The sequence below is a fragment of the Papaver somniferum genome, unplaced genomic scaffold, assembly GCF_003573695.1.
Source record: "Papaver somniferum cultivar HN1 unplaced genomic scaffold, ASM357369v1 unplaced-scaffold_43, whole genome shotgun sequence".
Taxonomy (NCBI): Eukaryota; Viridiplantae; Streptophyta; class Magnoliopsida; order Ranunculales; family Papaveraceae; genus Papaver; species Papaver somniferum.
The window spans coordinates 76,952-149,040 of record NW_020646860.1 but is presented as its reverse complement, the minus strand read 5'-3'; the positions used below and the strand labels follow the sequence as shown (position 1 = coordinate 149,040).

Sequence of the window (72,089 nt, the reverse complement as noted above, 5' to 3'; positions counted from 1 at the left end):
TATTTTTGTGACGTTTATTGACTGTCGGTCAATGCGTTATAAAAACAGGTGTTGCAAATAATCTAAGCGACGCTAAAAGCGTCACTTATGCTGAGGAGCTTTTGTAGCATAATTTCCTATCGCAATTACATTTGTTGTTCGTCACAAATAATTTATGTGCCACGTATTATTTTATTAATATATTATATATTTTATTTAATAAATTATTAACAAAAATCATATATGATGTTTTCCTTTATATATATAGATTGCATTTTTGGAAATGCCATCATTATTTACGATAATTTAGTGTCAAAAATAAATAAATTTGGGGAATAATGACTGGACACTGCAAATGATCATATGCATTCCATTAAACAAAAATTACAATGGCCTTCGGTCCAAAAAAAAAATTACAAAAATTAAATAAAAACAACCTTCTACAAATCCGTGTTCTTAACTAAATTTTTTACATTTTCGATCTAAACCGATTTCTCTCAGAAATGCAATCAAATTTTATTTCCAAGTTGGTCTCGATCTGGAATCTGTTCCTTGAGTTAACGACAACAAAACAAGGTTTTTTGCAATGAAAAATAGTGTCACAAATATTTGATTTTGCGTCACAAATATAATTTTCTGACGTTTTTTGTCTGTCGGTTAACGCGTTACAAATGCAGGTGTTGCAAATAATCCAAGTGACGCTAAAAGCGTCACTTATACCTATGAGCTTTTGTAGCATAATTATTTTATTGCTATTATTTTTCTTGCGACACAAATGACTTGTATGCCACATCAGCTATTTTTTAATAATTTATTTATTTTACAATTATTATTATTTGACTTATTATTTAATAAATTGCAATTATTTTGAATTTATTAATAAAAAATTTATTTGAGGTTTTTTTATGTAATATATTGCATTTTTGAAATTGATAATATCTAAAACAATTTGGTGTTAAGATATACAAATTTATGTAATCATGGTAAAACACGAATGAGTAGAAATGATATTATAATTTCCTGCAAAATGTAACTTACAATATTCTTAACAAAAATAAAAGAAAAAAAATACAAAAAGTACATAACCATACAATTTAATCAATTTTTTCTACAAATCCATGACTAAATTGTTTTCTCTCAATAGTGAAGAGTCTTAGCTTTGACATTACATCCTCATAGTTGTTTCTCTGGGACTTGAATTGATTCATTCTTGGATGGTGAGACTCAAATATATTCTTCTATTTCACTTGAAGGATTAGTTTGTCTTCTTTACCTGTTAAATGATCTCTACAAACGAAGAGAAAACAAAAGCCCATATATACAAATCAGTAATGATTTATGTGATAGATAGATAGAATGTCAGTTGGGACGATCACTACATCTTCAAAGTCCTTGCCTCATTTCCTTTTTATTGTTTACATCAAAAAAAATCCCCCAAAACCTAAACACTCTTTTAAGTATCAAAGAAACTAAAATCAAAAAAAGAAAAAAAAAAATCCTCTAAAATTAAAACGTTTCTGAAGTAAATATTATAGTCCAATTTCTCCATGGAACATACATATAAAACCATAAGAAGAAAAAAAATTAATGGGAGAATGGTACCTGCAACCGTGATATGTATTTTGATTTTATTAGAGTGGTTAAACAAGATTCGGTGGTGGAGGGGGCGAATTTTGATGATATCCCGATCGGTTTAAAAGAAGTTAAAAGAGAAAAAGAAAGAAGGAGGAGATTGAAAGAAGTAAAAACAGAGAAAAACAGGAAGGAGAAGAAGAAGATGGGAAGTTCTAGGGTACTCCACGTATAAGAAATTTTCAAACAAATTTATGGCAACAAAATATTCTGGGTAATTATATTTCCATTTTTTTTCTTTTGTTGTGCACTTTTTGATTTTTTTTTGAAGAGATGCACTTTTTGAATGGTAATTATGGTGATCGGTTATTAATTTGTTGACTAAAACTTTTGTTTTAGGGAAGTTAATTGGTTGAATAGGCTACAAATCAGGATCTAGAAGAAAAATGGTAGACGTGTAATTTTTTATTTTTTATTTTTTGGAAAGAAGACGTGTAATGTTAGTAGTATCTTCTTATTTTAACTTCGTATATTTTGAAAAATATTTTTTACACACGATAAAATATCATTTGTTTATTTTAAAATTTTATTTTAATTTTAATTTGATTTACCACGCTAGTATAAGTGTTCTAAATTAGTATGTTCACACTATTTTGGTACCTAGATAACACAATATATGTGCGACATACAATACGTCACAAATGGATATCATTTTTGACACTCTCTATGATGTTGCAAATGAAATGTTACGAAAGCGTCTGTTTGTTGTAGTTAAGATGACTTTGGATCTTGCAATTAGACTCCGAGATATTCTTTCATCTCTTGAAGGAACTCTTATCTTGTTTACCTGGTAAAATAAAAATACAAATCAAAATAGATCTAAAGTAACAGAGAAGGAATATCATTTTGAGAGTCGGTCAGGTATTCAATTTCTTAGGCCCGAGAGTATTCTTATCTTTCTTTCTTGATTACACCAGCAACAAAAAAAGAAGAAGAAAAATCCCAAAATCTGAATAATGTCAAGCAACACTGCAACAGAGTTATGCCTAAAAGTAAGAAAAAGAAAAAAAAATCATCAAATAAAGTTTGTGCGATTAGATAGTAACTCATCTAGTTAGATTTATAGTTTTGTTCATGGAATTTTTTTCTGTCGCACTGGTGATATCTCCACACAATATATATAAAATCAAAGAAAAAAGTAAATACAAAGACGGAAACGAATTTACTCTGCATATGTGAATCTGTATACTAGAAGAAGATTTGATGGTGGTGGTTGCGGCATGTTTAGAAGTAGGAAAAAGAGAAAATGAAGATAGATAGTTAATATTTTAAGGTTACTGTACCTATGGGTGGAAACGAAAATGGGTGGTTGTCTATTGACTTAGTTGGGTGGTTATCTATTGACCCGGTTGTTAGTAATTTTTTGATTTGCATGTGGCCACGAATTTTTGACCAAAAATCCATTTATTTTGGAAGGAAATTTATTGACCAATCAAAATCGAGTTTGTATGGAAAAGAAGTTAATGTCTAACATTTACCATGATTTGAAAATAATTTTTAAGTTAATAACTTTCGAGAAATATTTTTTACACATCTAAAAAATCATTTATTTATTTTAAAAAGATTATTTAATTTAAATTGTATTTACTACGTCAACATAGGTGTTACAAATTCATATGGTCCTCCTATTTTGGACTTAACTGACACAATATATTTGTGGCATACAATACGTCGTAAATAAATATATTTTCTGAGGCTTTTTGTAATATTGTAAATAGAATGTCATAAATGTGTTTGTTTGTTGTAGTTATATCTGCAAAAGAGGTCTGGGATGCACTTGAAAAGCGATATGCACCCAAGACTCGAGCTAATCATATGAATCTCAGAAGACAACTACATAATCTTCGAAAAGGTAACAACTTTATGCAAAAGTATTTTTCCAAATCTAAACAGCTATTTGATGCTCTTGCAGCATCAGGCAATGCCTATCAGAGGAGGATATGAAACAAGCCAACTTGAGCGGCTTAATCAAGCATATGATTCCATTGTGACATCTCTAAGCACGACGGAAAAGGTTTATATATATGGATGTGTGTTTATGCACATATGCTTACTTATGATATGCGATTGGAGCAGCATATATCTTTGCTTCAACAACCTGTAGCACATGTAGCCGCATCCTCAAGTGCTATACCATTACAAAGGTCGGATCACAGAAGAAACCAGGGACCTAATCGACAACCAAATCGACTAGAATAAAGAAGGAACCAGCCTCAAGTCTATCAGGGTGAAGGACCATGTCAGATATGTGGCCGTAAGAAGCATGATGCTTTACATTGCTGGTTTCGCTTCAAACATGACTTTGTTCCTAGAACTCCTAGATAAGATGCTTATCTTACATTGCCAGGAGAAGGTGTTGACAATCAGTGGATCACTAATACTGGTGCTACTCACCATCTCACTGCAGATCTCAACAATCTGAATATTCGTCATGAATATGATGGCACTGCATGTGTTCATGTTGGTAATGGTAATGCACTTCCAGTCGAGAATATTGGTAAAGATTCTTTCAAAGTCAATAGCCTCTCTTTCAATCTAAATAACATACTTCATGTTCCTCAAATTAAATTTAATTTGTTATCAATTTCACAGTTTTGCAAAGACAATTCTATATGCTTTGAGTTTCACTCTAATTTCTTTGTTGTAAAGGACATCCACACGGGGACAATATTGCTGTGAGGCAGGAGTAAGAATGGGCTCTCCATATTTGATGGAGTGCGAGAGATGCATCAGTAAAATCCATCTACCTATGTTGCAGAAACTATTCCTATTTGGCATCAGCGTCTAGTCCATCGGATGCTCAAAACAGTTCTTAAAGTCGTTAAGAAGTTTCCCCTTCCAGTTTGCAATAAAGAGTTTTAGTTCTGTCATTCTTATCATGTTAGCAAGAGTCGTAAATTCCCCTTTCTTATTAGTACTACTATTATTGACAAGCCATTGAGCTTGATTGTTTCAGATTTATGGGTTTCCCCAAATTTATCTAATCATGGGTTTCATTATTACATTCTCTTCCTTGATGTCTTTTCTCGTTACACCTGGATATATCCACTTCATCGTAAGTCTGATGCATTGCATGTCTTTGTTCAGTTCAAAAGAATGATAGAAAACCAAATCGAGCATAAAATGAAAATATTTCAGTCAGACAATGGAGGAGAGTATAAAAAGTTCACATCTTTTCTCAATGAGTCAGGGGTAATACATAGGTTCACTTGTCCTCACACTTCAGCACAAAATGGTCTAGCCCTATTATTTCAAGCCTCAATGCCAACTTCCTACTGGTCTGAAGCTTTCTCTACTTCCTGTTATCTAATTAATAGGCTCCCAGCTTCTCAAAATGAACTCAAAACTCCTTTAGAACTATTGTTTAATAAACTACCAGATTAAAATATGTTAAAAGTTTTTGGATGTCTTTGTTATCCTTTAGAACATATGTCTCTAAAAAATTAGAACCAAGGTCAAAAGCTTGTGTGTTTGTAGCCTATAATAGTGCTCACAAAGGCTATATGTGCTTGCATCTTCCATCCAATCGTCTATATGTCTCTCCACGTCAAATTTGAAGAGGATACCTTTTCATTCTATGCCAAGAAGCGAATGGGAAGGTACAAAGTCAATTATCTACTAAAGTTTTATCTTCTTCTCCTCTCTCTGTATTACCAATGTCTCCTATGCAGACCGTGCCACTAGTTGAGCAAACTGTTGCTACTGAATCATCAACACAATCATCGTCTGCATTGCCAGAACCCTCAGTTCAACCATCTGTTGATAATACACAACATAACACAACTGTTATTACAACTTCTGCAACATTTTTGTGCTCAACAATACAACAATTACATTCTATGGTGACTAGAGCCAGAGATGGTATCAAAAAGCCTGTCAATAATTTGTGTTTAGCAGCTACCAAATATCCATTACAAACTGACGAGTTTTTCGAGCCAAAGTCATCTACAAAAGCATATAAGGATCCAAACTGGATACCACCCATGGATGCATAAATCAATGCTCATATACGTAATGGTACGTGGACCAAAGTACCGTATGTTGATGGAATAAATGTGATAGGTTCCAAGTGGGTGTTTCGAGTTCAGCAAAATCCGAATGGAGATCTGGACAGAAGAAAAAACTGACTAGTTGCAAATGGTTATCATCAGAAAACAGGTGATGACTATGGTGAAACGTTCAGCCCAGTAATCAAGCCTTGCACTATAAGATTGGTTCTATCTATAGCAGCAACACATAATTTGGATATGAAAGAATTGGATGTTCAAAATGTGTTTCTTCATTGTGTGCTTGAAGAAGAAGTTTACATGAAACAACCTCCGGGATATGTTGATCCTGAGAACCCAACATATGTGTGTAAACTTAATAAGTCGATATATGGCTTAAAACAAGCTCCGCGCACACAGTGCTCCAAACTCACCTCTTATCTAACAGACTTGGGGTTCAAGGGATCAATAGTTGATTCCTCCTTATTTGTGCAACAATCAAAACAAGGTATCACTTATGTACTTGTCTATGTGGATGACATCATAGTCACAGGCTCTAGTTCACGACTTATCGATAAACTCATCAGTGACTTAAGTATAGAGTTTGTAGTTCGTGATTTGGGTAATCTCAATTATTTTTGGGTATCGAGGTAATCAAAAAAGGTGGTGAAATAATACTCAGTCAACGTAAGTACATTGCTGATTTGCTTAAACGTACAACCATGGATGGTGCAAAGCCTGTCTTCACTCATCTTGCAGCCAATGCAAAGGTACAACGAGTTGGCAGCAACAAATTTGATAATCCAACCATGTACAAAAGTGTCGAAGGAGCTCTTCAATACCTTCATCTTACTCGACCAGATATCGCTGTTGCAGTTGAAAAAGTTTGCCAATATATGCACGATCCTTATGAGGAACACTGGGAATTAGTGAAGCGAATTCTTCGTTATCTGAAGCACACGGTTGAATATGGTCTGGCAATACGAAAATCAATAGATTTATCACTTCATGCTTATTCTGATAGCGACTGGGAAGGCATTTTAGATGAAAGAAGGTCAACAAATGGATATTGTATCTACTTTGGTGGAAATTTGATATCATGGAGTGCAAGGAAACAACGTACTGTGTCTAAATCAAGCACTGAAGCTGAGTATCGAGGCATTGCAATAGCTACATCAGAACTGGTATGGATTCAGTCATTACTCAAAGAACTAGGAATTCCTATATCTACTCCTTCTTTATGGTGCGACAACCTTGGAACAACATATCTTACAGTCAATCCAGTGTTTCATGCACATACTAAACACATAGAAATTGACTACCATTTTATCAGAGAAACATCGGCTACCAAACAATTAGAAGTAAAGTTTATTTCTTTTAAAGATCAACTTGCAGACATCTTTACTAAGGGCCTAGCTTCACCAAGGTTTCAATATCTCAAAGACAAGTTGAACATTCGTCAACTCACGCTCAACTTGAGGTGGGATGTTAAGTATACAACATCTAAATCCTATATCAGTGGCTTGATTAGCGTTGATCCTCTAATATGCCAGCTACCAGAGACTCACTCTCCAATCACAGTTGTACGGCATGTGTCTAAGGCATAGTTTGCGCGTTATTTTTGTCATTCTCATTCATGTAATATATTCCCTATTTAGGGTAATGTAATTCATATATATATATATATATATATATATATATAACTCTATCCACTGAGATATGTGTGAAAGATTTCACCAAACATCTCTTCTTAATTCAATGAGTCTAGTCTAGACTCGACTTATGGTGCGCCAAAATGAAGAGAGCCTAAATGTGGACCAACAACATGAACCCTAAAATTAAGAATGATGAACCATTTTGAAATTGATGAGTCTTCTTTTTTGAATGTCATAAACCATTAGATTCATTAGTCCATATTTGGGCTTTTTTTCGTCCACCGTAGGTGTTTCCAGTCTAGTTATGGATGGGTTAACTTATGGTTCTTCTTAAATATAGCCCACATATTTACTAATCATAACCCATTTCAAATAAATGCTTAAGCTAACCAAACAGACTTTTGTAATCATTCGACATAGCCCACGAAATTATATATAATTATTATATATAACCCATAATAATAAGATAATCGTTAAATCCTAAATCAACATCAACAGGAAAAAAAATAAGAGTTAATTATCTTATCAATTTTATGTAACATATTTGACATAACTAATATTTTTTTTAAGAATAATCAACATCCTCGATCAATTTTAGAATTAAAAATACATCATCTATACATTATGTTTGTTGGAGTTCTAGGAAAATGATCCTAGGAAATGAATTAAAACCTTAACTACTTCCCATTGACGTTGTGAAATTCTTTTAAGAGAACAATTAAAATATACACCCCGATCAATTTTGATGTAATAATGATTAGAGTTAATCAATAAAAATTATCAATTTTGATGTAATCAATTTTAAATTCTTTTCCTAAAGAAAAAATACTCTAGAGGAAATAAGAATTAAAGTTTATTTTGTTTTGGGGAAAAATTAAGAATTAGGGTTTATATATAATTGTTTAACTTGTGAGAATACCAAAAGAACAATTATAATTAATTTTAAGTATGATTAAGAAAAAAAGTTAGGGTTTATTTTGATTTTGAGTAAAAAGATCTAAGTTTAATTGTTAGCAAAAAAAAATTAAGACTTGTTTGGTTTTTCATTTCAACTTTTATTTTTCAGTTTAACTTAAACTTTTTGGTCTATGGTTAATAAAAATGTGGGCTACATTTAAGAAAAGCCTAACTTATAAGCCTGACACCAATTTGAATCATTCCGATGCTAAAGCTTCATCCAATACTTTAGTAAGTCTCTAACCAAATGATTATTGAAGAATCGACAAAATCACAGTTGCTGCCATGGACTCTATCACACTGAAGACTGGTTGATTAGTCTGTCTAATTGGGACAACAAAATACATGGAGGATATCGTTTCTCAACCGAAAACTCTAGAACTAGGACAACTAGCATGGGCCAATCCTGGGACAATAAATCTAGGTCTTTGATCATTCTCCTCTTCACCCCATTACCAATCTCGATGCTAGAGTCATTCCCATCTCTGCCGTTTAGATTGTGCCACGTCGTGTCCCAAGTCTGGACAAGCTCCCATTGTCCCAGCTGTAGCAAGGTCGTTTCTCAACTGTACTTAATTTCTTCTATCTTACTATAATAAAGAAAAGGGGGACTTTTCAACGGTGACCCCCCTTTTTTACTATAGTGGCCTCGCTGATTTCTACCGTCAAAACCATGTAACAAAGGGTACAACCGTAATCTTACTTCACAATAGAAAACAGTTTCGTTTCTCTATTCGTCTTCTGTGTCGAACTCTTCTCTTTTCGTCTTAAACACCTCCTCCACCATGAAAGAGATTTTTGAAACACCTCCTCCATGAAAGAAGAACAAAGGCTACGGAAATCTGAGTATTAACATAAGATTTAAATCCAGGTAAGTCTTTTTTGTTCTCTAATTTTAACAATATATCAATTGCTTATTTCCAACCTATGATTTTGACCTAAATTTCGAATTTTGCTTTCCCAATTTCATAAACCATTGCAACTGCTGCCCATGTCTCATTCTACAGAAAGGTTAGTCAAATTCCTAACTATAACCTAATTCTTTTAAATTTGGGAATTCCAGTAACCGATTTTCAAATCATATAAATTGGGTACCAAAATTGAAATTCTGATTCTGTATTTGTGAATTATACTTCTAAATTTGGGGTTTTATTTAGGTGGGTTCATCTTCAGGAATGAGTAATGAATTAATGGGTTTGTTGTAGTTGTGAAATTATGATTTGTGGATGGAATAAATGGGTTAGCTAATTGGTTTGCTTAAATTGGTACATCTTTGATTGAAATTGTTAGAAACTCCAAATTGAAGTTTAAATGAATGAGCTGTATATATTGCAATGAAATATAGATGAATGTTCACTGAAGTTGCATATTTAATGAAGATGTGTAACACAAGGCAAACAAGTCCTTGACAATTGTGAACGTCATATCCTCCTAGCTTAGTTGTTTGTTGATTCTATTTGTAAACCTCATTTGTTTGTTTGACAATTGTGAACTTTGGTTCAGGCTATACATGGTTGTGTGAGGTTTATTTGTTTTGCAATTGTGAACTTTAGTATCTCTTTTGATTTTTGTTTTTGCCGCACAGAACATGAGTAACAGAAGTTTTATTTTTTTTATTTTTGATCCAGGCAGCACATCTTTGTAGCAATGGAAGGAAAACAAGTCTTTGTTCCACGTCGTAGCCCTAGAATCACAGGGCAAGCTCGAGTTCAGGAGTTGATATAAACATCAACGGAGCACAACAGAGTACCAGAACTCCATATAAATCCTCGAATTGCAGAGCAAGCTCGAGTTCGGGAGAAGCTGGATATGAAAAATGAAAGGAAAAGACAACGTCACCATGAATTAGACTCCCCTCAAAGATCTAATATGCTACAACAACGCCGAATTCTTGAGAGAGCCAAACAAATCTCAATGACAATACATGAACTGGAAGCTTTAAGTTGATCAGGATGGATATATAAAATCGTGATAAGACTGTTATAGGTGGAGTTCACAAAACATTTCATATGAAACAATAAATAGCAAGTGTATAACAAAACGCATCAGATAGCCAGTCACAAACTGATTTCTGTTGGGGCTGCAGTTCCTTACGACCATGATGGCATCTACAAGGGGGGTGCTTACTTGCTTCACTAGAACGACCCACTGGTATTAGGGTGACAGTAATCTAGCAAAGTCCTCAAATATTCAAAATCTCATTTTGCAAAGTAACTCTCTACGCATAGTTAAAATTCTTCACCAGAACTCCTCTGCTATTCTTAGGCGTTTAAGAGACTTCATTAGTGATATTAGATGACATGAGAAGCAAAGTATTATAACAGTTTGTGAATTCCACCTAAGTGCTTCAAGTTGATCAAGATTGAGATATAGAATCTTTTCATGTATGTGGGTTCGTTCTCATAGGAGGAGTTGATTATGTGATTTGATATAGGTTAATTAGTATTAGACTATTAGTAATTGATCAGTTATGATCTTTTAATAAATTCCGTTTTGTGGCTGCTGTACAGGAGGCCTCATTCAGCGAACTTCTGTCTTTCGTACTACAATGAGAGGCTGTTAAACGTCAAGTTTGTGCTTCAAGACTGTAGCATATATTGTCAGGTACAAATACAGATATCATGGGTCATAGTAACTTTTCTGGATTACTTTTTGGTTTGTCATGTGGAAATGTAGAGGAGGTGGGCTTAACCTGTTTCTCTAACATTGTTAATTTTTATCGACCGAGACAGGGGTTCATACTGTGTAAGCATTTTGTTGTTGTTTTTGGGTGTAGTAACATTCTTGGTTTACTGACATGATAAGTGTCAGAATAGTAAATAACGACATTTTCTTGAGCATGTTTGAATATCGGACCTGCTTCTTATATTCAGGAAACTCATCCAATAGCATAGGGTTCTATGAATACGAGAAGTGTGGCCAAGATTTGGATTTAGAGTGCTTTTCTTAATTGGTCTCATATGAGCTTATCAAGTCTTGTTGCACAAAGCATTGTATTCATTATTTTAAGTTCAGGAACCATGTACAACACTGTTTTAACAGTACAATGTTTTAATTCCAGGAAGCTACTAATATTAACGACAAGTTCGCGGGTCGTTTGGTGTAGTACTGGGCTTCTCATGCTGGAAAACAGCACACGCTCCATTTTTATACATTGGACCTTCATTTATTGTAAGGGAGTAGCTTAATGTATCGAAACTGAAATTAGTGACATCCACTGCAACGCATTATTGTAAATGGTATTCTGAATTTAGGTTATACAGTACTAGCTACTAAGCTACTTAATATTTTGTCGAATGTAATTCTGTTGGAAACTATCAATAGTTGTATTAAGCTAGGTGTGTATCCATGGTGTCAGAAAATGTCAATAAGTTCTATTTTATTCGGAACGGAACTGCAGGCGCATCGCGCGTGCATCTTATACTAGTTGAAAATATAAAAAAAAAGTGGTCCAACTGTTTTCTCTTTCCAATAAATGTTTAAAGAACACGTTATAATGTAGGAAAAAACGTGTTTAGATATAAGTCGACTGATCGTGATCGTATTTTTGCTGTTTTAATGGTTTGCCGAAAAGCCATTTTATCGGAAAGAATTTGGACATACAGCATTACAGATTATAACAGTCTCCTCATTTTCTATTTAACAGGTGCGTTATGCAGGTTCTCAGTCACTAGACTCGCAACGCGTAATCATAATTGGTCTAAACCATTATAAACGTTGTAACTGGTGGTTGTAGTGGATCAATCAAAAAATTTATACTAGTGAAATACAGTATATTTAGCAAACGTTTGTTAAAATTAATGGAATCATAAGAAAATGAGTGTAAACGAGATCAAAAGGGTGGTGATTTTATTCAAACGGATCAACAGACATGATACATGTATTTGCAAATTTGCAAGTGGCCATGGCCTTTATTTTGGAATGAAAGACACACTTATACGGTCGTCGATACAGGCATACTACAATCCTAATTAAGTAAACGCGCAACTGAAAATGTAGGGGTTAAATATCGCATACATATACAGCTCGGGGAAGAGATTACACCTGTTTGTGAAAGTCTTAAACTGATTTTTCGAAGATTTCTTATATTCTTGTTTTTGTGAAAGATTTTTGATTGTTTTCGTTGAGTTTCGGTTTACAAAAAAAATAAGTTTATAAGTTCGTTCTTGAGCATTTGCTGATTTCAAACCTATGGAGTAATCCTAAGGATTATATTTTTCAAAGATTTCTTGTTGTTCTTGTTTTCGTGAAAGATTTCGATTGTTTTCCCGGAATTTCCACATTTGGATTCAATCATTCAAAACACAGTTTTCATTTAGGAAGGAAGTTTTGGTTTGCATAAATTTGAGAGAAAAGTGCTATTTCAGGAACACAAAATGGTGAGACAAGCATCTGCAGGAGAAAATGCAACACCGATTAGGAGGAGTAGAAGAATTGCAGGCAGAAGAAGAGGCGAAATCGCAGAGACATTAAGAATGGGAGAGAGGAACAACAGATCTCAACCGATTAGATCTCAGATCCAGCAGGAACCAAGGGAGAACAATCAACGAAATTATGATGAAATAAGTGTTCACACTACGGATACAGATACCGTAGAAGAAAATGAAGAGATGACGCATGAAGAAGGAGAAGTAGGAGAAATTGAAGAAAACATGACCATTGGAGAACTAAGGCAGCGATTGGCAGACGAAAGAAGAAGAAAAGAGGAACTACGTGCGAACTTGACGCGACAAAATGATGAACTAAGAGAGGAAAATCAACGATTACAAGAGCAAAGGTCACAGTCACGATCCAGAATAACACGTGTGAGCTCGAGATCGAGAATAAGCAGGAGCATCTCTAGGAGAAGTAGATCGGAACACAAAGATAATACACAAGTGCAATTTGTGGATAACGATCCGGATGACACTTTTCAGGTGAACGAAAACTCGCAGGAGGAGAGTGAACGCAATCAATTAGAAGATCGATACGTACAGGTACGAGAGAATGAACCAAGGAGAGGACGTCGCAGAGAAGGTAGATTGGAGCGAAATGTAGAATACAACCGCATGCATGATGAAGAACAACGAGAGAATGATGCAAAACAGGCAAGGATGATACTTTATGGAAGAGAGATGCTGAGATAGCAAAACGAGAGGGATAGAGCTGCACAGGAAAGCGCAAGAAATGAAAGGGAAAGGCGAAGAGAAATAAGAGACGATGAAGAACGACAAGAACTAGAAGAAGCCATACGACAAAGCAGGCACGAAAACAGATTGAGGCAAGCCCGATTGAAAAGACCTAGGCAACAACAAGAAGACATATTCTGTAAGAGAAAAAGCAGAGTTAAGAGAGTTAGTAACAAAAGGGAAAGATGGGGGAAGGAGACAGCTAGAAGAAGAAGCAAGGACACTCTTCGCATGGCGTATACAATTAGTAACGATACCAAGAAAGTGTACCTACCTACGTTTCCTAGCATCTTTGATGGATCCACATGCGCGATCCAACATATAAAGACACACAACTTAGCTTTGCTACAATATGAAGATAATGATGCGGTCTTATGTAAATATTTCCCAGCAAGCCTCGCAGGAGAAGCCTTGAAGTGGTTCGATAGATTTCCAGTAGGTTCCATAAAATCATTCGAGCACTTGCAGAGTTTGTTCTTGGGACAATATATCAGTAGAAGTATGCAAAGACCAGGAATTCAGAAAGTATTCAGCCTACGAAGGAGAACGAATGAAAGTCTGCGAGATATGACCAATAGATGGAGGACGATGAGTAGGGAAATGACACGGAGGGTGGATGAAAGAAATATTATCCTAGCATTCATCAATGCATTGTTTCCAACTGACTTAATTTTTACACAGATATTCGGAATGAAAGACAGAATAACGATGGCGGAGCTGCACGAATACCAGGAAGAATATATTGCTCTTGAAGAAAAGCAAAGAAATATGGAGTCCTACCTGGTTGCAGTCACGAGCGAAAAGATAGGGAATGCAAGTCTACTACCAAGGATGGCGACCGCTGTTGCGAGCACTTCCCAGGAAAGCAAAGAGAAATTAATTGTAGAAGATCAACAAAAACAGGTAGCCATGAGTAGAAGAGACCAAGAAATGTATGAGCAAGAATACAGAGAGAGGAAATATAATAATCATGGAGGAAACAACAAAGTCGCAAGATATGACAATCATTGAGACGGATATGGAGGAAATATGAGGTATTACAATCAAGGCGCGAACTACAGAGTCCATGAGGAGATCAAGATGCCACCTCTTAACACAACAGTGGATAAAGTCTGGGAATCCGTTATATTAATGGTGGAGATAACACCACCACCTAATATAGGGAAAGAACCACCATCGGTAAGAAGAAGTAAAGAATTTTGTGCTTATCATCGTTTCCATGTCCACACGATGAATAACTGCAAGAACATACAACGAATCAGATTAAAAATGATTGGAAAAGGAAAGCTTAACCACTTCCTAGCTACACCCTTACCTCCTCCACCACCATCGCAACCACCAACAGGTGGACAGACGTCAGGAGCGGACAAGGGCAAAAACACCATTCTAATAGAAGTGGGAGCGAATGCCAAGAATCTACACTGTAACTCAATAATACATTCATCAAAAAGTATAGAAGACTTTCATGACAATGTGCTGAGTCGAGTATATGCGAGGGATGCTGAAGGAAAGGAAATAATGAATTTAGCAAAGATACCAAATCTCAAGGAATGGCAGAAGCATCCAATCACATTTAGCGCAGAAGAAGTACCTGGAGGAGGAGAACTTCATGAGAGTCCACTGGTGGTTAAACTGGAGATAATACCAAAAGAAAAGTTGGACAAAGGAGAAGATGAAGAGGATGTCACATGGGCGATAAATAGGATACTAATTGACTTTGGGAGCTCGGTGGAAATTCTGTTCTACCATAAATACAAGATGATGAGAGGAAAAGATGAAGACTTGATTCCTTCAACTTATAAAATATACGGCTTTAATGGATCAGCCAACAAGCCAAAAGGGGAAGTTACCATGTGAATCCCCCTCAAGACAATCTCTACATAAATAACCTTTTGTGTCGTGGATGTTGAATCTCCATACAATGCATTAATTGGAAGACCATGGTTGCATAGGGTTCTAGGTGTGGCTTCCACATATCATCAATGTATTAAGTTCCCATTACCTCAAGGCGTTGGAATCATCAGAGGAGACTAATGAAGCGAAAACATGCAATGAAATTGATGTTGAGAAAAGTGAAGTGCGTGCGAATAAAAAAAGAAATTGGAAGCGTGACGCAGAAGAAAGCAAGAGGTGCGAAAGATTGATGGTTGCTTTCATAACGAAAAAAGGAGAAGTTGATAATTACCATAAAAGTGAGGAATCATCAGAAGAAGAAGAAGCGGGGATAAAAATGGAGAATGAAGAAGGAAACAAGAGTAATGAAAATCACATGAAAACAATCAAAGAAGCAGAAAAGCATGAATACGCGAATCAGTACAACATGGGGGGAATTCCAACCGGGAGAACTAGTTATGAGCGAAATACCACCATATCAAAAATAAGGGAGAAAGAAGAAAGGGAAAGTAACATGGTCTGGACCTTATGTGGTGAAGAAATATGTTGGTGATGGGATGTACAAGTTAATGGAAAGAGATGGAAGAAATATGGAGAAAATGGAGAGTATGCTTTATAACAAAAAATATCTAAAGCAGAATTACAGTTAGGACGCGCGAAAACATCAATTCAAAAGTACCACCTATATGCGAAGTGGATGAAGAAGTAAAAGGGGCGAAGTAGCTAATAGATTATTATAAAGTGTTAGTAAGATATTCCTATTTGTGTGAATAAACAAGAGAAAGGAAAATCAGAATTGCACAAGCAAAGGTTTTTAATAGAAAAATTATGTTCCTTCTACAGCACATACTCCTAGCATGCAAGCAGAGAAACGAGGCAAAAATAAGACCTCCAAAATAAGACCTCACTATGGGGCAAAAAAGTTAAAACCTCTAACTAGGGAGTAGAGTTGGCAAACAAGCTGAAACCCGCGGGTTAACCCGTGCCCGGCCCGTAAAAACCCGAACCCGGCTCGGCTGGTTTCTAAACAAGCCGGGTTCGGGTTGGATAAATGCCGGCTTGTGAATAAACGGGTTAACCCGTCCCGGCCCGTGAAACCGCGGGTACAACCCGTAAACCCGTCCACAATAACTAATTAGTAATTTTTACATAATCCTGTCCGTCGGATTATCTAGGGTTAATCACATCCACACGATTAAGGTATAAAAGGAGAAACCCTAAAACTAAACGAAGAGATATCTTTCTTTTTTATCTCTCTTTTTTCTTCTTCTTCTCTTTCTTTTCTGGTTTTTCTTTTCTCTTTCCATTTTTCTTCTCCACCGCACGAACTGTGTGTGAGTGATTCATGATTCTTCTGAAATTTGAATAAACTTAATAAATAAGTGAATCAAGGAAAGAGTTAATGAGTCTGTGGAGTTAATTTTGGTTAGGGTTTCGTGATGATTGAAGAAAGAGGAATCAGTAAAATTAGGATTAGGGTTCTAGAATGGATTGAAAATTTTATATCAAATTGAGAATGAAATCAAGTAATGATGGGTATTGGGTGTTAAGTTTAAGGCTGAATTTTTAGTTATTGATTTTCAATTTAATTCATATTTTCCATTGCTCTATTGTCTTGTTTCCCTGATGCAGATTGAGCACAGAAACGAGGTGGTATCGATTTATTCCATCGATGCTGAGTTTACAAAACCATTTGGGTTTTCGGTGCTTCCTCCTTTGATTTCATCCCAACCAATGGCAACAACAACTTAATTTCTTGCAGCTACAGGTCTCTCCATTATAGTTATCACCACTATATTCCTTTTTGGTCCATTTGTTGTAATTTTAGCATTTTTGTTCTTTTAATGGTGGATGTGTCGTTTGAAATTTGATTTCAGCTGTAATTGATAACATGCAGACAGTTTGAGATGAAGTGTATATGAGTTGGATTAGTAATATGATGGGATGAAGATGGGTTTGCGTTTTTGTTGTTGTTGATTAATGTTGCAGATTAGTGGTAGTGATAACGAGAAGATTTATGAATGAAATTGAGATGCAGGTGATGAAAGTGGTGGATGTGAATTGATTTTAGGTTAGAAACGATAATCCTAGGTTAGGGTTTGATTCTTTACTCTTTTTCACAGTAGACTAGAGAACTTATAATTGTGTTTTTTTTTCTATGTAATCCTATGTTTTAGTATTATCCCCAAGTTATGTTCTGTGGTTTGGTGACTTTGGTCTCTGTTTTGTCACAAATTAACTTAAGCTTTACCCGTTACGGGTGCGGGTTGAAGAAATGATCACCCGTGAAGAATATCGACCCGCGGGTTTTAACCCGTGTTAACCCGAACCCGTGTAACCCGTAACAAGCCAGCCCCGACCCGCCCGTTTGCCAGCTCTACTAGGGAGGCTAGGTATCCAATTGTGGCGTGCATCCTAGTTCACACTTGTGCAAAAGGAAATATAAATAAGCCCTAACACGCGTCATAATTGGGGAAAACCTAGTAATGCATGGCTCCGGCAAAAGTCACACCAACCCTGGAACCTGAGTCATGGATATTGGGGGCGAAATAAAAGCCTATCTGGTAGAGACTCCTTAGCCGAAAGACTAAGGTACTAAATTCTCTATCATGGAGTGTAGAAACTCGATCAGAGTGTCGCGGTACACGGTTGAGCCAAGGGTGCTGGGGGCGTCTGGAGCGTACCTCGCCGCTCTTGGAAAGTTGGATATGATATATTCAGTCCTCAAGATACCCTACTTAGGGTGCGGTATCGAAAGAGACCGCGAGAATAACTGGTTGTTGCATCACTGGATGGGAGGAGCCCACCACAACCCGGTAGGGGTACGCCTCCTTGAAAGGGAAACCAGGGGGAAGATAAGGACGATACCCTCTATTAGGGAGCTGAATTGTGCCAAAAGACGTCAATATCATGGGACCTCACGAACAAACACAAAAGACCGAACTAACACTATTTTTGCAGGATGAAATAAAAGTAGATGCAAGAATATGATCAATACAAAAATGAATGATTCTGAAATACAAAGGGATTATACATAATGGAGGATTAAGCATAGGCAACTGCAGTCCCGCGAATAACAGAGGCAAGAACGTGATTATAAACACAACAAGATTATGTTATTCACAACAACGCGATAGCCTTATGTTAAACATAGTAGAGGTAGATAATTCGCATGATATCTACGTATATTTTTTCATTCGCATGATAAAAAGTTACATTCGCATATTTCTTATACCTACGAATATTGTTACATCCGCATGTATACGATGAATTCATGTAAATACTATTATATTTGCGCCTATAAGTTATTTCTGGACTAACATATATAAATTATTAGAAAGGAAAGTGTTTTGCTTTTGGTAAATAGCCAGGAGAAGAGTAAAGAAGCAAAAATAGGAAAGGGAGATGACATCTATTAAGAAGCTGAAGAATAATCGCCATCATCTGATAATCATTTCATAATGGCCATCATCTGATAATCATTTCATCATGTTGGGAACAACATTTTTTGTTACTGAGACTTGAGAAATCCGTATGATTTGAAAAGAAAGATTTTGAACCAAATTTGGTTGTGAGACCAAAATACACAAAAGCTCTACTCTTTTGAGAGATTTGTTGTGAGACCAAAATACACTAAAAACTCCTTCAAACTCCCCAAAGAAACCAACTCCCTAATATTGTAGGGTTTTATGACTAACAGAGAGTTCAAGAGCTTTTTTTAAACTCCCCAGCAACTAACATGTGTTTTCTAGGGAGTTTAGGAGACTCCTCTAAACTCCCCCACGACTAACGGGGATTTGGAGAGACTCTATCAAACTCCCTCAGGACTAACAGGAGAAAACCCAAATACATTAAAATCTCTCGAACTCTCCTTCGACTAACCCCTGTAAATTTCCCTCGCTGATTTTCCTATTACAACTATGCAACAGAGGGTATAATATGAACTTGACGTAACTACAGAAAACGAGTTTCGTTTTCTCTTTCGTTTTTTGTCTCAACTCTTCTCTTTTCGTCTGAAACACCTCCACCATGAAAAACATTTCTGAAACACATCCAACATGAAAGAATAACAAAGGGTACGGAAAATCTGAGGCTTAGCATAAGATTTCAATCCAGGTTAGTCGATTTTTAATCGTACTCTTCTTTAATTTGATTTTCAACTTATAATTTTGACCTAAGTTTTAGTCAAATTCCTAACGATAATCTAAATTAATTTAAATTTGGGAATTCTGTCACATATTTTCAAATTACATAAATTGGGTACCAAAATTGAAATTCAGGTTACTCAACTGCTTTTTGTGATTCTTAATTTCGGTTTCCCTTCTCAGTAAGTTTCAAATCACATAAACTGAATTGTATTTGTGCATTTTACTTCTAAAATTTGGGGTTTTATTTAGATGGGTTCATCTTTAGGAATGGGTAATGAATTAATGGGTTTGTTGTAGTTGTAGTTGTAGTTGTGAAATTATGATTTGTGGACGGTTAAAGGTGACTGATATGGAGAAGATGTTATGACAGGGATTGGATGAATAAGTTAGGTAAGAGTATGAACTGTGCAGGCAAATGGATAATGGAGTTGTGATTGTAGGTGGTGGTAGTCTGAGATAATGCTGTGTTGTAGGGAGGCTACAGCTAGAGGTTAATGGAGTTAACTGTGAGTGATTGTGATGATTGAGATTGATGCTACTATGGATCTTAAGAGGCTTTGTAAATTTGTGAGCTTCAGTTTCTCTTTAGATTTTTGGTTCAAGCTATACATCTTTGATATTGCGGATTATTAAAAAAAGCAGCATTGGTTTTTGGTTTTATAGTGTACTGCAAACTAGGTCAACAAATATAGATGTCTGTGTTCTTGGATGATAGGCTGATTGGTTATAGGAGCGACTGTAAAAATGGCAAAAATGCATCGTGAAACGAGAAACAGCGGTGCTCTATAACTAATACTATGAGAAAGAGAACCATTTTCATCAGCAAATATGATTAATGGAATTTGAAGTTGTTTCAATGATAATGGGATTTTTTCGCTTTCAAAGTAGATAACGCTTATGCTTTGCTAGCAGTTACAGCCCAGCAGCCGCATCTAACCTTTCATATATTTTATCTCTAGTAGGAAGTTCTCTAAGGATTATGGGTAAATCTAAGTGTTTTTGTAGCATTAGAGGACTGGAAGATCATGGTTTAGGACATATTCTATTTAGTTTAGCTTTTGGAAGTGATTAATTTTACATTTTACAGTGTGTTGGTTTTGTATGAATATGCTTGACATTTTATACAAAAATGCTTGACATTTTAGCCTCAGAACTTGAATTTTAAATCCTCATGCAATCCGTCCTATCCTAATAGGGTTAACGAAAAAGATAACAATAAATCCACCAATATCATAGTGCTTAGTTTGCTCACATATCCTTTGCCATAAATCTTCGTGGGTGCTCACAATTATAAAATACTTGAATGGAATTATGAATCTTCAAATAATTGATCATTATAGGTGGTCTTTGGTTGCATAATGACACATTGAAGTCGTAATTCATTTAAAAAGCTCCGTTCTTGCTAAAGAAAAAAATTGTATCATACTGTTTCTTTGATTTTAATCTAATTCCCATTTTTGTACTATAATGCTTCGTTGATTTTCAACTAATCCTTAATGTGGGATGTGAACCTGGCACTTTTACTTAAAAAATTATTCATCGTTTAAAGCGCGGATACTTAAATGGTGACTGTTAATTCCCTCTTGCTTTTCCATACTGCAGAATAAAAATCTGAATATTTCATCGTTCTCGCAGGCTTCATCAGCTCCCATTTATCTTTCTGGTGCAGTGAAAACCTATCAAAGAACTGGGGCTCGGAGTTGGGATATGTAGTGCTTTTTTTCTTTGGTCTCATATGAGCTTAACAAAGTCGATGTGAAAATTGTTGTATTTATATATGTTATCGCGATCTCAAAAAGCATGTGTTACAGTGTTTTAGTATTGCATATTACATTTTGTATTATGCTTCAAGACTGTAGCATATATTGTCAGGTACAAATACAGATATCATGGGTCATAGTAACTTTTGTGGATTACTTTTTGGTTTGTCATGTGGAAATGTAGAGGAGGTGGGCTTAACCTGTTTCTCTAACATTGTTAATTTTTATCGACCGAGACAGGGGTTCATACTGTGTAAGCATTTTGTTGTTGTTTTTGGGTGTAGTAACATTCTTGGTTTACTGACATGATAAGTGTCAGAATAGTAAATAACGACATTTTCTTGAGCATGTTTGAATATCGGACCTGCTTCTTATATTCAGGAAACTCATCCAATAGCATAGGGTTCTATGAATACGAGAAGTGTGGCCAAGATTTGGATTTAGAGTGCTTTTCTTAATTGGTCTCATATGAGCTTATCAAGTCTTGTTGCACAAAGCATTGTATTCATTATTTTAAGTTCAGGAACCATGTACAACACTGTTTTAACAGTACAATGTTTTAATTCCAGGAAGCTACTAATATTAACGACAAGTTCGCGGGTCGTTTGGTGTAGTACTGGGCTTCTCATGCTGGAAAACAGCACACGCTCCATTTTTATACATTGGACCTTCATTTATTGTAAGGGAGTAGCTTAATGTATCGAAACTGAAATTAGTGACATCTACTGCAATGCATTATTGTAAATGGTATTCTGAATTTAGGTTATACAGTACTAGCTACTAAGCTACTTAATATTTTGTCGAATGTAATTCTGTTGGAAACTATCAATAGTTGTATTAAGCTAGGTGTGTATCCATGGTGTCAGAAAATGTCAATAAGTTCTATTTTATTCGGAACGGAACTGCAGGCGCATGGCGCGTGCATCTTATACTAGTTGAAAATATAAAAAAAAAGTGGTCCAACTGTTTTCTCTTTCCAATAAATGTTTAAAGAACACGTTATAATGTAGGAAAAAACGTGTTTAGATATAAGTCGACTGATCGTGATCGTATTTTTGCTGTTTTAATGGTTTGCCGAAAAGCCATTTTATCGGAAAGAATTTGGACATACAGCATTTCAGATTATAACAGTCTCCTCATTTTCTATTTAACAGGTGCGTTATGCAGGTTCTCAGTCACTAGACTCGCAACGCGTAATCATAATTGGTCTAAACCATTATAAACGTTGTAACTGGTGGTTGTAGTGGATCAATCAAAAAATTTATACTAGTGAAATACAGTATATTTAGCAAACTTTTGTTAAAATTAATGGAATCATAAGAAAATGAGTGTAAACGAGATCAAAAGGGTGGTGATTTTATTCAAACGGATCAACAGACATGATACATGTATTTGCAAATTTGCAAGTGGCCATGGCCTTTATTTTGGAATGAAAGACACACTTATACGGTCGTCGATACAGGCATACTACAATCCTAATTAAGTAAACGCGCAACTGAAAATGTAGGGGTTAAATATCGCATACATATACATCGCAGTATTAATATAAGGGGGCAAACCTATTCGCACGTAGCATATTCTGGATGACGAAGCTGATGACGTCATAAGGTCACGAATAAAGTATGGAATCTGTACGAAGTTAAAGAATACGTGAGAGAAGGGTCAATATACGGGTGCGAATACATCGCACGCCAGATCCGAAAATAGGGGCTTTATTAGCTGTCCTCCACTATGTAAAATTGCTATATATAGGACCAACCACCCTTGTGTAAGGGAGAGTTCTTTTTAAGAGTTGAGATAGAACTTTAAGGGAAAGAAAGGGATTTGCTCCACAAGTTAGGGTTTCATCTTTTTCTTGAATTGATTTCTAAACTTAATAAAATTTTTATAAGTGTTCTTCATGATGATTTCCTAGTTTGTTATATAGATTATCTAGGGAGTGTAGTAGTGAGATTTTTTGCTACTACATTGGCGCTAGAATACAGCTCGGGGAAGAGATTACACCTGTTTGTGAAAGTCTTAAACTGATTTTTCGAAGATTTCTTATATTCTTGTTTTTGTGAAAGATTTTTGATTGTTTTCGCTGAGTTTCGGTTTACAAAACAAATAAGTTTATAAGTTCGTTCTTGAGCATTTGCTGATTTCAAACCTATGGAGTAATCCTAAGGATTATATTTTTCAAAGATTTCTTGTTGTTCTTGTTTTCGTGAAAGATTTCGATTGTTTTCCCGGAATTCCCACATTTGATTTCAATCATTCAAAACACAGTTTTCATTTAGGAAGGAAGTTTTGGTTTGCATAAATTTGCGAGAAAAGTGCTATTTCAGGAACACAAAATGGTGAGACAAGCATCTGCAGGAGAAAATGCAACACCGATTAGGAGGAGTAGAAGAATTGCAGGCAGAAGAAGAGGCGAAATCGCAGAGACATTAAGAATGGGAGAGAGGAACAACAGATCTCAACCGATTAGATCTCAGATCCAGCAGGAACCAAGGGAGAACGATCAACGAAATTATGATGAAATAAGTGTTCACACTACGAATACAGATACTGTAGAAGAAAATGAAGAGATGACGCATGAAGAAGGAGAAGTAGGAGAAATTGAAGAAAACATGACCATTGGAGAACTAAGGCAGCGATTGGCAGACGAAAGAAGAAGAAAAGAGGAACTACGTGCGAACTTGACGCGACAAAATGATGAACTAAGAGAGAAAAATCAACGATTACAAGAGAAAAGGTCACGGTCACGATCCAGAATAACACGTGTGAGCTCGAGATCGAGAATAAGCAGGAGCACCTCTAGGAGAAGTAGATCGGAACACAAAGATAATACACAAGTGCAATTTGTGGATAACGATCCGGATGACACTTTTCAGGTGAACGAAAACTCGCAGGAGGAGAGTGAACGCAATCAATTAGAAGATCGATACGTACAGGTAGGAAAGAATGAACCAAGGAGAGGACGTCGCAGAGAAGGTAGATTGGAGCGAAATGGAGAATACAACCGCATGCATGATGAAGAACAACGAGAGAATGATGCAGAACATGCAAGGATGATACTTCATGGAAGAGAGATGCTGAGATAGCAAAACGAGAGGGATAGAGCTGCACAGGAAAGCGCAAGAAATGAAAGGGAAAGGCGAAGAGAAAGAAGAGACGATGAAGAACGACAAGAACTAGAAGAAGCCATACGACAAAGCAGGCACGAAAACAGATTGAGGCAAGCCCGATTGAAAAGACCTAAGCAACAACAAGAAGACATATTCCCAAACGGTGAAATTTTAGGAGAAAAGCAGAGTTAAGAGAGTTAGTAACAAAAGGGAAAGATGGGGGAAGGAGACAGCTAGAAGAAGAAGCAAGGACACTCTTCGCATGGCGTATACAATTAGTAACGATACCAATAAAGTGTACCTACCTACGTTTCCTAGCATCTTTGATGGATCCACATGCGTGATCCAACATATAAAGACACACAACTTAGCTTTGCTACAATATGAAGATAACGATGCGGTCTTATGTAAATATTTCCCAGCAAGCCTCACAGGAGAAGCCTTGAAGTGGTTCGATGGATTGCCAGTAGGTTCCATAAAATCATTCGAGCATTTGCAGAGTTTGTTCTTGGGACAATACATCAGTAGAAGTATGCAAAGATCAGGAATTCAGAAAGTATTCAGCCTACGAAGGAGAACGAATGAAAGTCTGCGAGATATGACCAATAGATGGAGGACGATGAGTAGCGAAATGGCACGGAGGGTGGATGAAAGAAATCTTATCCTAGCATTCATCAATGCATTGTTTCCAACTGACTTATTTTTTTCACAGATATTCGGGATGAAAGACAGAATAACGATGGCGGAGCTGCACGAATACCAGGAAGAATATATTGCTCTTGAAGAAAAGCAAAGAAATATGGAGTCCTACCTGGTTGCAGTCATGAGCGAAAAGATAGGGAATGCAAGTCTACTACCAAGGATGGCGACCGCTGTTGCGAGCACTTCCCAGGGAAGCAAAGAGAAATTAATCGTAGAAGATCAACAAAAACAGGTAGCCATGAGTAGAAGGGACCAAGAAATGTATGAGCAAGAATACAGAGAGAGGAAATATAATAATCATGGAGGAAACAACAAAGTCGCAAGATATGAGAATCGAGACGGATATGGAGGAAATATGAGGTATTACAATCAAGGCACGAACTACAGAGTCCATGAGGAGATCAAGATGCCACCTCTTAACACAACAGTGGATAAAGTCTGGGAAGCCGTTATATTAATGGTGGAGATAACACCACCACCTAATATAGGGAAAGAACCACCATCCGTAAGAAGAAGTAAATAATTTTGTGCTTATCATCGTTTCCATGGCCACACAATGAATAACTGCAAGAACATACAACGAATCAGATTAAAAATGATTGGACAAGGAAAGCTTAACCACTTCCTAGCTGCACCCTTACCTCCTCCACCACCATCGCAACCACCAACAGGTGGACAGACGTCAGGAGCGGACAAGGGCAAAAACACCATTCTAATAGAAGTGGGAGCGAATGCCAAGAATCTACACTGTAACTCAATAATACATTCATCAAAAAGTATAGAAGAATTTCATGACAATGTGCTGAGTCGAGTATATGCGAGGGATGTTGAAGGAGAGGAAATAATGAATTTAGCAAAGATACCAGATCTCAAGGAATGGCAGAAGCAGCCAATCACATTTAGCGCAGAAGAAGTACCTGGAGGAGGCGAACTTCATGAGAGTCCACTGGTGGTTAAACTGGAGATAATACCAAAAGAAAAGTTGGACAAAGGAGAAGATGAAGAGGATGTCACATGGGCGATAAATAGGATACTAATTGACTTTGTGAGCTCGGTGGACATTCTGTTCTACCATACATATATGATGATGAGAGGAAAATATGAAGACTTGATTCCTTCAACTTATAAAATATACGTCTTTAATGGATTATCCAACAAGCCAAAAGGGGAAGTTACCATGTGAATCCCCCTCAAGACAATCTCTACATAAATAACCTTTTTTGTCGTGGATGTTGAATCTCCATACAATGCATTAATTGGAAGACCATGGTTGCATAGGGTTCTAGGTGTGGCTTCCACATATCATCAATGTATTAAGTTCCCATTACCTCAAGGCGTTGGAATCATCAGAGGAGACTAATGAAGCGAAAACATGCAATGAAATTGATGTTGAGAAAAGTGAAGTGCGTGCGAATAAAAAAAGAAATTGGAAGCGTGACGCAGAAGAAAGCAAGAGGTGCGAAAGATTGATGGTTGCTTTCATAACGAAAAAAGGAGAAGTTGATAATTACCATAAAAGTGAGGAATCATCAGAAGAAGAAGAAGCGGGGATAAAAATGGAGAATGAAGAAGGAAACAAGAGTAATGAAAATCACATGAAAACAATCAAAGAAGCAGAAAAGCATGAATACGCGAATCAGTACAACATGGGGGGAATTCCAACCGGGAGAACTAGTTATGAGCGAAATACCACCATATCAAAAATAAGGGAGAAAGAAGAAAGGGAAAGTAACATGGTCTGGACCTTATGTGGTGAAGAAATATGTTGGTGATGGGATGTACAAGTTAATGGAAAGAGATGGAAGAAATATGGAGAAAATGGAGAGTATGCTTTATAACAAAAAATATCTAAAGCAGAATTACAGTTAGGACGCGCGAAAACATCAATTCAAAAGTACCACCTATATGCGAAGTGGATGAAGAAGTAAAAGGGGCGAAGTAGCTAATAGATTATTATAAAGTGTTAGTAAGATATTCCTATTTGTGTGAATAAACAAGAGAAAGGAAAATCAGAATTGCACAAGCAAAGGTTTTTAATAGAAAAATTATGTTCCTTCTACAGCACATACTCCTAGCATGCAAGCAGAGAAACGAGGCAAAAATAAGACCTCCAAAATAAGACCTCACTATGGGGCAAAAAAGTTAAAACCTCTAACTAGGGAGTAGAGTTGGCAAACAAGCTGAAACCCGCGGGTTAACCCGTGCCCGGCCCGTAAAAACCCGAACCCGGCTCGGCTGGTTTCTAAACAAGCCGGGTTCGGGTTGGATAAATGCCGGCTTGTGAATAAACGGGTTAACCCGTCCCGGCCCGTGAAACCGCGGGTACAACCCGTAAACCCGTCCACAATAACTAATTAGTAATTTTTACATAATCCTGTCCGTCGGATTATCTAGGGTTAATCACATCCACACGATTAAGGTATAAAAGGAGAAACCCTAAAACTAAACGAAGAGATATCTTTCTTTTTTATCTCTCTTTTTTCTTCTTCTTCTTCTCTTTCTTTTCTGGTTTTTCTTTTCTCTTTCCATTTTTCTTCTCCACCGCACAAACTGTGTGTGAGTGATTCATGATTCTTCTGAAATTTGAATAAACTTAATAAATAAGTGAATCAAGGAAAGAGTTAATGAGTCTGTGGAGTTAATTTTGGTTAGGGTTTCGTGATGATTGAAGAAAGAGGAATCAGTAAAATTAGGATTAGGGTTCTAGAATGGATTGAAAATTTTATATCAAATTGAGAATGAAATCAAGTAATGATGGGTATTGGGTGTTAAGTTTAAGGCTGAATTTTTAGTTATTGATTTTCAATTTAATTCATATTTTCCATTGCTCTATTGTCTTGTTTCCCTGATGCAGATTGAGCACAGAAACGAGGTGGTATCGATTTATTCCATCGATGCTGAGTTTACAAAACCATTTGGGTTTTCGGTGCTTCCTCCTTTGATTTCATCCCAACCAATGGCAACAACAACTTAATTTCTTGCAGCTACAGGTCTCTCCATTATAGTTATCACCACTATATTCCTTTTTGGTCCATTTGTTGTAATTTTAGCATTTTTGTTCTTTTAATGGTGGATGTGTCGTTTGAAATTTGATTTCAGCTGTAATTGATAACATGCAGACAGTTTGAGATGAAGTGTATATGAGTTGGATTAGTAATATGATGGGATGAAGATGGGTTTGCGTTTTTGTTGTTGTTGATTAATGTTGCAGATTAGTGGTAGTGATAACGAGAAGATTTATGAATGAAATTGAGATGCAGGTGATGAAAGTGGTGGATGTGAATTGATTTTAGGTTAGAAACGATAATCCTAGGTTAGGGTTTGATTCTTTACTCTTTTCACAGTAGACTAGAGAACTTATAATTGTGTTTTTTTTTCTATGTAATCCTATGTTTTAGTATTATCCCCAAGTTATGTTCTGTGGTTTGGTGACTTTGGTCTCTGTTTTGTCACAAATTAACTTAAGCTTTACCCGTTACGGGTGCGGGTTGAAGAAATGATCACCCGTGAAGAATATCGACCCGCGGGTTTTAACCCGTGTTAACCCGAACCCGTGTAACCCGTAACAAGCCAGCCCCGACCCGCCCGTTTGCCAGCTCTACTAGGGAGGCTAGGTATCCAATTGTGGCGTGCATCCTAGTTCACACTTGTGCAAAAGGAAATATAAATAAGCCCTAACACGCGTCATAATTGGGGAAAACCTAGTAATGCATGGCTCCGGCAAAAGTCACACCAACCCTGGAACCTGAGTCATGGATATTGGGGGCGAAATAAAAGCCTATCTGGTAGAGACTCCTTAGCCGAAAGACTAAGGTACTAAATTCTCTATCATGGAGTGTAGAAACTCGATCAGAGTGTCGCGGTACACGGTTGAGCCAAGGGTGCTGGGGGCGTCTGGAGCGTACCTCGCCGCTCTTGGAAAGTTGGATATGATATATTCAGTCCTCAAGATACCCTACTTAGGGTGCGGTATCGAAAGAGACCGCGAGAATAACTGGTTGTTGCATCACTGGATGGGAGGAGCCCACCACAACCCGGTAGGGGTACGCCTCCTTGAAAGGGAAACCAGGGGGAAGATAAGGACGATACCCTCTATTAGGGAGCTGAATTGTGCCAAAAGACGTCAATATCATGGGACCTCACGAACAAACACAAAATACCGAACTAACACTATTTTTGCAGGATGAAATAAAAGTAGATGCAAGAATATGATCAATACAACAATGAATGATTCTGAAATACAAAGGGATTATACATAATGGAGGATTAAGCATAGGAAACTGAAGTACCGCGAATAACAGAGGCAAGAACGTGATTATAAACACAACAAGTTTATGTTATTCGCAACAACGCGATAGCCTTATGTTAAACATAGTAGAGGTAGATAATTCGCATGATATCTACGTATATTTTTTCATTCGCATGATAAAAAGTTACATTCTCATATTTTTTATACCCTACGAATATTGTTACATCCGCATGTATACGATGAATTCATGTAAATACTATTATATTTGCGCCTATAAGTTATTTCTGGACTAACATATATAAATTATTAGAAAGGAAAGTGTTTTGCTTTTGGTAAATAGCCAGGAGAAGAGTAAAGAAGCAAAAATAGGAAAGGGAGATGACATCTATTAAGAAGCTGAAGAATAATCGGTGTATGTACAATACATCTTACTATAATAAAGAAAAGGGAGAGTTTTCAACCGTGGACCCCTTTTTTACTAACGGGGTTAGTCCTCGAGTGATTTCTGGGGAGTTGAGTGTATTTTAAATCTCAGGAATTTTGAGAGAGTTTGAGAGAGTGTAGGGAGTTTGAGAGAGTTTGGTGTTTTTGAATTCAGGGAGTTTGGGGGAGTGTAGGGAGTTTGAGAGAGTTTATTAGAGGGAGTTTGGGGAGTTTGAGAGATTTCACTCCTAACTCATTCTCTTTTAAGAAATAATAAACCCTCATTTGCAAATAACATTGATCTTTAATCAAAAGAAAAAAAATAAATGAAAATGATCATATCTCTGTATCAATATTATGTTATTTTGTGCAACGAGATAATTTATTTCCCCTTCAATTTAACGGTCTCCATACAATTCTAACTCCCTTTTTGTGAAATTAGGGTTCTTATTTGGGGTGGTTAAGGGAATAGTGGTTGGTTATAGGTGGTGATGGTGGTGGTGAGAAAATAGTTTTGACGGTGGTTGCAGAAGTGGTAATGTAATTCAACTCAGGAAAGCGCTAATTGGGAAGACTTCTACATTTTTTTTTGCTGATGCACCTTACGGGATATGTAGATCTAAACAAATCTATATATCCACACGTTTTCATGGACTCTAGATCACTATCCTAATATTTTCATAGAAATGTTTCACCTTATCATAATGGCCATCATCTGATAATCATTTCATCATGTTGGGAACAACATTTTTTGTTACTGAGACTTGAGAAATCCGTATGATTTGAAAAGAAAGATTTTGAACCAAATTTGGTTGTGAGACCAAAATACACAAAAATCTCTACTCTTTTGAGAGATTTGTTGTGAGACCAAAATACACTAAAAACTCCTTCAAACTCCCCAAAGAAACCAACTCCCTAATATTGTAGGGTTTTATGACTAACAGAGAGTTCAAGAGCTTTTTTTAAACTCCCCAGCAACTAACAGGTGTTTTCTAGGGAGTTTAGGAGACTCCTCTAAACTCCCCCACGACTAACGGGGATTTGGAGAGACTCTATCAAACTCCCTCAGGACTAACAGGAGAAAACCCAAATACATTAAAATCTCTCGAACTCTCCCACGACTAACCCCCTGTAAATTTCCCTCGCTGATTTTCCTATTACAACTATGCAGCAGAGGGTATAATCTGAACTTGACGTAACTACAGAAAACCAGTTTCGTTTTCTCTTTCGTTTTTTGTCTCAACTCTTCTCTTTTCGTCTGAAACACCTCCACCATGAAAAATATTTCTGAAACACATCCAGCATGAAAGAAGAACAAAGGGTACGGAAAATCTGAGGCTTAGCATAAGATTTCAATCCAGGTTAGTCGATTTTTAATCGTACTCTTCTTTAATTTGATTTTCAACTTATAATTTTGACCTAAATTTTAGTCAAATTCCTAACGATAATCTAAATTCATTTAAATTTGGGAATTCTGTCACATATTTTCAAATTACATAAATTGGGTACCAAAATTGAAATTCAGGTTACTCAACTGCTTTTTGTGATTGTTAATTTCGGTTTCCCTTCTCAGTAAGTTTCAAATCACATAAACTGAATTGTATTTGTGCATTTTACTTCTAAAATTTGGGGTTTTATTTAGATGGGTTCATCTTTAGGAATGGGTAATGAATTAATGGGTTTGTTGTAGTTGTAGTTGTAGTTGTGAAATTATGATTTGTGGACGGTTAAAGGTGACTGATATGGAGAAGATGTTATGTCAGGGATTGGATGAATAAGTTAGGTAAGAGTATGAACTGTGCAGGCAAATGGATAATGGAGTTGTGATTGTAGGTGGTGGTAGTCTGAGATAATGCTGTGTTGCAGGGAGGCTACAGCAAGAGGTTAATGGAGTTAACTGTGAGTGATTGTGATGATTGAGATTGATGCTACTATGGACCTTAAGAGGCTTTGTAAATTTGTGAGCTTCAGTTTCTCTTTAGATTTTTGGTTCAAGCTATACATCTTTGATATTGCGGATTATTAAAAAAAGCAGCATTGGTTTTTGGTTTTATAGTGTACTGCAAACTAGGTCAACAAATATAGATGTCTGTGTTCTTGGATGATAGGCTGATTGGTTATAGGAGCGACTGTAAAAATGGCAAAAATGCATCGTGAAACGAGAAACAACGGTACTCTATAACTAATACTATGAGAAAGAGAACCATTTTCATCAGCAAATATGATTAATGGAACTTGAAGTTGTTTCAATGATAATGGGATTTTTTCGCTTTCAAAGTAGATAACGCTTATGCTTTGCTAGCAGTTACAGCCCAGCAGCCGCATCTAACCTTTCATATATTTTATCTCTAGTAGGAAGTTCTCTAAGGATTATGGGTAAATCTAAGTGTTTTTGTAGCATTAGAGGACTGGAAGATCATGGTTTAGGACATATTCTATTTAGTTTAGCTTTTGGAAGTGATTAATTTTACATTTTACAGTGTGTTGGTTTTGTATGAATATGCTTGACATTTTATACAAAAATGCTTGAGATTTTAGCCTCAGAACTTGAATTTTAAATCCTCATGCAATCGTCCTATCCTAATAGGGTTAACGAAAAAGATAACAATAAATCCACCAATATCATAGTGCTTAGTTTGCTCACATATCCTTTGCCATAAATCTTCGTGGGTGCTCACAATTATAAAATACCTTAATGGAATTATGAATCTTCAAGTAATTGATCATTATAGGTGGTCTTTGGTTGCATAATGACACATTGAAGTCGTAATTCATTTAAAAAGCTCCGTTCTTACTAAAGAAAAAATTGTATCATACTGTTTCTTTGATTTTAATCTAATTCCCATTTTTGTACTATAATGCTTCGTTGATTTTCAACTAATCCTTAATGTGGGATGTGAACCTGGCACTTTTACTTAAAAAATTATTCATCGTTTAAAGCGCGGATACTTAAATGGTGACTGTTAATTCCCTCTTGCTTTTCCATACTGCAGAATAAAAATCTGAATATTTCATCGTTCTCGCAGGCTTCATCAGCTCCCATTTATCTTTCCGGTGCAGTGAAAACCTATCAAAGAACTGGGGCTCGGAGTTGGGATATGTAGTGCTTTTTTTCTTTGGTCTCATATGAGCTTAACAAAGTCGATGTGAAAATTGTTGTATTTATATATGTTATCGCGATCTCAAAAAGCATGTGTTACAGTGTTTTAGTATTGCATATTACATTTTGTATTAATTTCAGCGATCTACTAATCCTGTAGTCAAGTTGCCAGGTCACTTGATGTAGTACTAGGCTTTCCAACGAGTTCCCATGCGCTTCTGCTATCAAAACGGAGAAACATCACAACTTCATTTTTGTCCATTGGACATTCATTCACTATCAAGGAATAACTAAATATCTTGAAACTAAAATTAGTCACATCTACTGTTACACGTTGAGGTAATGGAATTATGGCTCTTAGATATTTTGTTGAATGTAATTCTGTTGCGAGTAACCAACAGTTGGTGGTATTGATCTTGGTGTTTCCATGGCGTCGGAAAATCTATTAGCCAAAATTTTAAAACAAAATCCAAAAGCTACTGAGAAAAAAAAAGGCAGGCGCATCGCGCGTGCGTCTACACTAGTAGAATATAAAATAAAGACAAAAAGTGGACGTCGCCAGCATCATCTTCATGAACCTCAGAATCACGATCTTCCTCATCGGAATCTCCATATTCAACATCACTATCGGAAATCTCGGAGGTTTCTTCATAATCGGAAGGATCCTTAAACTCATAATGTGATGGAAAGGGAATGTCATGTTCAGCACAGAAATCGCCCACTTCCCCTTTAATAGCCTCGTCACATATGCGAATTGCATCTTTGGTCAAATTGGAAACGGTGACAAAGTCGCACATGTATAATTCAAAAGATAAAACAGAGGCAGGGTTACAAAGCAAGGATAATCAGAAACCTTCTTTTTCGGAAATGATGGTTTCAACCAGGGATTCATGGTCATATTTTAAACTAACATTCGTAGCTAACCCCAGCCTAGCATTATCAAGGACTTTAGCAGCCCATTCAAACTCAACATCATTCTCTAATAGAAGACGAGAGCGAAGTTCATTCTCACGAGCGAGAAGAACGTTCTTCTCACTTATGGCTCGGTCCCTTTCTATTTGGATCTTGAGTTGAGCTTCATGAAATTCCTTCAAGGCCTTCGCACCATTAGCAATCACTTGATCTTTTTCAGTAATAAGAGTATTCTTTTTCGCTTCTAAAACTCTAATTCTCTCTTTATCCTCACGGGCACGACGTTGAAAGGTTTTGTTAGAAACTAACATTGGTTTGTGATGACAAATAAGGGCTTCATATTTCAGTCTCAGTTCCTCCCAGCTGAGATTCTCTAAAACGCGCATGGGAAAATTATCTAAGGAGGCGTTAAGGAGCTCTAAAAGGGCAGCATTATCATCAGGAAAATAGCCGCTTCTTCGGTCAAATTATAAAGTTCTGCAGGTATAAGTAGTTGAAAAAACATAAAGATATAGCAAAAGTCATAAGATATAAGGGAGCGAAAAGATGAACCTATTAATTGGTTATTCCTTTGGCGAAGTTCATCTGCCTCCCGGGTTTTATGCGAAAGTTCACCCTTAACCTTCTGACACTCAGCTTCTAAGAAGCGAATTTTTCTCTCCGAATCCGCGACAACGGCACGAGAGGCTCGCGCATTCTGAAACAATAAAAAGACAAGAGAATTTAAAACCATCAAAGAGTGAAGAGTAAATACCAGCTTAAACTCATCCAAATTTAGGAAAGAAAGAAGGAACACACCAAAGAGCCCAAGGCGAAGAGAAAATCCGGAGATATAGCTGAGGCAGATCCTCGCAGAGATTCGTGATTCAAAGTGAGAGCATCGTATATGGTAGAAATCATTTCACATGTGCGAGTTAAATCATCATCACCAGCGGCAGGCAAGGAGTCTTTAAAGATAAGAGATAATTGATTCATGGGAGAAACTGAGGCAGAATCATCAGGGAACGAAGGTTCGTCTCCCTGAGAGGAAGGAACTAAAGGAGAAGGAGAATATGAAGTAGAAGTAATCTTCATCTTCTTCTTGAGATTACTCTTCTTATTGACATTCTTCAAAGAGGACTTGGAAGCAACGGTTTTTCCCTTAAGCTTCGTGCGAGTAGAAGTCTCTTTCTCATCCTCAGAAGAATCTTCATCATCGGCACCACCAATATCCAATCCTTCCACCTTCACGCACAGATAAAGATAAGAAATAGAGGCAACAATATTCTTAAACTTTTTGAGGCAAGGTATTTCTTACTTCGTTAGTGATCGAACGTAGCGCTTCTAGTGTGCCTCGTCTTCTATGAGCCTTAAAATCTTTCATCAACTTGGAAATCTGGAGGTTAGAAAATTAATGAGACAAAGAAAAAGAAAATAAATAAAGTAAAGTTGGTGAGCAAGCGAAAAATAGAAAAACATACCACAACAACTCTATCAGGCCAATTGAACACCCGAGGGGAACAGACGGGAAAACCCTCAGGGAGAGGATTTACAGATTTACCGACACCAAAAACAGTGATGTAAGGACCCTCAAGAAGGACAGGATAAACGTCCCAGAGATTTTCATTTGATTCTCGTGCGGTGCGGTTAGTCTTATCGTTAAAATCAACGTCTCGCATAATCCTCTGGTTCTCTGCGAGGCCATCTTTCCTTGTAAGATGAACAACCCAGCGGGACGATTCATTCTTCACAATCACAACTTTGTAGTTAGAAAAGAATCTCTCAATAGTATAATCAGAAGAAATGATTTCTAGGTCAGCGTACGCTTCATTCTTGTATTCTTTAGGGTAAAGGGATCCTAATCCATCCGCACGACGAGCGAACTCCAACATAATCCTGATGGCATCCCCACTCAACTGAAAAATCGCACGCTTGAAATCATCATGAGACAGAATTTGATAAAACAAAAGAATTCGCAGATCAAAAAGAGGAATAGGGAGACCGGCGAGAAGTTGTCCCAGGGAGATGATGATCTTTTGATCATTCCATCGATCAATCTCAAACCATCTAGGGTTAAGCGTCAAGGTAGGTCCTGATAAAGGAGGAACAGATAGTTTAAAACCTTTATCTCTGAATTCAACTTCAAGCCTCTCAAAGTCTTGGACCATTTTTCACCGTGCTTTGTTCCCCATTGATTGTTCTTATAGGATGGGATGATAAATATCGAGTTAGTTAAGATGATCAAGAAGGCGATGTAATAAAGTAAAGGGGAGATTGAAGCGATAGTTGGGACGAAGACGAAAAAGAAAATGTGAGAAAAGAAAACTTAAGGAGAAGATGAAAACAGAAGAACAAAAATAAGAAAGTAAAAAGGAAAATATGAAAATAGAAGGGGGTATATAAAGGATTTTATTTCCTTCTGTGAGATTCGCTTTTATGAAATCATTAATGGGTGAGAAGATATGAAGTGATGGTTGCAGGGATCAAACACAACGTGTCCATAGATAAGATGACGAGAACGACACGTGGAGCAGTTAAATCCGAGATCTCGCGATATTGTCAGTTAAGGAATATGAAAAGCTGATAGGGTGCGACAGACATTCTACTAAGGAAAAATTTTCTCTCATCGCTCTTTCTTCGACAAAGATCGCTAAGAGAAGAGGCAAAATGTAGGGGTTAAATATCGCATACATATACATCATGCGAAGCATTATTAATATAAGGGGGCAAACCTATTCGCACGTAGCATATTCTGGATGACGAAGCTGATGACGTCATAAGGTCACGAATAAAGTATGGAATCTGTACAAAGTTAAAGAATACGTGCGAGAAGACACAATATACGGGTGTGAATACATCGCACCAGATCCGAAAATAGGGGCTTTATTAGCTGTCTTACCCTATGTAAAATTGCTATATATAAGACCAACCACCCTTATGTAAGGGAGAGTTCTTTTTGAGAGTTGAGATAGAACTTTAAGAGAGAGAAAGGGATTTTCTCCCCAAGTTAGGGTTTTATCTTTTTCTTGAATTGATTTCTAAACTTAATAAAATTCTTATAAGTGTTCTTCATGATGATTTCCTAGTTTGTTATATAGATTATCTAAGGAGTGCAGTAGTGAGTCACGATTATTCCATGCAACAATAGCCTTATTATCCTTATCAAAGATAGTGTAGATAATATGTTTCATGACGTTCTTTTCTGTGCGCATCACGTCTACAGAATTCCGTATCGTCAAGGCACAATACTACTCAAGTTCCCAAAGAATACACTTCTTGAAGAAAGGACCTGTGACAAGCTCAGAATCACCTTCCTCTTCATCAGACTGATATCTCTTTCGTTTACCTGTCTTGCAGACCACTAACTTACCAGGTTCGTAATGAACATCGGCCAACTTCTCAAGCGACTGTGCTCCTGATAGTCTTAGTGGTGCACTTTTATTCTTCCGTGTCTCTAATCCCAAAAGATTCCCATACCTAAATGGGTGCCTTTGACTTAAGGAATATACGATAGTTAGTGTACACAATCTTGCTGTCGTAACCTACATGAGTACTTCGAGTTTCGTCTGCGCATCAAACGCACGCATAGTATCCATGACTGGTACATCCACTCAAAACACCTTGAGCAGGCAAGTCATGAATGCCAAACATCAGAGTTGCTATCATAGGAAAATACTCCCTTTTCAAAGATGCCAAAGTTTTTTTAGCGTGTTGACCAGCATCCTCAAAAAACATCAATGTATTGACCCGGTCACTTACTCCCACGTATCAACAGAGTCATCATTCGCAATTCATACTTCATACAAATAGAAGGCAGAAGATTATAAACCACAAGGATCACAGGCCAACAACTCCAACTCAAAGTCTGTACACCATGAGGATTAAACCCATCTGTTGATATTCCAAGCCAAACTTTTCTTCCTTCCACAGCAAACAACGGAAACTTCATTTTCATTTGTGCCCACTGAGGTGAATTGATTGGATGACGCACATATTCAGATGAAACTTGCGCTCGATCTTGCCACAACATTGCGTCTGATATCCAAGGTAGAGAATACATTTTCTTTAGTTTTTCGTCTACATGAAAGTATATCAGCACTTTACAAGGTTCATTAGTCACAACAGGACCATCTTTGGTAGCTTTCAACTTAAACGTCAGAGTTTTGCATTCCAGACACTCTATTAGATCCTCATTCTCCTCGTATTACAAAATACAATGATTCTCACAAGAATGGTAAAAACAAGGATGAAAGAGTTGAATTTCATTTCAGATCATAAAAGACTTTTAAGATGTTGGAGTAAACTGTAAAGCGAGAAATTGTATCTTCAAGAAATTAAACTTGTTAATTAGGTCAGACAATGGTTTATTAGTTAGAATGCAAGTGTAGATACTAGCTTGCATTCAAAGAAACACGTCTTTCAAGAAAATACAGTGTTATTTAGAAAAGATTTCCGCTAGGACTAATAAAAACAAATCCAGATTAAACACATCATTCAAGAGAATACATATTTAGAAAACTTATAGTCATAGTTTTCTTTCGTGGTTAATCATAATTGAATAAAAATTAAATGTAACAGATCATATTTTTGTTATAATTTGGAATTAATAATAACACAGAGATCATTTTATAATCTCTTAAAATTTTGAGATTACAAGGATCTTCTTCATTATCTTGGTTTCTACCACCCCTCAAATCTGTACCTACTACGATATTATCTTAAATTGCTGCTAAAGCTCTTGCCGTCAAACTTTCAAACGAGATAGAGAGACTTCAAAAATCACATAACTGGAGCGTCCAGACTTCGATTTCCCATCGATGGTTTGTTCTTCTTGTCGTTGTTGTGAAGTTCATATGTATATATCAAAGGACAAGGGAAAACAGATTAAAGCGTGGAATATTTTTGAAGTTCATATGTCCCTTAGAACGACTTGCTGAAGCACCGTCCTTTCTCTCACCATGTAAGCTCCAGATGGTATATGTCTTGTCGACACCATGCTCATACAGATGGGTCCTAACAATCGAGAATCCATGTCGATGTCTATTTTCACACTTCCTACAAGGGCAAGCACACGTTTTTGCACAAGTACCACTTGCCATTGCAAAATCAATGAATTTCCTATACCAAGTTGATATAATCAAGCGACTCTTTAAATGAGTTTTGTTCACTAAAATATGACAACCAAACTTGACATACCAACGCTTTGTGGGTTCAACCGAGTGCTCTAACAGTTTAGTTGATAAACTTAGGTTACTAAGACATAGAATTTTACTTGTTTGTAGGATGTCAAATTTTGTGGATAAATCTTGGATGCGTATAACAAACAATTATAGCCCAGAATATAGAGAAGGGGTTAGAAAATTTTTAACTACGACAGAAAACAACTCATATATAGCACAAATATTTTTCGGACATCCAACAGAACACTGTAGTCGTATCCGTGTACTTGTATAAATGGCTTCGACATTTTATTCATAGCAGAGGTGAGAGCTAATGTCTATGATGTTCTGATGGTAGAAAGCAAGATAATCAAATGGAACGGGAGAATCCTCCTATATTTTCTCATACACAATACCAAGTGACAATGCATCCATGTCCATTAAGCTTTGGATTGACTTCAATTATTCCATCAAACTTCTTGTAATCCTTCATCATGTCTCCTCCAAATACACGGTGATGTAAAGTCCTTGTTTCGTCGTAGTGTGTTGTTTCCTCCTTACAGGTCATCGCCGTACCCTCTTGCGTGCACAAAAAATAAACATATTGAGGTAAAACTAATACAACCCATATAGCGAACAATTATACTAGCAGACTTTGCTGATCAAAAATGAAAAAGAAAGGTTATACAAGTGTTGGGTTTATGCTAATTAATGATAGGAATTTTTTGTATGTGTATACCAAGAATATAGTTCCATTCCTTATACAACCAGAAACAAGTCCATATACTTCGGTAGCTTTGACGGAAGTGAAAAATGAGGAACTGCCTTTGGGACATCTTCATGGTGTGAGTATAGGACCATTATAACCTTATATATAAAGGACTTTGTTGATTCAAATCGGAAAACATCCATTAAAAATTTGGATTTTGCAGTTTCGGCTGGAAAAACATCAATTCCCAGCCGCAACCAACACTTATTCGGCTGGGAAATGATGAACTTCAATCCGAAAATATTGTATACAGTTAGGATAGCATTGCATCCCAGCCGCAACTCGACACTTTAAGGCTGGGAAAAATCCATCCCTAAACACTCTCGGCTAGGAAAATTTTGTTGTAGACCTATACGTCTGATTTTTATATTTTTCGACCATCAGAACCATTTACGGCTAGGAAAACCCATCCGCAAGTCTTAGATACGGCGGGGACGAACAAGTCGTAAGTTCATTTACGGCTAGGAAAACATAGTCGTTTTTCAACCTCTATTTTTTTTATTTTTTGTGATTACTTGAACAACTTACAACTGGGATTTTTCAGCCGTGGGATGTACTTACGACTGGGAAACACTATCCGTAAATTTTTTCGGATGGGAAAAACAATCCGTAATCTAGATTCACGGTTATGAATCTAAGAACTCCCGGCGTAAACACTTTCAGAAACTGTTTTTTTTTACCCGAAATACATCGAATCGAATTTTTTAACCATTCAAACGCAAAAATAAATAATGGAATTTCTTTGTTTTTTATTTTTGTGATGATCATTTTTATTATGATGAAATTATGATCATCATCTTTATCATGATGAAATTATGATTATCATCATCTTCATCATGATTTATGATTCCACAATTCAAACAAGAGCAAACAACCAAAACTATCAAAGACAGTTAACAAAAGCATCCCAACAATTTGATTCCACACTTATGTCAACGATACACATGAACATATGAAACGAGTTATGTGATCTTTATTTATTTTAATAGAAAACATACATGATTTTTTTGGATATTATATATCGACGTGACAAATCAAACCACGCTCATAGACTGACATAGTATTCAGTCACTGAGACTAGTATCACCATATACTATAACAATAATACACACAAAGCCACAACTGATTAATACGTACGTGCATAGATCCGCGTACACCAACCCCGAACGGGTTCATGTATAAATGACATCGGTCAGTTATTCAGACCCCATAAGTACTTATTCATGTCTTCAACGGCCTGATGGCAGAAAAGTATATAAGCAAACGGAGTTGGAGAATCCTCGTTGATTTTCTCATACGCAATTGACCGTGTCACAACGCTTCCATTTCCATTCGCCTTAGGATTGACTTCGATTATCAAATCAAACTTCTTGTAATCCTTCATCAAGTCTCCTTCAAATATACGGTGATGTATCTTTTTCGTTTCATCATTGTGTGTTGTTTCCTCTACTGAGCGAATCATCTTACCCTCTGCATGCATGAAGACAAACATTTTAATGCAAAGTTGTGAAATGTAAACCATACCTAATTAGGTGCGAAATATATTCACTGCAATAGTGAGTCTATTAGTATTATTCACCCAGAACCAGAAGTATATGAAGTAAACTAGGTACAATTTAATTCAAAAACGGTTTAGTCCAAAAACGTCTCAAAATATACGGATTAGTCCATCCCGAGTTAACTAGGTACAATTTAATCCAAAAATTATTTAGAATATGAAAAATACACATACAATCTTTATGATTTACAATTTAGTCCAAAGTGATTCATGATGATGTCAGCAATTTTAAAAATAATTAAAAAATAATTTATCTTTCAAACCGTTTGTCGAAAATTCGCAAACTTTATATATTCGGAAAGCTCTTTCCGAGAGCTACAAAAAGAGTACCCATATGACTATATAATTATTATTTTTTAAAAATCATAGTTTACATGTACGAAATTCCGAAAAATCCAAAGACAAGACAAGGTGCACCAGTTTGTACACCACATATACAACATGGTTAGTCCACCTAAGCACCACTAACAAGCAATCAAGCATGCTACTAAATCTGACACAGCAAGTACCTAAACACATAGCAAGCATTCTATTAAAATCAGAAAATCCAGAACATTGTCCGTCTATAAAAACCATTCATTGTCCTTCTCCACTTTCTTAAGCTCCCTCGAAAAGTAAATGAATACATAACAAACATGTTATTAAAATCATCTCATGATAACAAAAAACAATAACTTTGGGTTTCATCAAGAATTAGTTTTTTTATATTTTGAAGAGAACACAATGTTATACAATTATGTACACACCTACAAAAATCTAATATCCATTCCCACAAAACAAACCATATATTCCCACAAAACCACCATTATACAATTATACATTGGTGTATAATGGTGCACACACCTACAAAAATCCAACTAACCAAATCAAGTACGTACATTTCAGATTTATATTTCAATAACAATCAAACTACAAAATAGGCGCCGTCAGATTCAAGTCACAATATCAGAAAAACAAGGAGAAATTTAAAGAAGAAAACTAAAAACCTGGAATCGGGAAATCATCAAATTCTTACTACTAAAAAACAATAACACAGTTCTGTCAAGTTTAAGTTCACACAATATGAACTGGTGGTGCATAATAAAATATACTCAACTTCAAGTTCACACACCTTCGGGCACACCTACAACACGCCACATATATATAGAACTCATGCAACATATAACACATTAGGATTAATTCTAGTGGGAAAAAAAAGACAGTTCTCATAAAAAAAAAATCTACTTGAAAGTCATGCCGCTACATATATGCTAGCATATGTACAACCATGTAAACATTAATCAGCCCGTGTATAAACTATGTACACATTAGTAATTCAAAAACAAAATATGCAAAAAAAAAAGGAAGCTAGGCATGACAGTAACAAACCTTCATCTTCATGTGACCGCTTGTTCTCATTTTTACATTCCTCGAATCCCCATCCCTATCTTTCACGTCTAATGTGATTATTATAAGAACTTCTGTTGCTGACTATAGTGGGATCCCACTAACCACCCGAATACCCAGCACTAGTTTACTATGAGCAATATGTAGGTAAAGGTCATTTCCGTTCATTTGAATCTTTTTAGTTCCCTATCATAACACCAGAATTAATAAATAGTGACCATGATATATACACGCATGCAGAACAAGAAATAAGTACAGTGCCTCCAAATACCGGCTTGCTGCTCCTCCTTAGAAAGTGGATAGAACGCACCAGAAATAAGTTTAACAAAAAAATAAAAATCAAACACACTTTCAAAAATGTCAGCGGCCTTTAGATTGAATCCCGCTAAAATATGCTCCCTAACAACATGCAGTAGTGCTAGAAACATAATGTTCTGAAAGTAAAGCCATGCAAACACTACTGAGTCTTGGCGAAATATGCTACTTCAATATTTTGGCTTCGAGAATAGAAGAATTAGTGAACAGAAATACAAAAGTAATACGAAACCAATCATATATGAGAAAATCTAAAATGTTACAAGTACGGTTAACACTTATAATCATGATGTTTGGTTGGATGTATTTTCACATTTAAAATGTTATTCATCCTTATAAGCTAGATTGTGTGTGTGAGAGAGAGAGAATACCTTCTTAACAACTACTGGGTCTTTCACTACTACCTCTGGACTGCATGTCTCTCCCTGCAATTTACATCCCTCAAAATTTTTAACAAACACATTCTGTTCTTAGATTAGAAGTACAAGAAATGATGAGTAACATTTTATTCATTAAGGTGCACTATTATGCACACATGTAATTTATGTTACCTGTGTACAAAAGTGTACGCTTATATTACATGTGTACTAATATGTAAACATGTAATTTCTGTTATAACCAACAATCAGTGACTTATAGCATCATTGATCCGACATCCAAGAAATGAGAAAAGATTGTTCACTAAAATTTGATTAAGAGTCCTAGAGTGAGTATTATCTACACATGCAATTTCTGTCACATGTGTACAACAATGTACACTTATATTACAGGAGTACCAATATGTACACATGTAATTTCTGTGACAACAAACAGCCAGCGACTCTTCAATAACAGTTGAGCACTAATCCAGGTTTACATGATTTGATAAAGCAATTCAAGTGGCCCTTTATCTTGCTGTTAACATATACAAAGCTTTGGTACATGATTAGAATGTCGTGTGATATTCGTCACAATTGGCAATCAAAATTTGAGTTCAACTCACCGAAAGCAGACCTGGAGCAACTTCATCGAGGTTAGGTTCAGATGGCAGCTCCTGGAGATACCATTTTGGATATTCATCTCAATTCATTAGCTTGCTTAGCCCTGGCAACCGATATTCTTTTGAGTTCCCAGCATACAACCTAGCATGTACGAAAAAAGATCAAGTAAGTTTAACAATTAAAGAACCCGAAAGATCTGAGCCAAACACATGTCCATCTGAAATTTATTAGGTGCAACTATAAAATTCATCACAATCCAGACTGGTTATTTTGTTAAAGTTGAATTACAAAATTCATTTCAAGTGTACAACTATGTGCACATTAAAAATAAACATGTGTACAATGAAGACCTTAAGTGAAAGTAGTCCTTGAAGCCTGCAAGACATACATTTTTACAAAAATCTAGTATCTTCAGTTGGTCACTAAGAGTGACTAGCAAAAGTATGTCTCGCAGTCGGTCATCCTTTTAGAAATATGTTCTGAAGAGTGACTAGCAAAAGTATCAAGAAATTTGTATTGGATGTTTAGATTGCGAAATTTCAAGAAAAAAATTTCTGTTAGCCAAGACATCATAACTTAAAATATGAAAGAGAGAGCAAGTGAAAAAAAATTTTTGCCTCGTTTTTTGGAGTGAGGGTAGGCTGTTTTTATTTAAAATAGGCTGTTTTTAGTCAAAGAATCCTCCAATACGGAGGGCCAGAATGTGCACCCCGGTTTTAGAGGGGTGCACAAATTTGGACTCTTAACAATTCAAAAGCAAAATCTTCACAAAATTAGTAAGGAAAGAAATTATGAGCTACTGAAACTATTGGTGACGCTCGACGTATCTTCAACTCAACGAGAACAAGCTAATGATGCCAAAAAATTACCTAAACAGAAATCCATAAAGAAAATATTTGTTGTAGATATGGAACAAAAGTTAAAAATGGAAGTGAGTCTAGTATTAAAATGAGCATGTGTACAACTATGTACACATTAACAATAAATAGGTGTATAATTATGTACACATTAACAAATAAATAGGTGTATAATTGTGTACACATTGAGAATCAACATGTGTACAACTACGTGCACATTAAGTACGACAACATATATATATGTTTCTAAGTCAGAGCGCGTCTAGAGCTAATATATGTTACACTCAACTTCTTCTACAGTCAGCACATTACCGACTCCTAGCCAGATTCATTTCTAAGTCCATTAATTGATATCTCCTGGAGGTCTTTTTTGCGATCTAAATGGCTATTTTGCAGCAGATCTAGCTAGAAAAATCATTTAGCAAGCACATTCTTCATAATCATAAAATTCATTATTAAAAAAAGGGGGACACGTGTAGGAAGAAATATTAACATCACCTAGCTTCTACGTATTCATCCAAGAAGTATCAAAGACAATTATTCAGAAAAAATTGAAATAGCAAGACCAATAAGCTGGGAAAGAAAAAGATGGCGACGATGCAACCATTTACTACACAGGAAAAATAAGAAATTTCTATTTATTAGGAGAACTTACTTGTGAGGATCTGCCTTTCTGCTGAGAAGATAAAGACGGGTATGCAAAATCCTTGTAAATACAAAGCGCAACAACAAAGTCATAGCAATATCTCAGAAATTTCAATATAGGGGACAAGGTATATGGAAATCCATTACCATTTCTGAAAAGGTGACACGTTGTCGCCTATCAATCAAATTAAATCAGTTCCCAACAAAATTTTTGAACTTGCCAATTACATCCCTGTGTCAAGAGCAGTTTATATTGTTTGGGTGGGTGGTGGTTTCAGAATTCATGGATACCAAGCACAGAGGTCTAGCTGGCTGCATGGCCAGTCCAAGTGTGCTTTCAGAATTCATGGATACAACAAGAAAATAAAGCACAACTGATACTCTTACAAATTAACTACAGTATGACTGCAGTAGGCATAACAAAGAGGCTATCTATATGGTTGAAAGTCATCCCCAGTTCCCCATGATCTTTATGCCTCTCTATCTACTCCACTTAAATCTGAACTACCCAACGACCAATTTCATACCCATATCATTCAATATAGCAGGTAGAGTGCACTTCACCATCAGGTTAGTAAATGCACTACTCTTCTTCAATGAAGAAATAAAGACACATTTTCACAGACAAAACAAATATACTTAAATAAGACTACTAATTCAATGTTAAGCTAACTAGTAAGCCTGCAACCGATGTCCAACAACAGAACCCCAAAAACCAGTGAAAAGATTTAACATAATACTACTTACTCATCCTCCTAGTCCTCTACACATACATCATAACTTTCACAATTCATGTCATAATTCTCTTTCAACTACTCCTCTTTATTGCATATATTGTGAAGAACAAAATGTTAAAAATATCCTTTCTACATTATAATTACTTAGTAATTAGCAGACTGACTAATCTGACCCGAATTCCTACTTACTTTCCTTCACCTCTTCTTAATCCCCTTAACCACATGGACAACCATCCGCAATGGGGTTCTAGACCTGAAACTAGACAATATGAGTACTAGTTTATTAGATTTGAAAATCAAGAAGAAGTAACCAAATCGAGCATTGATTGCAGAATTTGATCCAATTCCACAACTTAAAGACTTTATAACTTCTAAACAATGACACAAATATAGAAAAACTATGAATCTACTGTTCAATTTTCAACATTGAAGTTTGTTTGCAGAAATTGATACAAATACTATACACATCAATTAAGACTTTATAATTTCTAACAATGATATAGACATAAAACAAGTATGAATCTACTGTTCTATTTGCAACACAGGAGGGTTAGACCACAAGATTATATATACTACAAAACTTAACAAATATTTGTGACATAATTCTTAATAAATATTATGTAAATAAATCTCCATTCCAATATAAACAAATTCACCAGAATCCCAAATCCAACAAAATCAAAACAACAAATAGATCCATTTTCCAATTTCCAATTCAACGTATGTCAATCAAACAAAAAGACAAGTAAAATACTTACAAACTTCAAGATCGTTCCTACAAAACTTAACGTTTCTCCCAAGACAAGCAAATAAACTTGAATCCTATTGATTGTACAGGTTCTTCTTTAACTCGGAATGATACGAATCATCAGCGGATGACAGATTGAAACATTAATTGTGAGCCGAGAGAGGATTTTGAAGAGAAATCATAGTTTTCAGAGAACATTGATTCTCACATATACAAGTTCTAAATCTCCTCCTCCAAATCTGACATGTCCATAAATCTTTTCACCGATCTGGTGCCATGCATCTCTCTTAGCTTCTACGGTTTCAGGGATGGGATTAGACCTAGAAGAAAAAGAAATCGAGAGAGCAAGCAAAGAAATTTGTATGGTTAATTGAGCTGAAAAAAGATGAACACAGTTTCGCTGGAGAGATCTACCGATAGAGACGATGAAGAAATGATTTACAAATAAATCAGCATTGTGACCTGCAGTTTTTAGATGAGGGTCATTTCTGTCACCATAATTATTCTTTTTGGATTGAATCGTTTACATTAGGACTGACTCATCCTAGATTAAGTAAATTTGGACCACTTAGTACTAGGCCTGAAAACGCTGGACTAGAGTGTCTAAAGCCCAGCTAAAATGGGATTAAATTAATTTCTACCCTAGAAATCTACTAGTCCATAGTCGTCCGTACTAGTCGGTCAAATAATATACAGAGTTACTAGGAGGTCTGCAATACATCCAATGTAATGTTCTACTTCTAGCATTATAACAGGTGGTTGTTATGGATCAATCAAGATAAAGCAAATGATGACGAATTAAGTGCCAAATTTATCACATGTTTGTTAAGGGACGACTAGAGATATGGATATTAGATCAAGCAGGTCCAGAATAGAAAAATCATTGGACCACAAATATATATATCTAGGGCCATCTAATAAGGATATGGATTTTACCAAAAAAAAAAGAAGAAGATAGGATTAGGAATTTTGGACCATATAGCAATGCAGACTTCAACAGTACTGTTTCGATTAGCTTTCATTATTGTTTGGGAAGCTTTGGAGCCAATGTAATTAGCCTCCATCCTTTACTTGCACTAATCTCTCTCGACACCCTAACCACCTGATGATCTTCAAACCCAACCATAGCGATTGCACTGCTCCCTCCCTCCGTTTCAGAAACATAGGCTTACTTCATGCAGTATAACCATAGTTTGTAACCTAATGGGAATTATATTTGGCAAAAGATATGATGATCAGTGGAATGTGAATATCCTTTATTTTTATTTTTATTTTTTGCTCTGTAAAGAAATTACCATACATACTTTAGATAAGAAGCAATCAAACAACTCAATTGTACCAATGTTGGAATTGAGTACCTAAGTCAATGCATACTGCAAGAACGCAACAAATTATAACAACAGATACCATGTACAAACCCAACACTAAAGTCGTGTTCATGTACCATGGTATCAACATTTTATTCAGAAACGCAGAGGTGAGAATTAATGTCTACGATGTTCTGATGGAAGAAAGCTAGATAACCAAAGGGAACCGGAGAATCCTCCTTCATTTTCTCATACTCAATAGACCAAGTCACAATGCATCCATGTGCATTAGGCTTTGGATTAACTTCAATTATGGAATCAAACTTCTTGTAATCCTTCATCAACTCTCCATCAAAAAGACGGTGATGTAAAGTCCTTGCTTCATCGTCATGTGTAGTTTCCTCCTTAGCGCTCATCGCCTTACCCTCTGCATTCACAAAAATAAACATATTGAGGTAAATTAAATTACAAAGTTTATTATCTATTTATACAGAGAATAATTATGCATGCATAATAAAAAGGGATCAATTGATTGCAATATTGTGTTTTTAACTTTTCATGTACCAAAAATATAGTCCCATTCCTTAATACAACCGGAAAGAAGTCCATCTCCTTCGATAACCTTGACGCCGGTGAATAGATGGGAAACTGCCTGTGGAACTTCTTCATGGTGCTTCCAAATTTTATAATATTTGTCAGCCTCGCAATTGACCTCCAATTCAGTTACAAGTTTCCCAACTAGGCCTGAAACACCGTGATGAGCCATGGATAGTTGATGCTGGTTGGCTTAAATTGCACAAAAGTATATGGAACTATGAAAAACAAGAACAGCTGATATTGTGTCCATGTTGCTTGTAACGGGTTTATATAGAAATTGAAGAAGTGGATTAACAGTTCATGATGACGCTGCCAAACTTTACTATTGATTGAAAAACTTTTTATAATTGATTAAGGAGACAATGCTTAGATTATTGGTTATGGGCGTCAATATTTACAGATATCATTCAATAGACCAATTATGCTATTTATAATTTATGGCGTATGATAGCTATTGGTGTCCGCTTGAAGGAGCGAGCAATTAATGGAAATAAGGCGGATACTGAGTGATAGTTTATCTTTGCTCCATGCATTGGAAATAATCATGGGTCCATGCCTCGTAATTAGGGATGGCAATGGGGCGGGGATCTTGAATCCCACCCCCTACTCCGTTCAAAAAATCAAAATCCATCCCCAATCCGTCCCCTACCCGTTCCCCATAAGAAAGAATGGGGCAGGGATGGATATGGGGAATCCTCGTAGGGAATGGATTTCTCATGGGTTATCATAACATTACAATAAATATTTAAATTTTTGTAAATAATAATAATTTAAAAATAATTATAATGTTTTCAAACAATAATGATAACACAAAATTGGTTAAAAAGACTAAAATCAACAATTCTTGGATGAAAAAAACATGTAAAATTTGATACTTTTAAATGGACGAGAATGTAAAAATAGCCAGGATGTAAACAATTTCATCCTACCCATTTTCAAATACTTTTTGTTATTTTTAATTTACATCTGCATTATCCTACCCATTTTCAAATACTTTTTCTTATTTTTAATTTACATCAGGATGCATCCAGTTTCATCGTCGCTCTTTTTTAAGTTTAAGCCAGGATGAATCCAGTTTCATTCTTGTTATTTTTTTGGTGTCCATTTCACCCATACTAATTTTTACTCGTCCATTAGAACCATGTTTTAAAAATATTTGGACAAATGACCCATTTTCCGTAATAATAACCTAAGCAGTGCATTTTAAAATTTTAAGTTTATAATAACCAACTAAAACTGAAAAATAAAGAAAACAATTGATCCACAATTAAGTATTATGGTTCCTTATACTTCTTAGTTCCTCATTATTAATCATCTTCCTCCATGTTAATCATCTCGTCATGATCTTCTTCGTTATCATCTAAAAAGTTCGTCGCTCATATATAATATGTTATGGTATGGGGCGGGTATGGGATGGGGACCTTGAATCCCATCCCCGCATCACTAATTTCAGGGATTCCCCGTACCCCGCCTTGTTCCCCGTTTATATAGGTAAAACCCTAACCCTTAGGGGCGGGTCCCCACGAAGATGGGTTTGGGTGGGGCAAATTACCATCCCTACTCGTAATTGATAAGTCGTAATCGATATTACTTCTTGAAGCTCCATCATCTTGTCCGAGCAGACTCTGGCATTTCTTTCCAACCAAATACTCATAGCAGGTATCATAGCCACAATTTCTAATACCGCATATTCAAATTCTTTGTATGCCAGTTGCATAATAAAGTTCTCGTCAACGAGGGGATATCAAAAGAGCATTGATGCTCATTTCTAAAGTAGTTCCATAATCCTTGTGCAAAGGCGCAGTGAATAAACAAATGATCTAAAGTTTCTGTCCCTTCACAAAACACATAGTCTCCATCAATAGACATACCTCTCTGTATAAGCATATTCTTAGTAGGAAGACTGTTGATGAATTATTAAGGCACGGAGTAGAATCCTTATGAATAGACTCGTAACGAGAATTGACTTAAAGATCTTATGCTTGTTGAGATTCCAGCTAACTTCATCTTCTTCGGACCAAAGAAAAATCACCCCACCAAGCTTAGCCTTTATAATCTCCAACTGAGCTCTTGAACTAGCATCAAGCATGTTAGGAGTTTCTAGATTCCAACTAGAAGACCCATTGCAAACTGCAGAAATAAGTTTTCCTTTAGAACGGGCTTTGGTGTAAACGTTAGGGAACTTTGATTTCATATCTTTATCAAACAACCATTTATCTTCCCAAAATCTGACCTTGGGCACTCTATTAACTTTGAAAGTAATATTATCCTTAAAAATTGATTTTGTTGCCATCAAAGTAGTTAATATCGTGTATCGGTATCGTATTGGTCGGGTCCGATACACCTATACAAAAGATTATATCGGTTTGTATAGGTGATACAACATTAAGACTAGAATTTCAAATATTTATGAATGTTTCAGTCTAAAGATTTTAGTACCATATGATGCATTAATTCTCAAGACAAAAAGCTTCATATTAAAAATTAAATCACATTCCACTTTCTATTCTAAATAACCATTGTTAATTTTCACCATCGTCTCAGCTAATTTTAATTCACATCGAAAAATGAAATAGTTGGAAATTTCTTTATTGAATCGGATTGAGTATTCAAGCGTACGGAGGAAGAAGGCGATTATGAGAAAGGAATTTGTTTAACAGTTTTCAGATCTAAATAATTTATCCTACCAAATTATCTTTACCTATATTATCAGTGTGTATCGGTGAACCCGATATATAGGTTTGTATTGGCCGATACGAGCGTTTTTATGTTCAATCTTTGTATCGCCGATATTTTAGATATCATAAAGGTTTTTCCGATACACAATAAAAACATATATTATCGGCCGATACAACCGATATTGACTACCTTGGTTGCCATAATACCTTTCCAAATTGAGACACCATAGCTGCCTTTAGGATTATTTGAGAAAAAAGGTTGCTGATTGATCCCATACTTCTTTTCTATTATGACATAGCAACTGGAGTTGTCTGTGGGATTGAGTGCACCAGTTGAACCAAAAATGGATTGCAGATAGTTGCCGTGGAGTAGACTACAACAGCTGCGATCAGCTGGAATGTAACAATTATGAGTAAAACTGGGTTGCACCAGTTGCAATCAACTGGACTGTAGCAGTTGTGCGAAAAAACGACTCCAACAGTTCGATCAACTGGACTACAGCTATTGCTGAGAAACTGGATTACATCAGTTCTATCAACTGGACTGTAACAGTTTTGAGTAAAAGGACTGCAGCAGTTCGATCAACTGGACTATAGTTGTTTCTGAGAAACTGGACTACAACAATTCGAACAACTGGAATGCAGCAGTTATGCGGACCACCGACCATGAGTGTGTTGAGGATGCATATCGACACAATAGTATTCAAAAACTCTGAGGATGGCTTCATTTGGTGATTAAATGCGTCTTTTTTCGATGTGGCCACTCCACACTCAAAAATATTTTTTCTCCAAATTTTGAAATTCCACCTCCATAATGCCGGAAATTTACATACAACCTCAACGAGCCAAAAATTGTTTGAAGTTGACGCACGACGAAGAAGTTATTAAACAAACAAAATTGCATGTTATGTAAGTTGGGGTGAATGGATAGCTGACGGGAAGGAGCAGTTGATGTGGCACAACTTATATTGACATGGTCCATTACATGGTGGCAAGTTGCTAATGTGACAACTGATATGTTAAGGTGCTTGATGACTTGGTATTAACATGTTGATTACGTGATATATCTTTTTCAACGACTTCATGATGTAGGATATTGAAATACGATCACAACGAGCCAAAAATCATCCAATTCGGACGTCATATGATGAAGATATCAAAGAAACAAATTTGAAGACCAAGCCAAGAAATGGTGTATGTGGCTAAGCCCATGAAGTGGGGCGGGAATATCCTTAGGTCAAAGCAAAAGGGGTTGAAACATCGAGCAAGGTTGAGTTGGCTCAACTGGCGAGTTGGCTCGGTTGATTTGACTCGGATACGGCGTAAATATCCAGCAATACAAAGTAGCAGGGCGGAAATATTGTATGGGCTGTCGTAGGCTCAACAAATTAATAAATATATTTCCCACTAATTAACTGGTAATATAGTGGTAGTAAGAGCGTCCACAATGGTGCGATCAAAACCAAAGATCAAAGATCAAAAACCACGATCAAATTTGAGTTTAGTCAGTAGTGTGACGCAACGATAAACGAGTATATTTAGTCGAGCGAAGATATAATCAACGTCTGATAGTGGAGCGTTGATATAGTAAACGCCGGTTTGGGGCGTTGATATAGTAAACGCCGGATATGGGGTGTTGATATAGCAAACGTTTTATGTGGGGCGTTTATATAGTTTACGCCTGGAATAGGGGCGTTGATATAATCCACGCTGGATGGGGCGTTTATATAATGCACACCGGGACAGGGGCGTTGATATAATCTCCGCACTCCCATCTATCGTTTTGCAGTTAGTCAAAATTGTTAAAAGTTAAATCGAATCAAGACCAGCAAGTTAGTAATTGGCTAGTCTGTACTTTAACTACTAGTGGAGCTATTGTATACAGTGATACAATTGTACGGGTTTTAGTACTTCTAAACTAGACGTGGTATATACTAAAGTCAATTAACTACTAACTAGCTATATTCTTTAGCTTGAGCACATGTATAAAGCATTAACAAAAATGTACTTAAGGTATAATGCATGCCTTAATGGGACGAACATTATACTCACGCCTGTTATCAGGCGGACATTATACTAACGCCCGATCGGGCGTACATTATAGGTTCGCCTAGCTACGGCGTATATTATACAACCGCCTGATCTTGGGACGAGAATTATACCACCGCTTCAGATGAAGCGTGCATTATATAAACGCCTGTTAACGGACGAAGATTATAACTTCGCTCGACCAAATTTGGTTTTGGTCGTTGCTCCAGACCAAATATAGTCTCAAATTTGGGTTTAGTCTGGTATATGATCTTTAGTCTGTTCGACTGTGTCACGTATCTGGACCATATATTTGGGTTTAGTCGCCCATTGCAGTTGCTCTAAGAGATCGTTCCCATAGAGAGCTGTGTAATTGATATGTTATTTGATCAGCAAAATAAAGTAAATAACAAAGGGGGGTTTTGGTTTTAAGATTAATATAAAGACAATAAGATGAAAGGGATGAATAAGGAATCCTTCGCCGTTATCAAGCGATAATTGGATTAATATACTTATTTATTCTTCGTAAGAATCATTCATCATCAACCGTAGAATAACAACTAGATCATTGTTATCCCCAAAACTCCTTTTATCATTGGATACGGAAGTTCTCAACTACCAGATTTTATCCAACGAACCACCAAGTAGTAGATCACTCAAGGTGTAATCTAATCGAACGCCTTAAGCTTTGTGAATTTAGGTTGATCCCAGTAGTTAAACTCTTAGATCAAGGTTTACTTACTGGTGTTTTCTCCATACACGATTGCTCCACAAAATCCCTCTGTAAGGTCTCGCGATTTCTACTTATGTGGAGAGTTAATCAACGATTACTTATCTCATAACTTCCACTAGAAATAGAACAATCAATAGACTAATCTAGTATGCATCCCAAATCAATCTAGGAATCACTCATAAACCCTAGATTTGGTAAAGACAAACGATTATGATAAAAACTCTCAATATATTTGCATTATTAATAAAGATTCACGCTTAGAACATTGAATTCATCATTAATCAACAAAGGTTTTAGCTACTCATATTACAAAGAAGATGATAATGGCGGTTTCCCCCTAAAGGGATAAACCATAGGTTTTGATGTAGAACTTGTGATATGAGATTAGATTATTGATTGAGTTTTACATAACCTAATACCTTTTTTATAGGTTTACATTGCTTGGTCTCCAAGTATTTAGTTAGGTTTAGGAACCCGATCCGAAAATACGACATAACGACTCCAAACGTGCCCTTAGGCCTTCCAAAGTGTGAATACACGTTTCCCATTTGATAAGTTCGCGTACCTAGTCCGCAAACTTCAAATTCCAGCAGATATTTTCGGAAATAAGTCTGCGACCCCCGTCCGCAAACCCAGTTCGCGGACTTCACTGTCTTCGGTATTCAATGGAAACTGTTTTCGCCACAACTTCTTCATCCGAACTTGGAATGACCTCATTCTTTTTGAATTATTTTTATCTTTCAATTATCTTCAAGATGGTGATGAGAAATACTTAATTTGAATGAGGTAAGATCGGTCTTTGGCCCTTCTCTTGATTTTGAGCGTTTTGCTCCTTTTCTTCGCACTTCTTCCGCTTCTCTTGGACTTGGGCACTTGGATACTTGGAATAATTCTCTTCCTAGATCTTTTCAGAACTTTGTATATCCTTTGTGCATGATTCATCTATTTGAGACAAATAAGAGAAAACAAGAGTAATAATACGAATACATGCAAGAATAGTAGCTAAAACAAGTATGGAATGGATACTAAAATCATATGAATTATGCACTTATAAAATATCCAAGGACTACTGAAGTGAGTTATATCGAGAAGCATGGGATCACCGCTGCCGGAAGGAGATGACCTTCGTCGGGTTGAGCCGCCGGGGTTGGTCGTCGGACCTGCTGCTGCTGACGTCATGTTGATGTAGCCTTAATGGAATATGCTTGCCCTTTTACGGAATATTCTTCCACGTCACCTGCTGACTCGTCATTTTGCTGATGTGGCGAACAACGTGGTTCTTCTTTGCTGACATGTCGCGACTGACTGGACCACCTTGCTGACGTGTCAGTAATCGAGGTGACGTGGCGGCTGAATTGTTAGGGGTTGCTGCTGAAGAGTAGCCAAGGGCGTGGACATCCGAAGGCTTAATAGAGTTGGGTGGAATAATACTTCGGCCTGGATTTGAAATGGCTATACTTCAGAGGTCCGATAGCTCGACTTGGCTTAGCTTAAATTGGCAGCTCGGCATTGACTCGGTTTGGGCATAAACATCCAGGAGTGTAATGAAGTTGGGGAGAAACATCCAAAGGCTTGGCTCCATGGCTTGGCTTGAAGTGGGTGAACAACTTCTGATACTGGCGGCAGCAACATGATGGAGGTGAAAGGAAGCTTAATGTGGTTGAACGACACTCTGACGTGGGTGAACGAAACTCTGATATGGGTGAATAAAAATGCTGAAGTAGGTGAACGAGATCGCCTGGATTGGCCGTCGGATATACCGCCGGCCACGGCCGCCGGGTATGTCGCCGGAATATGACGTGATCTATTTTTTTTAAACGATTCGCCACGGTTTTTACAATAGTTTTCGGATTTGTTATCTTTTACCTAAAACAGTTTGCAACAGAATTCTAAATTGTTGTCTTTCCTCCGAACCTTCTTGCAACAGGTTTCTTGATACTGTTGCTTTTTCCCAGGCACCCTCCTGCGACTTTTATGATATATTTTTGTGATTCTTTCTGGAACCTTTTGTGACGCTTTTTTGGAGGTTTTTTCTAGGGTTTGCAAACGCCTAAATATGTAGGCATCTAGACAACCCTGCGAACTTCACAGTAGCGATTTTGACATCTTATAAACTCGAATATGTGGACGTTGCGCTGTCCGGAAAGCAGATTCTTCGAAGTCTGGATTTTAACATGTTGTTGATCGAACATCCTACAACAATTTTGATTGTGTTTTCTCTCAATCTTTCATCGCGGACCGAACGTCCTGGCAACTTCATCAGATTTTGTAATGATGCAGTTTCAATGCCTTCCGAAAGTCATGGCTTCAGGAAACCTCGAACTGGAAATCTGGACTGCAGCAGTTGCTATCAACTGGACTACAATAACTACAATTATCTGGTCTATAACAATTACGATCAGCTGGACTACAGTAGTTGCGAAAAACTGGATGGAAGCAATGATTTTTGACGGCGTCCAAACTGCTTTCTCACGAACACGATTTTTAAGTTTTTTGTACTACTTTTCTTAATGGGAAAACACGATTTCTTTTTTCGTACTCCCCTTAGTCGGCGCCAATGTTTGTACCCAGAAATATTTCCAGGTACTAAACACGATGATTCTGGTGATGATGATCAGAACTAGGGTTATACACAAAACAAGCTTAAAGATGATAGACACGAATTTAACGTGGTTCGACATGGTTTGCCTACATCCACGGACGAATTTTCGTAGGGAGAGATATTTTATTGATGTATGGGTTACAATAATTTTTGATCCCTTTTAGGGTTTGCTCCTCTGCTTTTTCTATCCAGCCTCCCCCTATTTATACAGTTGCGAATCAGGGTCTTACCCTAATTGTGAGGTAAGCATAAATGGTATTAACTTCCCCTGCATGCCTCCTGACATAAATTATATTAAATTTTCCTAGATGCCTCTTGGCATAAATTATATTAAATTTCCCTGCATGCCTCCTGGCATAAATTGTATTAATTTGCCCTGCATGTCTCCTGAAATATTCCAAAATATTCCCTGTAGAAAATTGTTCAACAAAACCTGATATTGACTTTGACTGGAGGGGTTGACTTTCTGATGTTGACTGCGACTGAAGAGCTTTGAATGGAAAAAACCTGCTGGCAGACTGGCTTGACTGGTTGACAGCATAACGAGCTGGCAGTATGGATGGAGGATTCCTCCTGTGGGTAGGGCTGAACAACATGGCCGGGGGACATGCCCGGGGGAGATTCCCGGTTGGCAGCATTGTTGGCAACATGGACGAAAACTGGCTAGAAGCGCGACTGGCAATTTGGCTTCGATAGTTGACCCACGATTGACTTTTACCATTGACCGGATGTTGGCTTTATGAAACGCTTGGACTAGATCGGTTGGCTGGATGACAGGCTTGAATAAGGGCCAAAAGGTGATTCAAATAGCAATTTGGCCCATTATGTGACATTTTTACTCATGATACAAACACAATTCAATTTTATAAACCGAGGGTGATGCAATCATATACACAGAGGAAGTGGTTGAGGTGCAATAATACTTTCCGTGTATGTAAAAAGATGCCAAAAATGAAATGTTCAAAAACTCGCATGTTTTCCACGCTGTGTTCAACTGATTCCCTAGCTACGAGGCTTCAACTAATCAGTCCTGTCATGCAGATAATGTGGCGGTCTTCGGCCGACGCCCCTTACTGGAACAATAAGTTATAAGGCACATTTATTTTGTCCCTAATATTTTAGCTAGCGGTAGTGACTCACTAGCAGTGAGCTTCAATTATGAGGACTTAACAGCCGGATTAACATTTTTCTCAAACAAAGTAACTAATCACAAGACCGTGCATGCATGTAAAATTAATTAGCATCTTTATTGGTCAAAAACAATCGTTATAACAGTTGAGAGCCTAAAGTAAAAAAAATAACTTCAACTACTAATGTTCCTATAGTCTACCACCAATCAGATCTACAAATCAGATTAACCAGCAAGCAAAGTAAGTAACACAAAGATCACGCAAGTAGTAATAACTAAACTCCGCGGAGGTAATCAACACAACATATTTTCGTCAAATATCTACATCTATGGAGTACTGAGTATGAGTTTTGCTATGAGTTGGGTAGAGATTGCAATTGGCATGAGTCAGTTCAATCTCTTCCATTTTTCATAATTTTCTTATGAAAAATGGAAGAGAGTATTACAAGCAGGGGGAGGGGGGAAAAGAATCGGGCTCGACTTCACTCTCACTAATCTCTTGAAGTCATACTTGAAGTATTTTCTACACCAACTCGTCCCTTTCAAATAAGGGAAAATTGGAAAAAAAAAAAAAAAAACCAAATAGAGGTGCAATGTTGGAAATCTGTCCCAACATTTAAAAAATTTGGAAAAATGCTCCATTCTACAGTTAAGTCACATGTGTGAGCCCATACGCTCAGAAGAAAATGATAAATACACCTTTCAGAATTCAGAGTTTAGTGTTCAAAATTCAGGATTCAAGGTTTAGGGTTCAGAATTTAAGGTTCGGGTGGTGGTGGTGGCGGCGGCGGTTTTGGTGGTGGTGATGGTGGTGATCCGGCCTTACACATGTGACTTAACCGGGTTGGATGACAATGTTAATGGAATAGGGAATTTATCCAATTATTTTTATCGTTGGGGCGGATTCCAACATTGCACGTCGTATTGGGACATTTTCCCAAATTTCCCTTCGAATAAATAATGTCCTGAGAATTCTCATACTTCCCTAAGTTGTGATCTCTGGCGTTAACATCTGCAGCCGTGGAGGCATAGAAACATATGGAGTCATACATAGATATAAATTTCTCATCCGGTCGAAATTATTTTCTGATTCACTTTCATCAGCCCAGTTTTCGTTGTACATAATATTGCAAATGTTTCCTTGTCTATGTGGAAAAGGAATCGGATTCGATTCTGAAATTTCTCGCATAAAATTCTCGTGTACGTGTTTATACATGCCAAGAATATAGTGCCACTCTTTTATACAACCCGAACGAAGTCCATCTCCTTCGTTAACTTTAACAGAAAATGGGCTATTTGGCCAAAAAGATACTTTTCCCGGTTCAGATGGACGGGTAAACTTTTCACCTGGGTGAAATGGACGGGAGATTTTTTATTAGAAACAGACATAACTACCCTTTCTCTATAACACGACCATCGACGCTTTTCTTTTCTCTGCACCATCTCTCTTTCTCCTCCATCTGTGTTTCTCCATCACAACCATTGAATTCGGTTTCTGCACCTTCTTCGTACCAACAACTACATAAACAGTATCACCATCGTTGTAAACATCATCAAAAACAGATCCAGTATCATCGTCTTTATAGATGAAATCAGAGGCATCATCGTTGAAATTTGTTTATCTGTCGTCTGCAAACAACAACACCAACTACAACATCAAAGATTTATAGCCTAATTAGGGTTTGGCCGTATTCAATTTCACAATATGTCTCCTAGAACCCGTAAGTTCCCAAACCATAACTTTGTTTTGATTTTATTTTCAAAATCACATGATTAATTTTTGAATTGATTGAAGTACATGGGTGTAACTTGGGTATGTTTCTTCATTTTAATATGAATAGGTGTGAGTTATGTATTTGAAGTACATGACGATTTTGTAATCCAGCTCTACTGAAAATTAGGTTGTTGTTGTAATGCATCTGTATTGGATGAAACTGGTTTGCATCTTGTTTTGTTGTATCGATGGTTAGTTGTATTGGATGAACCTGTATTTGAGGTAAGCTGGAATAGGTATCGTCATGTTTTTTTTTCTTCCATAAATATGGATGAAACATGTATCATCCTGTTTTGGATTTGGTTGAATTTTCTTTCATCAGAGTTTAAACTAGTATGAAACTCGTATCTTCTTGCTATAGATGAAACTTGTATCATCCTATTTTAGATTTGGCTGAATTTGATTTCATCCATGTTTAAACTTACATGCAACTGGTATCATCCTGGTTGTTATTGTTTTCGTTGGAGTTTATACTAGTATGAAAATGGTTTTATCAAGTTTTAAATTTGGTTGAATTCGTTTTCATACATATTTAAACTTGGAAGAAAATCAGTTTCATCCTACTTTAGATTGAGTAGAAGAATTTGGAAGAACTATAATTTATGTATACAATACTGGATGTACCCAGTTACATCCTATGTTGATTACTGAGATTTAAATAGGAATAACTTAGCAACACTGGATGTATCCAGATACATCCTGAGTAATTTTTTGTGAAATTTGTCTAAATTCATTTTTTTTATGTTTAGGTTTTAAGTGATCAGTGTGGAATGGAATATAAACATATCATTGAATTTTTACTAGAAAAATAGGTGATCATTGTTTTTCTATCATCTATTGAATACAAAAGATTGAGTAGTTTCTTATTTCTATTTCGCATAATCAGTTTTCTCAGTAATTTAAGTGGATTAACAAAGCATGAATTTTTTCACAGGCTGGCGAGATGAGGTGCAGAGAGTTGGACTTGAGGGCCGTAATTATAATCATTGACAAGGGTAGAGAGTTAACCAAGGTAGAGAGTAAGTTACCTGATACTGGGTCCAGTTGTAACCAAAGCTTACAATGGCACATCATTTCTTCCCACATTAAATTCCCAGTTAATAAAATCTCATTCGATGAATCGATAAGCTACGTAAGGTACAAGACACTCTAAACCCTCAAAAGTATCTCCTGCTTTGGCTGCTGGATGTGCTGCTATACTGAATCCCTCGAAGATGGCATATGTGTAAGGTTTTTTTCATTGTGTTTTCATAGATTTTCATTGTTTTAAGTTCTTACAGTCTTTCTCTCAAACTTTTATTTCCGGGACTTATTTGGAGTTGGGCCAGGTTTATAGAGAAATAGGTTTTCCTCCTGGTGTGCTAAACATTTTAACTGGATTGGGCACTGAAGCTGGTGCTTCTTTGGCATGTCATTCACATGTGGACAAGGTTTTGTTCTGCATCTGATTTTTTTATCACAGCATCTCTGGTATTATTGATTTCATGTTGAATAAGCACTAAGAAAATATGTCCCTCAACCAGGTTGCATTTACTAAAAGCTCTGCAACTGTTTCTAAGGTGGTATTATTGATTTCATGTTGAAATCAACTGGTATTATTGATTTCATGGCCTCTGTATCTCAACTGATCAAGGTATGTTATAATGACATAGTTTTAACAGTTGCTGGTTTAAGCGTCACTTTTCCAAAGAATGAATAATGACATGGTTATAATATGTTATTCCATTGCTCCCTGCAGTCTTCTTGTTTAATTCTTTTTTTCAAGCAGTCGTCTTATAACAATGTAATGATGACATTTGCAGATTTATGCAGTTTCGATAACCAAAAGGATTGTGCTTGGTTTTGTGCTTCTTACATTGATCTGGAAATGTGATTTAAGATCAATTAGGTAATGGCAGGGTTGGAAAGCTGCATAATTTGGTGATGAATGAATCTGGCAGGTTAATTGATTGTTGCAGTTGTGATAGGATGGTTAGAGCCGAGCCGAGGAATGCAGTGGTGGTGATTTGATCTGAGATTCCATATTATGGATCTGGTGCTAGTTGGAGTTAGAAAAGAACAAGTTGAAGGAGCCGTGGATGGAGTTATGAAACGAAGTTGCAGCTGCGGGGTTGGATTGAGTTTGGTTGCAGTTGAAACAAGAAGCTGAAATGGGTGTTTCTCAAATGCAAAAGAGTATAGATTTATGCTTTAGGTGATTACAGGGAAGTGTTTACATGGTCGTCTATGCAGAGTTGCAGCTGAGGTTGCAAGTAGCTGTTCAGTGAGATAATGGTGCAAGAAGTATGAGTTGCGGAGCTGCAGGAAATGGTGCTATGTAGGCAAGTGAGTTTGAGATGGAATTAATGGCTATGGGTTGCATGAAGCACAATGGCTTGTGGCAGAGCTGCTGTTGCTTGCAATGTATGAAAAAGTTGAGTTGTTGGAGTTGAGTTTACCTTGGAAGCTAATCGAAAAAGTTGCAAGTCTTCCTCTTCCAGGTGTTGGTGGAGGTCGTGGCGATGGTGGTGGCAGTGGTGGCAGCGATGCAGGCAATGATGGTAGTATTGTAGGTGGCAGTGATATCGTTAATGACAGTGATAGTGGCGGTATTGGAAGGATTGTTCAGGATGAACTTGGTTTCATCCTGAGAAAGCATATGTTTAGTCGGATATTGTACTGGAAAAGTATTTTTGTCAGTTAGAGATACGAGAACTTGTTTAGGGATGTTTTTGTCAATTACAATTATACTTTTCTAATATTTCTGGGTGGAATATCCAAAATGGATAATTGAACAGTATTTTTTTGATTCATGTCCATATAAACAATATTGTAACAGTGAAAAATCTCACTACTACACCCCTTAGATAATATAGGAGTGTCAATTGCTCTTATTTATCTAGCAGTCCTAGATATAATATAGGAGTGTCAACATCTCTTATATGCGAATGTCTATAAGAAATATCGTGGTGTGTCTGTTATGTGTCCATTCAAAGCAGTTCAATGTGATTTCCATGTGTGCCCTAAGTGAGATAACAACATATGTGGTCCTCACGGTATTAATAAAGTGGAAACTTCTGAGGAACTCAAATCTGGTTTCTCTCTCTTTTAGAAACCCATCAATAAGATGGTATATATGTGTAGCCCAAAATTCACAATGTACGGCTAAGATTATTATTTTTAGATTTGATTTGTAATTATACATCTTAAGATGGACTTAATTAACATTCATTAGTTAATTATTAATTTGCAAAAAAAAAAGTAAAACAAAATCGTTAAATCAAGTCAAATAAAGCGTATTTATTGGCGTTATCCGTGGACCTCACTTATATTCAAACCTTTAGAGCTAACACTATGGTGCCCTCCATTCCTTCCCTATCCCTCAAATGTAGCGAAGGGATAGAACAAAGATGGCAACCTCACTATGGTTCCCTCTTATCCCTTCCCTACACGAAACGGCTACTCAGTAGCCGTTTATTTTATTTTTGCAGTTTTTTTTCAATATGAATATATTTGTCTAGGTAAAAAAAAAATATTTTAGAGTAAAAAAAAGATATATAATAGGTAAAAATGAGATATAATAGGTAAAAATGACTTTTAGTAAAAAAAAAAGAGTGAAAAAGGAAAGTTTTAAGGTAAAACTTTGAAAACCAGAAACGGTTACTCATTAGCCGTATAAAATGCCACGACAACTGAGTAGCCTTAAAGGGTAAAAAAATACGGTAACTGAGTAGCCTTGTGATTTCCCTTCCCTACAAGGAGGATCAGATGTGATCCTCGATGTAGGGAAAGTGAGGGATACGGGAGACCATAGTGGATGGTTTTTGGGATTTTTCCCTACATATGAGGGATAGAAAAGGGATGAAGCCAACCATAGTGGTAGATCTATATAGCAAACTAAGAAATCATCATGAAGTAGTGAAAAATCCCACTACTACACCCTTAGATAATCTATATAGCAAACTAAGAAATCATCATGAAGAACACTAATAAGAATTTTATTCAGCTTAGAAATCAATACAAGGAAAGAAGAAGATGAAACCCTAACTTGGGGAACAAATACCTTTCTCTCTCCTATAATTGTATCTCCACTCTTAAAAAGATATGTCTTTGTATTCTCGTTCATACATTTCTTGATCTCTGCTACTCATGGCTACCTGCTTTTGTTGATCTTGTGCGATTACTTTCTCCTTACTTCCCTGCGAAGTGCTCGCAACATCGTTTTCCATACTTGGTAATAGACTCGCATTTCCTACATTTTCGCTTGTTACTGCTACTGGATAAGACTCCATATCTCTCTGTTTTTCTTCGAGAGCGATGTACTCCTCCTGGTACTCGCGTAGCTCCTCCATCGTTATTATGTCCTTCATCCTGAATATCTGTGTGTACAATAAGTCAGTTGATAATAGGCATTGATGAATGCTAAGATGAGATTTCTTTTATCCACACGTCCTGCCATTTCGCTACACATTGTCCTCCATCTAGTAGTCACATCTCGCAGGCTTTCATTTGTTCTCCACCTTAGGTTGAATACTTTATCGATTCATGGCCTTAGCATATTGTTGCTAATGTACTGTCTCAAGAAAAAACTCTGTAGGTGCTGGAATGATATTACTGAACCTACTGGCGATCCCTCAAACCACTTCAAAGCTTCTCCTGCGAGGCTCGCCGGGAAATACTTGCATAAGACCGCGTCATTATCCTCATATTGCAGCAAAGCTAAGTTGTACGCCCCTATGTGATGGATTGCACATGTAGATCCAGCAAAGATGCTAGGAAATGTGGGTAGTGTGCACTTTGTTGAAATTTTTACTAATTGTATCCGTTGTGAGAAGGGTGTCTTTGCTGCTTCTGCTATCACCTCTTCTAGTTGTCTTCTTCCTCCATCTTTCCCATTAGCCATTATCTCTCTTAGTTTTGCTATTTCTCTTAGGATTATTGTACATACATCGTTATTCTCAAAAACTACATTTTGGCGGTAGAATACAGCTCGGGGAAGAGATTACACCTGTTTGTGAAAACCTTAAACTGATTTTTCAAAGATTTCTTATATTCTTGTTTTCGTTGAGTTTCGGTTTACAAAACAAATAAGTTCATAAGTTTGTTCTTGAGTTTTCGCTGATTTCGAACCTATCGAATAATCCTAAGGGTTATATTCTTCAAAGGTTTCTTGTTATTCTTGTTTTCGTGAATGATTTCGATTGTTTTCTCGGAATTTCAACATTTGGATTCAATCGTTCAAAAGATAGTTTTCATTTAGGAAGGAAGTATTAGTTTGCATAAATTTGCGAGAAAAGTGTTATTTCAGGAACACAAAATGGTGAGACAAGCATCTGCAGGAGAAAACACAACACCGATTAGGAGGAGTAGAAGAATTGCAGGTAGAAGAAGAGGCGAAATCATAGAGACATCAAGAATGGGAGAGAGGAACAACAGATCTCAACCGGTCAGATCTCAAATCCATCATGAACCAAGGGAGACCGATCAAAGAAATTATAATGAATTAAGTGTTCACACTACAGATATATACAGATACTACAGAAGAAAACGAGGAGAGGACGCATGAAGAAGGAGCAGTAGGATAAATTCAAGACAACATGACTATTGGAGAACTAAGGCAGCGATTGGCAGACGAAAGAAGAAGAAAAGAGGAACTACGTGCGAACTTGACACGACAAAATGATGAACTAAGAGAAGAAAATCAACGATTACAAGACCAAAGGTCACAGTCACGATCCAGAACAACACGTGCGAGCTCAAGATCAAGGACAAGTAGAAGTACCACCAGACGAAGCAGATCTGATCACAGAAGCGATGAACAAAGACAATTTATAGATAATAATTTGGCTAATAATCTTCAGGTAGGTGACAACATAAAGGAGGAACGCGAACACAATCAAATAGAAGATCGATACGTACAGACAGGAGAGAATGAACCCAGGTGAGGACGTCGCAAAGAAGATAGACCGGAGCGAAATGGAGAATACAACCGCATCCAAGACGATTCAGAACAGGAAAATGATCCAGAACAAGCAAGGATGATACTCCAGAGAAGAGAAATGTTAAGGCGACAAAACAAGAGAGATAGAGCCGCACAAGAGAACGAAAGGGATGAAAGAGAAAGGTGAAAAATGAGGAGAGAAGAGGCTGAGAAATGAGAATTAGAGGAGGCCGTGCGTCAAAACAGGCATGAAAACATACTAAGACAGGCTCGCCGGGAAATACTTAGACAGATCTTTTTGAGAGTGGAGATAGAATTATAGGAGAGAGAAAGTTATTTGCTCCTCAAGTTAGGGTTTCATCTTCTTCTTTCCTTGTATCGATTTCTAAGCTTAATAAAATTCTTATTAGTGTTCTTCATGATGATTTCTTAGTTTGCTATATAGATTATTTAAGGGGTGTAGTAGTGATATTTTTCAGGATGAAGGACAGAATAACGATGAAGGAGCTACGCGAGTACCAGGAGGAGTACATCGCTCTCGAAGAAAAGCAGAGAGATATGGATTCCTACCCAGTAGCAGTAACAAGCGAAAATGTAGAAAATGCGAGTCTATTACCAAGGATGGAAAACGCTGTGGTGAGTACTTCGCAGGGAAGTAAGGAGAAAGTAATCGCAGAAGATCAATAAAAGCAGGTAGCCATGAGTAGCAGAGATCAAGAAATGTATGAACGAGAATACAGAGAGAGATCTTTTTGAGAGTGGAGATAGAATTATAGGAGAGAGAAAGTTATTTGCTCCCCAAGTTAGGGTTTCATCTTCTTCTTTCCTTGTATTGATTTATAAGCTTAATAAAATTCTTATTAGTGTTCTTCATGATGATTTCTTAGTTTGCTATATAGATTATCTAAGGGGTGTAGTAGTGAGATTTTTCACTACAACAAGTATCAAAATGTACAAGTCTTTTTCACCCAGGAATTGTTGATTTTGATCTTTTTAACCAATTTTGTGTAACTTTAACCAGGGATGAGCATGGGCCAGTACGGACCGGTTTTCGTCTCATCCGCATCCAATCCATTGCACTACGAATTTCAAATTTGGCATCCGCAACGGATTTGCATCCAATGGATGCACGGATGTACGGATTGGATGCAGATAATTCAAATTGTTTTGTTTTAGTTAAAATTTATAGTAAAGAAAATAAATCTAACACAAATGACTCTTTATAAAACCTACATATCTTATATATGTATACAAATATAAAAATGCCATGTACAACACCCCAAACAAACATCTTAAAATTCCTAAATGATCCATAGTATTTTCTAGAACTGTATAAATGCCCTTAATTTAACGAATATGGATGTCCAACGGATTTTCATGGTTGCATCCGGACCCGACCCGTTATCGTTGGATTTCAAAAATTCCATCCACATCCAACCCACTAAAGAACGGTTCAGACATCCATCCGCAAAAGAACGGTTGGTCCCGCTTAAATCCGCGGATTACGAGCCAAATGCTCACCCCTAACTTTAACGCCAGGGAAACGATGGGTTACTTCCTATGAGACATTTTCGTGGTGCTTCCAAAGGTTATATATAAAATTTATCAGCATCACAATGGACTTCCAATTGAGTTAGCAATTTTCCCAGCTAAACCAGAAACACCATGATGTGCCATCGATAGTTGATGATTATAGTAGCCCTACAGAAGTTTGCAAAGAACTGTATATGGAAGACTGGAGCAGTCAATAATGAAAACCAATGCTAGTTGATGGAGTTGCATTATTTTTAAGACAAAACTAGCCTACCTGCTAGTTTAAGGTACAGCACATGCATTTCATACATCCTCACCATGTTACCTACTAGTCTACGACATAATTAATGAATCAATTTAAAAAGTTGTTTCTGAATTGACGAGATTTTACTGTAACTAACTATCCCGTAAAAGTAAGTACCTGCAGTACTAATACTTACCAAATATAGATATAGAAAATAACGATGGTTGGGATCGGGAAGGCAGATATTTGAATAGAACCATATGTATTTTACCAAGGAAACCACGCATAATCTGGCTCAACATATAATATTGCTATCTAATATCTATCCTTCAACAAAATTCTGTATAGCCCACCCGTATCAGTGCCCTTGCCCATGAACCCGGTAGTAGAAATCCTACGTGGTTTTTGCACTAACGCAGTTTTACAATCGGTAGCACTTATAACTCTTCGAATCTAACTGCTCTATGAAAGTTGAAGATGGGAAGTACTGTGTTTTTTTGGGAAGGTTACTAGGGAGAAATTTCTTGATGGGGGCATTTTGCGAAGAGGGCACGTGTCTTTGTTTTAACGAATTTATAGTATGATTTTTAGAGGAAGGGCATTTTCGGAGTTGCAAAATCAATGGCAACAAAAACATCCTTCGTTGCTTTCTTTCTCTTCATCCTCATCTTCTCCTCCTTTCTTTTTCCCCTGTCGCCGCCTCCACCAAACACCTCCATTATCCAACCCTAAATCAAATCACAACTATTTACGCATTAGTGTTGTACAACTCTTTTACAGTAGGAAAGTAACAATTTAGGTTCAATAGAAAAGACCATAATCAGATTATCATTACCCATGACCAACCCCTGTTGGTTCAACATCCGATTAACCATTGGAAAAATACGTCAAATCCGTACCTTCATATGTTAATTCTTCTGGACATGTGAATTAATCTATAGTAATATGTTTATGGTCGTGGATGTGCAATATATCCTTGAACACAGAGACTTCCAGATTAAAAAGTATGAGCAATGGAATAAATTCTCTAAGAAAGGAGTCCACTTATCATGACGAGTGAAGAAAAACCCACACATATTTGACATCAAAAATCACTAACAGGTGACTTTTAGATGGGGGCATCTAATCAAATTTTTAGATCAGAAATCCTTTGCACAGGTATCCTTATAAAGTGCACAAAAATCATTACAAGCTGTTTGTTAATTGTACCCAGCATTACAACAGACAGAGAATCAACCAAGTCCCCATGTTCTAAATCAACCACGGTAGGTGGAGCGGTAACAGGCCAGGGTAAAAGAAAGGAGAAGAAGAAGAGGAAGAAAGCAATGGTGGACGATGGTGATTTTCCTGTTCCTTCTACGAGAATGTTTTTGCTGCCGCCGATCTTGCAACTCCAAGAATACCCTTCCTCTAAAAAGCATACCATAAATTCGTTATAAAAACAAAGACATGTGGTAGTTCCTTATTGGTCCCCCATGCCCTCTTCAAAAGCCCCCATCAAATTTTTTCTCGTTACTAGGTTGGGACCAAAACCTTGCTATTATACGAACAACGGACATTCAGTATATGTGCAGATAAAATACATAACGGTAGAAACTTGAGTCTTGATAAACTTTATCATATTCCGATTGAAGAAGTTTGTAACTCTTCTAGTACAAGTACGTACTGGAGAGACTTTACCAAGTGGAACAATGATAAGAGTCATAAAACAATTAAGTTTACCGTTAAATGCGTTATTCAGAATTGGAAAAACAAAACCAGAGGTTAATTTCACAATGACAGATTTCGGATCACAGAATCATTCGGCACAGCTAATTAGATATTTTAAATAACTTACTCCATTTATTTAAAATGATACATAGTTATAGAGATGCAATAGATCTCGTGAAGTAACGCATACAAATTGATCAACGAGTACTGACGTACATATGCACATGCATACGCACACCCAACACGGAGATTAAGATAGTTTACTAAGAAGTGGAGATGTGAGCATCCATATCTACTATGTTCTGATAATAGAATTTGTAATAATCGAAGGGAGCTGGAGACTTCGCATTCATTCTGTCATATACAATAGACACAGTCACAATGCTTCCTCCAATGGTTCCTTGTCCACTAGGCTTCGGATTAGCTTCAATAATCACATCGAACTTCTTGTAATCCTTCATCACGTCTCCTTCAATTACGTGGTGTGTCAAGGTCCTTGTTGCATCGTCAATTGTTGTTTCCTCCACAGCGGTCATCGCCTTACCCTCTGCATGCGAAAAATTAACCATACGTAAAAGTTGGTTATTACAAAGTGCAAACAAATTCTAAGCACATATATTTAAAATGGGATCAATTTTAGTAATATCTATACACTGTACACATACCAAGAACATAGTTCCATTCCTTGATACAACCAGAAACGAGTTCATCTCCTTTGGTAACTTTAACACCAGTGAAAAGATGAGGAACTGCCTTAGGAACATCTTTGCAATGCTTATAGATTTCATAAAAATTGTCAGCATCGCTATTGATCTCCAATTGAATTATAAATTTCCCAATTAGACCGGAAAGACCATAATCATAACTAGCCATTGATATAGTTGTTGATTGTAGATATGTAGTATAGAAGTTTGCACAAGAGTGTGTGGAAGGCTGGAGTAGTTGATAATGAAAATCAATGCGGTCGATCGAGTTTATATAGAAAAACAAACATTTGTTTAATGATAAAGTAGCCTCTAATAAATGTGATAAAAAGTGGCCACCCGAAGACTGTTTACCCCATCTAAGTACTGTAAGCTGCCGGTCAAAAAGATAATTGCGGTCATTGGCATGTGAAATAGGATAAGGAGTGACCTACTCTCTTTTTTCTTGCTTTTGCGTTTGTGGATGGAACACCCCGAGAAGAGTTAGAGATGTCGATATTTGCATATTATAGGTAGGAGGCGAGCTGAAATACTCCGGAGCTACAAAGACTGGCAGGTAAGTTTTAAAAAGCAAATGAAAAAACCCTCTATATCATATCGATAATACAAATATGTATTGTTGTGGCAAGTTTTGGTCTATCGTGGCAGGTATTTAGGGTAGGGGTGAACAATGGATGGGTGGATGTAGATTTGGTACCACTCGCGTCAAATGCATCCGGATTTCAAAAATATACCCGTGTGCAATCTATTACCCAGAGGGTATAATATCCGCTAGTGAGTGGATGAACCGAGTAGGTGCAGGTGAATTTGCAGATTTGGCAAAATATGATTTTAATTAGAGTAAGATTTGAAGATCGTCTAATTTAATTATACAGAAATGTGATGGAAAACAAATGAAAAACAGAGAAAACGAGATAGGAATGTACTTATTAAGATTTCTAGTAGTATTACTCATGATCCCTGGCTTTGGGTTGAAAGTGGGAAGAAAGAATTCCTGGGAGAAGTTTTTATTACTTGTCTTGAGTTTTTTCTTTGTAGTCTAGCATTTCCATACAAGCAAACAAACAAATCGAGGACCGAAGTCTTACAATATACATTTATAACGTTAACCATAATCGATAAGAAAGATATCATGGGCATGGGAAATGGGGATCTACTTTTTATAGTCTTTTGCTCTCTGGTTTAAGGATAACCAAGGTTTAAACATGAATGGATGGACATATGACTTATAACCTATGAGTATCAAGCGGGCTGAGGGTCCAATGGATGGGTGATGTTTCTCCCACGTCCAATCTGCGAAAAGAACGGTGTTAGAAATACACCCGTCCAGTCCACCAAATTACGAATAGGGTGTCAATCTACTAAATTCCGGGTTGGCCCGGTTGAAATCGGCTGATACCGATGTTTTGTTCACCCCTAATTTACTTGGTTTAATCGGGGCCCCATAAAACAATTAGGGGCCTCACACTACCGGACAAAAAGGTCATGAAATACTAATTATGGGTTATCCCTTGTACCATTTTTTTGAATGACTAAACTACCCTAAATCATTAGTGTTAATTATTTTAGTTAGATTAAAATCAGATTTAGGGAAAAAATTGATACAAGAAAAATTGTGTTTTTGTGTTGTGGAGAAGGAGAAGCTGAGTTTTTTTTTTGGGGTGGGGGGAGTTAGGATTTTTTGAAATGAGTGATTCTCGTGGAGGAAATGATGTTGGTGAAGTTTAAAATAACAAACATGATTGTGTTGATGGTGAGATTGTCTCAACTATCCTATGGATTGGATATTTGATGAAGAGATGTTAATAGAGGAAGCCATCAACACTACACCAAAACTTCCGATTTAGGACGGATATAAGCGTTGCAGTAAATTTAACCAACGTCTATATCCGTTGGTAATATGGCGTAGCAAATTTGTGTGCAACGTCAAAATACGTTGCACAAATTAATATTTGTAACGTATATAAACGTTGCTCAACCGGTTTAACAACATTTTATTTTCTAATTTGAGCAACGGATTCTTGAATTTGTGCAACGTTTACATTAATTTAGGAAACGTATTACAATAATTTGCACATCGCATATACGTTGGAAAACAATTTACAGGTAAAAAAAAAATTCGACGAATTTTTAGCAGATTTGAGCACCTAAATATATATTCTGCACCTGCATATACCATTGTAGATCAACTAAAAGACACAATTTTTCATATGAATATAACTTATACTCTATACAATATTCTCTCTTCCTACATGGATTACATACACATAACTTATACTCTATACAAGAGATCAAAAATAGACATACAAGTAAATGCTTCATT

General features: G+C 36.7%; 4 protein-coding genes and 4 long non-coding RNA genes across 14 annotated transcripts; 5 read left to right on the top strand and 3 right to left on the bottom strand.

The window, feature by feature from the left end:
* Positions 1–8,954: 8,954 nt before the first annotated feature.
* On the top strand, positions 8,955–11,591 carry LOC113342524. 2 transcript variants are annotated; one of them, XR_003356709.1, is made up of 5 exons: positions 8,955–9,080; positions 9,217–9,220; positions 9,838–10,593; positions 10,720–10,813; positions 11,271–11,591. It is a non-coding gene; the product is annotated as an uncharacterized LOC113342524 (long non-coding RNA). The 2 variants fall into 2 exon arrangements; XR_003356708.1 differs by having other exon boundaries at positions 9,838–10,813.
* A 7,664-nt stretch (positions 11,592–19,255) lies between these two features.
* Positions 19,256–22,068, top strand: LOC113342510. The gene is made up of 3 exons (XR_003356704.1): positions 19,256–19,386; positions 21,054–21,290; positions 21,748–22,068. It is a non-coding gene; the product is annotated as an uncharacterized LOC113342510 (long non-coding RNA).
* A 1,446-nt stretch (positions 22,069–23,514) lies between these two features.
* LOC113342535 (pre-mRNA-splicing factor 38B-like) lies at positions 23,515–24,264 on the top strand. Its single transcript, XM_026587049.1, has one exon. It carries the CDS (start codon positions 23,515–23,517, stop codon positions 24,262–24,264), a length of 750 nt encoding a protein of 249 aa, XP_026442834.1.
* Positions 24,265–30,776: 6,512 nt separating this feature from the next.
* LOC113342507 lies at positions 30,777–32,897 on the top strand. The gene is made up of 2 exons (XR_003356703.1): positions 30,777–31,023; positions 32,689–32,897. It is a non-coding gene; the product is annotated as an uncharacterized LOC113342507 (long non-coding RNA).
* A 7,634-nt stretch (positions 32,898–40,531) lies between these two features.
* LOC113342560 lies at positions 40,532–47,403 on the bottom strand. Of its 6 annotated transcripts, none has more exons than XR_003356725.1 (6): positions 46,818–47,403; positions 45,333–46,318; positions 43,823–43,961; positions 43,212–43,265; positions 42,508–42,711; positions 40,532–41,051 (listed from the first exon to the last, which is right to left on the bottom strand). It is a non-coding gene; the product is annotated as an uncharacterized LOC113342560 (long non-coding RNA). The 6 variants fall into 6 exon arrangements; XR_003356726.1 differs by having other exon boundaries at positions 45,333–46,312; XR_003356727.1 differs by having other exon boundaries at positions 45,333–45,383; positions 45,470–47,391.
* A 660-nt stretch (positions 47,404–48,063) lies between these two features.
* Positions 48,064–49,045, bottom strand: LOC113342528 (major latex protein 146-like). Its single transcript, XM_026587044.1, has 2 exons — positions 48,679–49,045; positions 48,064–48,541 (listed from the first exon to the last, which is right to left on the bottom strand). The coding sequence occupies exons 1-2, from the start codon at positions 48,878–48,880 to the stop codon at positions 48,267–48,269; spliced, it is 477 nt and encodes a 158-aa protein (XP_026442829.1). The 5' UTR covers positions 48,881–49,045; the 3' UTR covers positions 48,064–48,266.
* Positions 49,046–65,231: 16,186 nt separating this feature from the next.
* On the top strand, positions 65,232–66,262 carry LOC113342534 (uncharacterized protein KIAA1211 homolog). Its single transcript, XM_026587048.1, has 2 exons — positions 65,232–65,575; positions 66,055–66,262. Exons 1-2 carry the CDS (start codon positions 65,232–65,234, stop codon positions 66,260–66,262), a joined length of 552 nt encoding a protein of 183 aa, XP_026442833.1.
* A 2,905-nt stretch (positions 66,263–69,167) lies between these two features.
* On the bottom strand, positions 69,168–70,001 carry LOC113342559 (major latex protein 15-like). The gene is made up of 2 exons (XM_026587069.1): positions 69,728–70,001; positions 69,168–69,609 (listed from the first exon to the last, which is right to left on the bottom strand). The coding sequence occupies exons 1-2, from the start codon at positions 69,933–69,935 to the stop codon at positions 69,326–69,328; spliced, it is 492 nt and encodes a 163-aa protein (XP_026442854.1). The 5' UTR covers positions 69,936–70,001; the 3' UTR covers positions 69,168–69,325.
* Between the last annotated feature and the right edge of the window lie 2,088 nt (positions 70,002–72,089).

Excerpts from the sequence above, each read along its gene's own strand:
- LOC113342535 (XM_026587049.1), top strand. The coding sequence starts at position 23,515 with ATGGTGAGACAAGCATCTGCAGGAGAAAATGCAACACCGATTAGGAGG.
- LOC113342528 (XM_026587044.1), bottom strand. The coding sequence starts at position 48,880 with ATGGCTCATCACGGTGTTTCAGGCCTAGTTGGGAAACTTGTAACTGAA. Across the intron at positions 48,542-48,678 it reads GGAATGGGACTATATTTTTG|AGGGTAAGGCGATGAGCGCT; the intron begins GTACATGAAAAG and ends TTGTGAATGCAG.
- LOC113342534 (XM_026587048.1), top strand. The coding sequence starts at position 65,232 with ATGACTATTGGAGAACTAAGGCAGCGATTGGCAGACGAAAGAAGAAGA. Across the intron at positions 65,576-66,054 it reads ACAGGAGAGAATGAACCCAG|GATGAAGGACAGAATAACGA; the intron begins GTGAGGACGTCG and ends GATATTTTTCAG.
- LOC113342559 (XM_026587069.1), bottom strand. The coding sequence starts at position 69,935 with ATGGCTAGTTATGATTATGGTCTTTCCGGTCTAATTGGGAAATTTATA. Across the intron at positions 69,610-69,727 it reads GGAATGGAACTATGTTCTTG|AGGGTAAGGCGATGACCGCT; the intron begins GTATGTGTACAG and ends TTTCGCATGCAG.